The sequence below is a fragment of the Balaenoptera borealis genome (genome assembly GCF_965194805.1).
Source record: "Balaenoptera borealis genome assembly, chromosome: 10".
Taxonomy (NCBI): domain Eukaryota; kingdom Metazoa; phylum Chordata; class Mammalia; order Artiodactyla; family Balaenopteridae; genus Balaenoptera; species Balaenoptera borealis.
The window spans coordinates 54,683,978-54,735,724 of NC_138874.1; the positions used below are offsets into that span (position 1 = coordinate 54,683,978).

Here is a 51,747-nt window from a genome sequence, read left to right on the forward strand (position 1 = left end):
AATAGAAGCTTCAGAGGACAGCGATCAGGAGGTGGCAACAAAAGTAACAGATTCCAAAACAAAGGCCAGAAGCGGAGTTTTAGTAAAGCATTCGGACAGTAATTTGAAGTAGAGGATTTATGTGGCAAACACAGAACTGTGTTCGGCAACAGGAAACTGAACATTATTTTTCATACAAAGTTAAAAGCACATTGTATTTCCTTCCTGACCACTTGCCCAGTCCCCATCTCTTCCAGAGAGACAAGTTTCATCTAAATTATTTCGTCTGATCATTGTCATTTATAACTTTGTTGCTACTTCTGTATGGGGTATTCCTTTGGAAAAGGTGTGTGAATTCATTACATATTCTAATGCAGTGTCTATAGATTATAAGATAAAATCAAGCATGTATCTGCTGATACTTGTGAAGTTGACCTGTCTTTATACTTAGAGGTGTCTCTTAATAGTGTCCTTCCTAAATACCATGGGGAACGCAGCAGTTTCTGGAGAAGCACTTTGAGCACTCAAGGCTTTGTTCTGTAATTGGTATTCCTCAGCCACTTGCCTAACATTTACTCCTATGGTCCTATAATGTATCTTCTGAGAATTAACACTGAGCAATGTTTTGAAGCAAGATTCAAACTCAGCTGGGATGTAACACAGTTTATCCCAGCATATGCTCTAGATTTGGAGGTGGTGATGTATTTGATAGGAGATAGTATATAGATTAGCCATTGTTATGTGCATTTTGATACATTATTAGCTTCTCAATATAAGGTGATTCATGCTTCAGTGAATTCTTCACAGATTTTTAAAAAATATATATGTACATATAGAAGTATTTTACTAGAAAGCAAGTATCCTTAAGGAATTCCAAGTGTATAGCATGGCCCAGTAACTTTCTTCATAAGTGAGGAGACGGGATAAATGGTGCTTGATGATAACATACTCCACTTCCTGTTGGAAGATTAACATTGTTTACCAAGGAGGAACTAAAGGAGTAGGGGGCAGAGATTTGCATGGCTGAAGAGTCAAAAAAAAACCCACTGAAAATATATTCCACATGCAAGAAGGAAACATGTATTGAGAGCAAAGAAAAGAACAAGTGAAGGTGTGGGATAAAGCATTCTTTTAATGGTGAAAACTTAATGGGTCATTAATGTTTCTAGAGTTTAACTTCTAACGGGCAAGCTGGGAATTTTAAGTAGAATGATCCAATTTATAGTTTCTCAAGGCCTAGTTCCTATAGCCACGTATAGGATCTCTTTCTTTTTATTAGACTGCTACTCTGTTGATAGATTGCAGCTACCTAGAGACTTCCTTTTAAGACAAACTCTATATGGTTATTTTTAAATTGTTACTTTGAGGGAACTGAAGAACTTAATATAGCCCTTGGCCCGATATTGCTCTGAGGTCTCGAGTATTATTTCTCTGGGAAACCTTGTGCAGGAGCTTAGAGTAACATTGTCTTCTTGCCTTAATCCCTAGAAATTCTGTATTGGGAATCTCAGGAAATAAACTATGACAGGAGGAGTTCAAATACATGGCCTGTCTTGTTTTCATTTAATTATTTTGAACAACTGAAATCTTTCTAGGCACTGGTTTCTCTGGCTGGGTCTTTATATCCAACTGCTTCTGAGTCACCTTTGCAGTAAGGGGCTTAGATAGCCAACTCACCTCCTTGATTCTTGAGGCAGCATCCTTTTTCTATTTGGACTTCATTTCTGTCCTTGCATCCTGACTGGATGTTTCTCTGTTCTCAAATTCTCTTGGCTTTTATTCCTTGATCCACTTGACAATTTTATCGCTTGACCTCCTCATGGTTTCCCATCAAGCCAGAGGGAGTCAAGGAGAGGTAGGTATTTGAGGACCAACAACTCGTGCCTTGTGGATCATGTTTTATTAGATTCTGGTTTGGCTGAGATACTGAGCATACTTAAATAACAACCAAAACATTTAAGTTTGGGTAAGAATGGGTTACTTTATCAAGTAGATTAAAAGGACAGTATACCTGTCCTTTAGGAAGAAATAATCAGGCATAAATCAAGAGTAAGGGGGAAGATTAATGGGAATTTCACTTTACACAACTTAGGACAACATGGCTGTTTTAGTAAATGAAGCTAAAGTTTCTCCTGGATCCCAGAATTCAAACCATATTTATAAATGTATAATTCAGCTACTGTACGGTTTAAATGGGCTTGTTGTGTTAGCCTGGGAAATGTTTGCATTTTTACTATTTTCTACAGAGAAAATATTTTCCAATTTATGTATCAAACAATTCAATGAACTTTTAAAATACCAATTTTTATGTTGGAACTATCTGTGCAGCAGTTTCTTCACAGTTATACATAAAGTGTTCTACTGTAAAATTGAGTTAATGTATAAAAATACAGCTTTATGCCATAATAAAGTTAGTATTTACTATTTATGTTTTTGGTGACTTTTTCCCTAAAATTGAAGCTTGAAATTTTTGTTTTAAACATAGTAAGTGATGGGTGTAAAAATCCAAACATAGAAAAAACAAGCAAGTCACCACATATCCAACATATTTGTGAGCATCTCTTCCAGGAATTCGTTTACAAAACTGGAATCATTCCTTCAATTTTGTGAATTGCTTTTCCCTCCGTATGTGCATCCTTTACAGATCTGTGCCCTTTTTTTTTTTTAAGTTCCCCGACCAGGGATCAGACCAGGGATCCAACCGGCGCCCCCTGCAGTGGAAATGCAGAGGCTTAACCACTGGACCACCAGGGAAGTCCCTGTGCCATTTTTGATGACTGTGCCATCTCATAGTATCTCATAGTACGAATGTGTTATTTTATCTTTCATTATTATAAACAACCCTAAAATGAATGTCTTTGTGTAATCTTTGTGTACTTGTCTGATTGTCACTGTAGGAGTGCAGGGTCAAAGTGAATGTATTTTAAATTTTGATGCAAGTTGCTTTCCAAAGCAGTTGCAGTTTACATTTCTACCCTACAGCCTAGGAGAGAACCTGTTTCCCCACAGCACTAACATTAGGTGTTGGCTTCCTTTTGTCACTTTGCTAGGTGCAAACTAATACATCGTTTTCATTTGTGTCTTTTAATTGAGCGAGGATTAACATCTTACATTTATTGGTCACTTGCATTTCTTGAAAAGATTTTATTTTGAAATAATTTTAGACTTACATAAATGTTGCAAGAATAGAACAGAAAGTTTGTGTATACTCTACACTCAGTTTCCACCAGTGTTAATGTTTTCCATAATCATAGTACAATTATCAAAACGAGGATATTAACATGAAGGGTACCATCCTATAGATGCTGCGCGGGCCTCTCATCGCGGCCTCTCTTGTTGCGGAGCACAGGCTCCAGACGCGCAGGCTCAGTAATTGTGGCTCACGGGCCTAGTTGCTCCGCGGCATGTGGGATCTTCCCAGACCAGGGCTCGAACCCGTGACACCTGCATTGGCAGGCAGATTCTCAACCACTGCGCCAGCAGGGAAGCCCCATGAGCTTTTTTTTCTTAACAGCATATGCTGGAAATCACATCAGTTCATAGCAATCTTATTCTTTGTTTTACAACTGCATCATACTCCATTGTGTGGGTATACTATAGTTTATTCAACCATTTTCTTATTATGTATGGACACATAGGTTGTTTCCAATATTTTTCAATTACAAGCAATGCTGCAGTGAGGAACCTTGTTATGTATGTATTTACGTACTGTTGGAGGGGTATCTTCAGAGTAGGTTCCTAGGAGTGGGACAGCTGAGTCAAAAGATAAGTGCAGGGACTTCCCTGGTGGCGCTGTGGTTAAGAATCTGCCTGCCAATGCAGGGAACACGGATTTGATCCCTGGTCCGGGAAGATCCCACATGTCGCAGAGCAACTAAGCCCGTGCGCCACAACTACTGAGCCTGCGCTCTAGAGCCCGCGAGCCACAACTACTGAGCCCGCGTGCCGCAACTACTGAAGCCCGCGCACCTAGAGCCTGTGCTCCGCAACAAGAGGAGCCACCGCAATGAGAAGCCTGCGCACCGCAATGAAGAGTAGCCCCTGCTCACCACAACCAGAGAAAGCCCGTGCGCAGCAACGAAGACCCAACGCAGCCAAAAATTAAAAAAAATAAATTTATTAAAAAAATAATTTAAAAAAAAGATAAGTGCATATGTAGTTTTTTTGTTTTTTGGGGGTTTTTTTTTTTTTTTGATGTGGACAATTTTTTAAAGTCTTCATTGAACTTGTTACAACATTGCCTCTGTTCCATGTTTTTGGTTTTTTGGCCCAGTGGCATGTGGGATCCCAGGTCCCCGACCAGGGATCAAACCCGCACCCCCTGCATTGGAAGGCAGAGTCCCAACCACTGGACTGCCAGGGAAGTCCCCATTTGTTCTGTAGATTCTGCCACATTCTGAATTTTGCTGAGACATCTCCATCTGTCAGTTTACAAGCTCCTTGTCCCTCTGCATCTAACGTAATAGATAATTAGATTGAGAAGTGTACCCAGTGTCCAGTTGTCCCTCTGTCTTTTGATGTTAACAGCAAGAGGTGATCATTGCCTAAATCTCAGGTCACTGTGTTAATGGTGACCTGTACTCTGTGCCATTCATTGGACAATTTCCACAGGGACTGTTCCCCAAATGGCAGGCAGAACTCTCCCATCTTGAGTTCCCTAGTCCCATGTCTTTGTGTTTCTCAGGTGTGTCTGTCTAAAGATTTATCCTTACATTTATAAAAGATCTCTATTTTAATTTTCATCTGGGCGTTCTTCCAGCTAGGTCTTTAGAGGTCAGCACTGTGTGTCGCGGTGGTTTATTGAGCTCCTACTACAAGACAGTATTGCATAATGATTAAAAGTGTGGGCTCTGGAGCAAAACTGCCTATTTATTGTATGTGACCTTTGATAAATTATTAATCTCTCTAGACTTCAATTCCTAATCTGCAGAATGGGAATAATAATAGTATCTCACAGAGTTGTTCTGAGGATTAGATGATTTAAATATATAGAATGTTAACTGGCTCATAGTAATTATATACCATTATTAACCATGTGCCAATCACTTTCCTAGTCACAAACAGATATATACTGGGCACCTACTATGACTTTTTTTTTACCATACTGATTTTTTTAATAAATTTATTTTATTTTAATTTATTTTTGGCTGCATTGGGTCTTTGTTGCTGCACACAGGCTTCCTCTAGTTGCAGCAAGCGGGGGCTACTCTTCGTTGCGGTGCGCGGGCTTCTCATTGCAGTGGCTTTTCTTGTTGTGGACCACAGGCTCTAGGCACACAGGCTTCAGTAGTTGTGGGAAAATCTCACATGCTGCAGAGCAGCTAAGCCCGTGTGCCACAACTACTGAAGCCTGCGCGCCTACAGCCTGTGCTCCACAGCAAGAGAAGCCACTGCAATGAGAAGCCCCTACTCGCTGCAACTAGAGGAAGCCTGTGTGCAGCAACAAAGACCCAATGCAGCCAAAAATAAACAAATAAATAAATAAAATAAAAAAAGCAACCTTGCCTCACCTGCTAATGTTCCTTATCTCCTCCTTTGTTTCCATAACACTTACTATCTGACATTACTATATAGTTTATTTAATGTCTTTCCCTATACTAGGGCAGAAAGTTTTTTAGTTGCTGAATTTCCAGATCCTAGAACAGTGCCTGGCAAATAACAGACATTTTAAATATTCATTGAATGAACGAATTAGTCATTTGAAGTGTTGTGGAAAATGCTCTGGTAGGAAGCCAGACTGGCAGCAAGAGTACCTGTTAAAAGTAATTCAGAAGATGATGGTCTAAATCACTGGAGATGAAAAGTAGACCAATGTAAGAGCTTTTTAGAAGGTGGACTGGAGGTGGCTAGTACTGGGTTTTACATTTAAGGATGAGAGAAGAAAGGAGAGTGAGTGCAGGAAATCATCAGCTTGGTGTATGGTGGTGTCACTCACTGAGATGCAGAACTTAAGAGCAAATTTTGGTGTGGGAGGGAAGGGGTACGTGAAGAGGAAACTGATGAGTTCCAATTTGAACATACTGATATACAAGAGTCAGTGGAACATTCAGGAGTGGTTGTTCCAGTTGGGAGATGAATATTACATTCTGGAGCTCTAGAGTGCCATCTGGCCTGGAGACCCAAGTTTTGGAAGTGAGCAGCCCATGTAATGGAAATCTTGGAAGTGGGTAAGATCTCGCCGGGACAGAATTTAGGAAAGAATCCTGAGGAGCACTAAGATTTATAAAGGACAGATGTTTAATTTCATTTATTCCTAAGAATTATTCTGTAGAGATAAGTAATATTATTATTTATGTTTTACTTGAGAAACCCGAAGCTTAGAAAATTAGAAGCTAATCAATTTGAAGCAGGTCTGAGATTCAAACTTTGTGTCTATGAGCTTCCAAAATCAGTGCTCCTTTGTGTATCTCAAAGCATTTTATATACCCAGCTCTTGATAGTAAAACCTTCTCCGGCCCGGCCACTGCCCCTCGTATTTGACGATAATTTTGGAAGGTTATGTAATGTGAAAAGCCTTGCTTGAAGTGTCTTGTCACAGCTCTGGCACTTAACTCTTGTATTACTTTGAGATGTTGTACATATCCCTACAACCTGTATTTCAGGGTTTAAGTGAAAATATTTTTCGATCACTCAGTGCTTTTTACATTCATAGAGGCTATGTATTAATAACAGTACATGGATCCTTGTTACATTTTTATCCAGTGATGGGCTAGGTTATATACTAATGTCAAAACGTTTCTGCCTTTCAGCTTATATCAATTAACGAGAGTACTTAACCAGCTATGTTTGTAAACAATATTTCCTTGTGATCTGTTGAAGTCAATCGATATTTTTTTAAAATTTTTTTATTATTTATTTATTATTTTTATTTTTGGCTGTGTTGGGTCTTCGTTTCTGTGTGAGGGCTTTTTCCAGTTGCGGAGAGCAGGGGCCACTCTTCATCGCGGTGCGCGGGCCTCTCACTATTGCGGCCTCTCTTGCTGCGGAGCAGAGACTCCAGACGCTCAGGCTCAGCAGTTGCCCAGTTGCTCCCAGGCATGTGGGATCCTCCCAGACCAGGGCTCGAACCCGTGTGCCCAGCATTGGTAAGCAGATTCTCAACCACTGCGCCACTAGGGAAGTTCCTCAATCGATATTTTTAAGTAGCTACAACTTCACCGGATCAACAAGAGATAGACTCACCACCGCAGAGGGCGGGGCTGGAGGTGGGACTATCGCCAGGACAGGTTCTTTTCCATGACAACGGTTGCTATGGTGACTACTGCGCCTTCCCATTGGTCACTGCCAAGCATATTGCCTTTCACCTGGCGGACGTCATTGGATATCGTTCTGCAGTGCGCAGGCGCAGGGCTGTCGGGGGCCGTAAGTGAAGTGTCGCAAAGCAGAAGGAAGGCGGGAGTCCTGTTAGCAAACACTGAGGAAACCGAGGCTGTGGAGGCCGCTATGGCGGATGCTCCGTGGGCCGAGATTCGTGAGAAATTCCAGGCTGCGCTAGCCTTGTCTCGGGTAGAATTGCATAAAAACCCGGAAAAGGAGCCGTACAAGTCCAAATACAGCGCCCGGGCGCTGCTGGAAGAGGTCAAGGCTCTGTTGGGCCCTGCGCCTGAAGACGAGGATGAGCGACCTCAGGGCGATGACAGCTTGGGCGCAGGGGACCACGCCTTGGGACTGCCGGCTGAATTGGTGGAGGCTGAGGGGCCCGTCGCCCAGGGGGCAGTGAGGCGGGCGGTTATTGAGTTCCATCTCGGGGTGAATCACATCGACACTGAGGAGCTGTCGGCGGGGGAGGAGCATCTGGTGAAATGCCTGAGGCTACTGCGCAAGTACCGACTGTCGCACGACTGCGTCTCACTCTACATCCAGGCTCAGGTGAGAGCGAGCGCGGCCCTGCTGTTGGCTGGAGGCCAGGGGGTGGCGAGGGGCCCCAACTCTTGCCGAGACCAAAGGCAAACGTATAAGGCACGATTTGTCTCCACGTTTTCGCACCTTTGTGATAAGCGGCTTCCAAACTCCCTCTCCACCCTCTTCGCACACTTCACCAGCATCACTTATTGCTTCGCTTAGTCGTGGTCAACGCGTTGGTTTCCCGAGACCCTCCAACTCTCCACCATTCCAAATCCTGTTCATTCTGTTAAGAAAAATCCAAGGTAATTTACTTCTTAATTTAAGGTCTCAAGGAAATTATAAAGAATGACCAGAGTACGTTCTTAATTTGAAACAAAGTATCTGAAATCTTCAGTTTCTGTTCTTGCTATAGTCATTCGTTTGCTTCCCAGGGAATTCCTGCCTGTTCTTCAAAACCGATCTCAAGACTCACCTCATACTTACATGTAACTTTCTTTGGATCATTTTGTTCTGAACTGACCTCTTCCTCCTACCTTCTATTTATTTTTATTTTTGGCTGTGTTGGGTCTTTGTTTCTGTGCGAAGGCTTTCTCCAGTTGTGGCAAGCGGGGGGCCACTCTTCATCGCGGTGCGCGGGCCTCCCACCGTCGCGGCCTCTCTTGTTGCGGAGCACAAGCCCCAGACGCGCAGGCTCAGTAATTGTGGCTCACGGGCCTAGTTGCTCCGCGGCATGTGGGATCTTCCCAGACCAGGGCTCGAACCCGTGTCCCCTGCATTAGCAGGCAGACTCTCAACCACTGCGCCACCAGGGAAGCCCTTCCTCCTACCTTTGAATTCTTAAAATACGTGTTTCCTATTTATATGGTGCTTGGTTTATTAAGAAATAAGTCTGACATTGTCGTCAGGAACGTAACAGTTCAGAATACAAATATGTATGAACTTTTTTTTAAAGTTATTTATTTATATTTTATTTATTTACCTATTTATTTTATGGCTGCGTTGGGTCTTTGTTGCTGTGAGCGGGCTTCCTCCAGTTGCGGCGAGCGGGGGCTACTCTTCACTGCGGTGCACGGGCTTCTCATTGCAGTGGCTTCTCTTGTTGTGGAGCACCGGCTCTGTAGTTGTGGCACGCAGGCTCAGTAGTTGTGGCTCACGGGCTCTAGAGCGCAGGCTCAGTAGTTGTGGCGCACGGGCTTAGTTGCTCCGCGGCATGTGGGATCTTCCCAGACCAGGGCTCGAACCTGTGTCCCCTGCATTGGCATGTGGATTCTTAACCACTGTGCCATCAGGGAAGCCCTTGTATGAACTTCTTGTGTCAGGTACTTTGCTTAAGTAAGCTCACAAACCCTTACATTCAGTAGTTCCAGTTCCTAGTATATGTGATCCAGTGAACATTTATCACAGTTGATCTTACGGTGAGTAGGTCTCAAAGAAAAACCTCAAAATTAAAAAGGAAATTGTATAGGTTATATTCTGTTATCATGGCCCAATTAAATGAAAAGCTACATATAACAGGAACTATATCTCTTTTTGCTCACTATTTGTAATCTCAGTCCCTGGCACATAATAGGCCCATTCTGAATATTTGTTGAGTGGATGAATGATCTAATGAAGTCCATAAGATACTGAATTCAGACAAAATCTCAGTTATTTAAAATTTTCTTCAACCATTTGGCTGCCTAAAATCTTAATGAACATTAAAAAAATGTAATGAACATTACATTAATGTAATGTTACATCCTTAATGTAATATAGGATCTCCAGTATTTGCTGTATTTTATTGATTTTAGTATGCATGTTCTTATATATATTAATATTTCTGAAATCAGGATCCATCTTACAGCTGATTGATTTTGTGTCATAATTTTCTTGGCAATGTTTTCTTGTTGATACATAAAATAATTGTCTTAAAACTTGTGACATCGTATGCTCAATGAATTACAGTATTTTGAACAGTCAGCCTTTTCTGAAGGGTGACTTATTAGAGATATTTTTACTAAAACCAGGAACAAAACCTTGATTAGATGTTCTGGCCGTTGCAATAGTATAGAAAGCAAATAAGAGTATCAGTCTTTAAAAATAAAAATCATCATTTTTATATGTGATCTTTGTATACCTAAAAAACCTAAAGTCATCAACTGTAAAAGTCTTAGAACTATCAGTTTGATAAAACAGGAGGATATAAGGTAAATATATAATATCAATAATACTCTGTATATAAGCAAAAACTTGTTAAAAATATTATTTTTAGAAATTGCATTTACAAAGAGCAGTATTGGGGTAATAGAACTGATAATCTTAAAAGGAATGATATACCATGTTCCTAGGTGGCAAGATTAAACGTCATTTTCCTGATGTTCATTTATAGGTCTGATGCAATTCCTGCTGAAATCACAATAGGCTTGCTTTTTTCTTAGAACTTGACAAAATGAATATGTTTATCTGAAAGAATAAAGAAAAGTGAATATAAAAATATGAAAAGAAAAGTAATGCACTGGAACTAGCCTGGGAGGTACAGCAATAGTATTTTAATTAGATTGGGCTTATGCTAGTCTGTTTCTGAACTCTACTTTTTAGTTGATCTGTTTATTCCAATGGCATTACCACTCTATAGCATTTTATTACGTTTAATATTTGCTATATATGATGAGAGATTTGACCTCACTACTAATAAAACAAACTGAAAGAATGAGATAGAAAAATTATATCACACTGGCAGAGATTATTAAAGATATTGGTTACGTTTATTGTTGGAGAAACAATGAGGAGATGGATACTGTCCATTAGCATTATCGCTAGTGGAAATATAAATTCATAGAACTTTCTGGAGATCAGTAGGTATCAAAACTCTTGAGTCAAGACTTTGACTTAGGGCTTCCCTGGTGGCGCAGTGATAAGAATCCGCCTGTCAATGCAGGGGACACGGGTTTGAGCCCTGGTCCGGGAAGATCCCACATGCCACGGAGCAGCTAAGCCCGTGCGCCACAACTACTGAGCCTGCGCTCTAGAGCCTGTGAGCCACAACTACTGAGCCCACGAGCCACAACTACTGAAGCCCGTGTGCCTAGAGCCCATGCTCTGCAACGAGAGAAGCCACCGCAATGAGAAGCCCACGCACCGCAACAAAGAGTAGCCCCCGCTCGCCGCAACTAGAGAAAGCCCGCGCTCAGCAACGAAGACCCAATGCAGCCAAAAATAAATAAATAAGTAGTAAAAAAAAAAAAAAAAAAGACTTTGACTTAAAAATTCCACATCAATATTCTAAAATAATATTGAGACAGGTATGCAAAGGTATGTTAACATGGATGTTTGTCACAGCATTGTTAGTTTCAAAAAAAAAAAGAGAGAATAAACATTAGTGAGATCTGTAGTTAAATAAATACTGGTACATCCATACAGAAGAACAATATGCAGCCATTAGAAATAATGATTTATATTTGTTAACGATAATATCAATACTAAGAGGAGAGGGAAGAGTAAAAGGCATGTTTGGAATTACATAGAGTGATTCCGTTTTGGTGAAAGACTACCTGTGTGTGTGTATGTATGTGTAGGAAAAAATTTGAAAGTATCAGTCCATGGGAATTTGTGATATTCTGACTCTTTTGTCTCAATCTGGTGTCTCCTTCCTGGGAAACTGTAGATATACAGGACCTGGACCCACATTAGGTTATCAAGGGAGACTGTCCCCTTCTACCTTCCCCAGAAGAAGGGGGCCTTAGGAATGGTTTTTATCTGGTTTTCCTTCTGATTTGTGCTATCAGCAATATACACTTGCACTTCCTGAGTGAAATTTAACTTGACAAATTAGTAGATTATTCTCCCCACTGCCAGGATATATATGTATAAGGAGGATGTTTTTTGTGTGTTTATAGCTTTATTGAGGTACAATTGATGTACAGTAAACTGCACATATCTAAAGTATACAATTTGATGAACTTTGACATCTTTATATTCTCATGAAACAGTTACTGCAATCAAGGTAATGAACATATCCTTCACCACTAAAAGTTTCCTTGTGTTCCTTTGTAATTCCTCTCTCACTCCTTTATTCTCTCTCCCTTCTCCTTGCCCTCCTCCACCACATTTTCTAGAATTTCATAATGGAATCATATGGTGTATGCTCTTCTTTTGGTCTGACTTCTTTCACTCCACATCATTATTTCATTGCTGCATCTGAGATGATTTTTTTCCTTCCTTTTTTAGTCTGTTAATATGGTGAATTACATTGATTGATTTTCCAATGTTAAACCAACCTTTCTTTCCTGTGATAAACTCCACTTGGAGTTTTTGCCAAGCCAAACGAGTAAAATATTACCCTTTTATATATTGTTGGACTGGATTTGCTAAAATTTTGTTAATATTTTTTGTATCTTTGTTCATGAAGGATATCAGTCTGTAGTTTTCTTGTTGTGTCTTTGGTTTAGTATGAGATGGGAAGTGTTCTTTCCTCTTTGCTTTTCTTGATGAATTTGTGTAGAGTTGGTATTATTTTTTCCTTACATTTTTGGTAGAATTCACCAGTAGTACTTTTTTAGCTGTTTTTGTTTTATATTTATTTTTTTTCCTTACCTATTCTGTTATCCCAAGGGCAAGAACATGATGTTGCTTTGTGAATGATACAGTACTTTCTGATGTATATGGGATTTATATTGTAAAAATAATTTATGTAGAATGTCAAAAGCAGTCAGCTCTGTGGAGTAAACACTGAAAAAAACATTAACACTATTAATTTTGAAAAATCAAATCAGTTCTAGATCCCTTGCATGGTCCTTAACTTCAGGACCTCAAAAGGTTATGGTTAAAAAAAACCCTTAGTCATTTCTAGACACACTCTAGGGTCTCTACTTGATTTAAGATTTATCACACACCAGAGTTGTTGCTTTCTGTGGCACAGCCTACCCTGGATCTAGCAGCCTAAATGCATCACCATCCCATCAAAATAGAGTAAATGTGGCTAACCAGTTCCTGGTAGTGGGTGTGTCGCTAATCTGTCTAGGCTAGGTACAGTCTGCTGGTGTTGTGCTGGTGTCATGGCCAAATGGAGTATCTCAGGGACTGTTGTCAGAGGAAAAATAAGTTGACCTAGGGAGTGAGAAAAGGTGACTTGTGGATTCATTTCTAAATTCAAGAAATGAATATTAAGGGAGATTATATTCTCTGAGGCTAGGTGGGCAGAATAATCAGTAAATTAGTAGTGGGCCAGAGCCCTTTAAGCTTCCCCAGGGTACCACAAAGTAGTGCATAAGTAATATAGAGGAGAGAACTGCCCAATCTCAGTAGTTTATCACTATGACCTACCTGCAGTCCTAGACACTGAGAACTGATCAAGTCACTTAAAAAAAATTATAGAATAGGTATATTACGTGAAGCCATAAGACCAGAGGTCTGTGTTCCAGGGCAGTGATCATGTCACCTTTAAACTGTAGGGTTTCTAAACATGTTTTTTTGTGTCATGTACCCCTTTTGCAATCTACTGAAGCCTGTATTTCATGAAACAGAATAATGATTTTAAATGTATAAAATAAAATGTAGGGGTTATAAAAGAAACCAATAACATAGAAGTTACCAAAATATTTTATTTTTTATTTTATTTATTTATTTATTTATTATATTTTATTTTTGGCTCTGTTGGGTCTTCGTTTCTGTGCGAGGGCTTCCTCTAGTTGCGGCAAGCGGGGGCCACTCTTTTCTTTGCGGTGCGCGGGCTTCTTCACTATCGTGGCCTCTCTTGTTGCAGGGCACAGGCTCCAGACGCGCAGCCTCAGTAATTGTGGTTCACGGGCCCAGTTGCTCCGCGGCATGTGGGATCTTCCCAGACCAGGGCTCGAACCCGTGTGCCCTGCATTAGCAGGCAGATTCTCAACCACTGCGCCACCAAGGAAGCCCCCCCAAAATATTTTTTAAAACAAATGTATGATATAGTGATATATGAGCTTCCTTATTAACACATTAAATAACATCTGTGTCTAATAACTTCCATAATTTTAAAGTACTAATGAATATAAATGGTATTTTGAGATATCTGCAAGCTGTAATATGAAGATTTTTTCATTTCTATAGGCCACAGAAATCCCAGGTACTGTAATACTGTTTCGTAGGACATAGTGAAAATAAGTTTGTAATAGTTCTCCATCTACATTCATAGACTCTGAATTCTCTTCATGGGTAACTTGTGGGTCCTTGGGCCCAGGTTAAGAATTTGCTTTAAAAACTTTGTTTCCTTATTCTGTTCCCTTCCCTAGGGAGGTAAGCAAAAGATGGTGGAAGCCCAGCCTCAGAAGTATCCCTGTGCCTGAAAGGCTGTCCCAGGGGTTGGGAGGCAGAGTAACCCCATTGTCTAAAGGGGAGCTAGTCTTGAATTCTGACCATGTAAACAGGCCTGATTTTCCCTATACAGAGTCTGATAAAAAGAGTCCTGTGGCAGGGGAAAAACTGGCTTAGTTTTTAAAATGTAACATTGTACCCCTAAATGTAGCCGATTGAAACAACAAACTTTTATTATAACAGGAATCCAGGCATGGCTTAGCTAGTTGCTTCTGGCTCAGGGTCTCTCTTCAGATTGTTGGCCCGCTTCGGGCTGCACTTGAAGGCTCAGGTTGGGGAGAATCTGCTTCCAAGCTCACTCACCTGGTTGTTGGCAGGATTCAGTTTCTTACAGGTTGTTGGTCTGAGGGGCCTCGATTCCTTGCTGGCTGTTGACCTCCCTGACCACATGAGTCTATCCATAGGGTGGCTCAGAATATGGCATTTGGCTTCCCTCAGAGAGTACAAGCAAGAGGGAGCACCCAAAATGGAACCACAGTGTTTTGTAACCTGATGTTGGAAGAGACCTTCTATCACTTTTGCCATATTCTATTTGTTAGAAGCAAGTCACTAAATCCAGCCCAGACTTAAGGGGAAGAGATTATACAGGGCATGAGCACCAGGAGGCAGGAATTACCAGGGAACCCATCTTTGTGGCTGCCTCCCACGACGTAAGGACAGTAGTATTATGAATAATTAATTCATGGTTAATCAGGTTGTAGTATTGATACTATCTGATAGGTAAGTATTGACTTTGAAACTATGAAAACTACTTCATTGGAAGATTTATATTGTCATTATTTCTCTTTATTTTCCAGAATAACCTGGGTATCTTGTGGTCTGAAAGAGAAGAAATTGAAACTGCACAAGCTTATCTAGAATCATCAGAAGCTCTATATAATCAGTATATGAAAGAGGTATGTTGCATGTCAGATAAATTTTAATCTTTTAAAAAAAAATTTTTTTTATGTATTTATTTGTTTGGCTGCGCCGGGTCTTGGTTGCGGCACGTGGGTTCTTCGTTGCAGTGTGCGGGAACTTCTGGTTGCAGCGTGTGGGATCTAGTTCCCTGACCAGGGATTGAACCTGGGCCCCCTGCATTGGGAGCCTGTAGTCTTAACTGCTGAACCACCAGGGAAGTCCCTAAATTTTAATCTTTGATTGAAACTAGTCAAGAATTGACATTAAGAATTGCTCACTCATAATATTGGAATATGACTTTTCAGTATACTTTGGGACCTCTCTGTAGAGCTGTCTAGGTGGTCATCTAATAACTGAAATTGTTTTGTATTAAAGACTTAAGGGTTCTTAAAAATAACCCTTGGATAAGGTCTAATGGCAGCCTTAATCCAAATATAATTGTGTAAGAAATATTATTCTAATATCCTAAAATACTGATATTTGCATATTTTCATCTATAATCTAAACTTTCTGTTTTGATTTCCACTGAGGATAGCAGTGCTTAAAGGAAGGCAAACAACTACCTAAGCAAAATATCTGAAATATTGGAGGCACTGGTTCTCAAATTTCAGCATGCATCAGAATCACCTGGAGGACTTGTTAACACAATGCTCATCCCCAGACTCTGATTCAGTAGGTCTGGGTTGGGACTTGAGAATTTGCATTTTTAACAAGGTGCCAGGTGCTGCTGCTGGTTTGAGTACTGCACTTTGAGAACCACTGCTTCAGGGCGGTGATTTTCAATAACTTTTTTTTTTTAACTGTAAAACCCTTTTGAAATACAGTATGTAAAAACTGATTGAGCTACTCTGGTTAAACAGGTCAGAAGAACCCTGAGCCCAATCCACTACAGATAACCTTCTTCCCTCCCCTTTGTGGTATAGTACAAAAGAGATGCTGTAGAACTTCTAGGGCTCTGGAGAGCCTAGATTGAAAACTTTTACTTTAGAGGGTCACCATCCTACAAAGGTGAATTTTGTAACACCACTGTGTTACCGTTCGTTTCCTTAGTAAATTTTACCTACCACTTGGCAATCTGGAGGAGGCTATACATGTTTGGGGGCAAGGAGGTAGATAGGAAATATCTGTACCTTCCACTCAGCTCTGCTGTGAACCTAACACTGCTCTAAAAAATGAAGTCTATTAAAAAAAAACTTGGCAGTCTTCTAAAATTAAAATGGATTTAGTTGATTTTGTTTTGAGGCTATGTGTAGCACTTCTTCTTTCTTTTTTTTTTCTAAATTTTTCTTTTAATATATATATTTTTTGGTGCTTTGGGTCTTCGTTGCTGCATGTGGGCTTTCTCTAGTTGCGACGAGCGGGGGCTACTCTTTGTTGCAGTGCGCGGGCTTCTCATTGCAGTGGCTTCCCTTGTTGTGGAGCATGGGCTGTAAGCACGCAGGCTTCAGTGGTTGTGGCACACAGGCTTCAGTAGTTGTGGCTCACGGGCTCTAGAGCGCAGGCTCAGTAGTTGTGGCGCACGGGCTTAGTTGCTCCGTGGCATGTGGGATCTTCCCAGACCAGGGCTCGAACCTGTGTCTCCTGCATCAGCAGGCAGATTCTTAACCACTGCGCCACCAGGGAAGTCCCAAGCACTTCTTTAAATAACCAGATATTTTGAGGTTTTTCAAGCTCAGGGTTAAGAATCAATGTCTTATCAAGTTCACCAGTGATTTATATTTTGCCAAATTTAGTGGTAAATTCTTAGTCCTCATCTTATTTGACCTATCGGTAGCATTTGGCATAGTTGATCAATCTAGCCTCTGGCTCAGTTGATTAGTCTCTCTTCCTTGACGTACTTTTTAAATTTAGCTTCTGCTTGTTTATTTTTCCTTCTTTTCAGTCCTTGTTGCATCCTCCTTATATCCCCAACCTCTGAACAGTGGGGTACCCAGAGTTAAGTGTTTGGATGTCTCCTCTTTCCATCTACATTCATTCCCTTGTTCTAAATACCATCTCTGTGCTGATGACTCCCAAATTATATCCCTAGTCTGTACCTCTCTAATTCCAGACTTGTCTGTCCAACTGCTGATTTGGCACTTGTACTTTTTATGGGGTAGGTATCTCTAAAACTACTAACATTGAGTTTCTGATAACCTTCTCCTCCCTACCTTGCTTGCTATAAACACCAGCTTCTTTCTTCAGTTGTTGAGGCCTAAAACCTTGGAGACACCTCTTCTCCTCACACTCTCTATCTAATACGTCAGCAAATTCTGTTGGCTTTACTTTTGAATTCTGTCTAGAATCAGACCACTGCTGTCACCATCATCTCTTGCTGTAGTCTCCTGGTTGGTCTTCCTGCTCTCATACCCCCTTCAGTTCAAAGGTAAATCACACCACATCACTCCTTTCCTCAAAATTTTCAATGATTTTTCCCATCTTACTCAGTAAGACTCCAAAGACCCTTGAAGACCAGCAAGTTCGGCAAGTTCATTATCTGATCTGGCTACCATTACTTGTCTAATTTCATCTACTATTCTCCCCTGTCTCGTTCTGTTCTAGCTATACTGGCCATCTTGTTGCTCTGAAACATAGCAGACAAGCTCCCAACTCAGGGCCTTTGCCCTTCTCTGTTTCCTCTGCTAATGCCACTCTTCCCCTAGATATCTACCTGGGTCACTCCCTCATTTCTTTCAGATCTTGACTCAGACATCTCCCATCTAGTGAGGACTCGTTGGCCACTCATCTGACACTGTAAACCACCCCTCCCCAGCACTTCCTATCCTATCCCCCTTCCCTGCTGTTTTTGCTTTGCACTTATCACTAACATATTCATTTTAATGATTTATTTATCACCCATCTTCAGTACTGGAAATATAAGCTCCAGGACGACAAGGATATTTTTACTATTATATTCACTGCAGCATCTAGAACAGTATCTATTTCTTGATAACGAATGATATTCTGCCTTGTTCATCCAGATCAACCAAAAAAGGAACAGTGTTAATACTGTGTGAATGCTTGAATGAATTTAATGGAAGGTTTCAGTTTAAAAATATGTAAGATAGTGTTTAGTTGGAGAAGTTTAATTGCTTATATGGTTTTCTACTTGTTTGGTATCAGTCAATAATTAATAATTCTGAATAAAAATATTTTAAATATTTCATAAATTATTGACCCAATGGTGGCAGAAGTTAGAATGTCATTTTAAAAAATCGATAGATACAAAATGTGGTTCTAGATAAAGGAGAGATCTAAACAGAGTGGAGAATCACTGAATTTGAAGATAGGAAACCTGGGATTTCTAGTTTGACTTTGGTTGTAACGAACTGACTTGGGAGAATTCAAACTTTCTGTGCCACCTATTCCTCATTTGTAAGATGGGGATACCCCTCCTGTCTCAACAATACAGAAGTGTTACGGGGATCAGATAATAAAGTAGTTAATGCAGAGTCACTAAAAATACGCTATCCAATAATTGCAGAATGGTTAAATAAATTACGATACTCTCTTAGCAAGGGAATGTGATATAACCATTAAAATGATAAATATTTAGATCATCAATACATGGAAAATGTGTATAATATGTACACCTTGATTACAACTATATTAACATTTTTCCTGGTAAGGCCCTGCAAAGATGAACTAGAGGATATAAAACTAACATTTTAGTTTTAGAAGATGTAACTAATAAAAACTAGTATTTATTGAGTGCTTAAGCAGGCTACATTTTATTCTCACAACAATACTATGAAAGAGGTACTGCTATTCCCATTTATAGGTAAGGAGTTTGTGATTCAGTGAGGTTAGCATATACTATGTGACACAATCAGAATTTAAATATGGTTTGTCTGACCCCAAACTTTGGTTCTTTCTACTCTACCATGCTACCTTCCAAGGTAATATTATAGTTAAATAGTTACTGTATTAAAGGGATTCTTTTTCTCCATAAAATTGCTCAAATATAGAATAATAAAAAAGAAAATGTATTCTGTAGTTGTGAAGAGTTATTTATTAGTAGGTTTTGGGTGGGGGGGTGGTAAAGAGACACAATCTTATAAGCCAGAGGGATTTTAAACATTCATTCATTCATTTATTTTCAGATTTGAGATATACTTGATGTATATAATACTGTGTACGTTTAAGATGTACAGTGTGATGATTTGATTCACAGATACATTGCAAATGATTACCATAATAGGGTTAGTTAACACCTCCATCACCTCACATAATTACCTTTTTTTTGGTTTTTGTTTTTGTGGTGAGAAAATTTAAGATTTACTATTTTAGCAACTTTCGAGTACACAGTACAGTGGTTTTTTTTTAAGATTTATTATTTATTTATTTATTTTTGGCTGCATCGGATCTTAGTTGCGGCACCCAGGATCTTTGTTGAGACATGCGGGATTTTTCATTGCAGCACGCGGGCTTCTCTCTAGTTGTGGCGTGCGGGTTTTCTCTTCTCTAGTTGTGGCATGCGGGCTCCAGGGCGTGTGGGCTCTGTAGTTGTGGCATGTGGGCTCTGTAGTTTGTGGCATACAGGCTCTCTAGTTGAGGCGCTCGAGCTCAGTAGTTGTGGCGTGTGGGCTTAGTTGTCCTGCGGCATGTGGGATCTTAGTTCTCTGACCAGGGATCAAACCCGTGTCCCCTGCATTGGAAGGCAGATTCTTTACCACTGGACCACCAGTGAAGTCCCTACAATACAGTAGTATTAACTGTAGTTAACATGGTGTACAGTTAGATCCCCAGAACTTATTAATCTTATAACTGGAAGTTTGTACCCTTTGCCAAACATATCCCCATTTCCCCCATCACCTTAGCCCCTGGCAACCACTGTTCTACTCTCTGTTTCTAGGAGTTCACCATTTTTTTTTTTTTTTTAAGATTCCACGTACAAGTGATACCATACAGTATTTGGAAGATGACCATTTTAAAAGCATTTGGCACACATTATGAAATTGCTTTCCAAAAAGACTACCAATGTATCCTTACTCCACTGATGTATGAGAATTCTCATCTCCTTCACAACTTTTCCTTATATAGCTTTAAAACAAAATCTTTGCTAATATAGGCAAAATGGTCTCATTTTAGCTCAAATTTCTTTGATTAAAGAGATTAATTTTAAAATATTATTTTCTGTTTGTATTTTCTCTTTTGAAAGTGTTCATGCTTTTTTACATTTATTTACTCAAGTTTGTGTTTTCTTGCTAATTTGTTTGCTCTTTTATGTTAAATCTTTTAAAATTGAGTTATAATTGGCATATGACATTATATTAAAGGTGTACAACATAATGATTAAATATATGTATATATTATGAAATGATCACCACAGTAAGTCTTGTTAATATTCATCACCACACATATTTACAATTTTTTCTTGTGAGAACTTTTAAAAGCCACTCTCTTAGCAACTTTCAGATATACAATACAGAATTTTAAAAAAAATTTTTATTGGAGTATAGTTGATTTACAATGCTGTGTTAGTTTCAGGTGTACAGCAAAGTGAATCAGTTGTACATAGGCATATATCCACTCTTTTTTAGATTCTTTTCCCATAAAGGCCATTGCAGAGTATTGAGTAGAGTTCCCTGTGCTGTACAGTAGGTCCTTATTCGTTATCTGTTTTATATATAGTAGTGTGTATATGTCAATCCCAATCTTCCAATTTATCCCTTCCCCCCACCCCACTTCCCCCCTAGTAACCATAAGTTTGTTTTTTACACCTGCAACTCTATTTCTGTTTTGTAGATAAGTACATTTGTACCTTTTTTTTTTTTTTTTTTTTTTGGCTGTGCCCCACGGTGTGCAGGATCTTAGTTCCTTGACCAGGGATTGAACCCGTGCCCACTGCAGTGGAAACGGTAGAGTCTTAACCACTGGACCACCAGAGAAGTCCTTGTACCCTTTTCTTAGATTCCACGTATAAACAATATCATATAATATTTGTCTTTCTCTGACTTACTTCACTCAGTATGACAATCTCTAGGTCCATTGATGTTGATGCAAATGGCATTATTTCGCTCCTTTTTATGGCTAATATTCCATTGTATATATGTACCACATCTTTATCCATTCATCTGTCGATGGACATTTAGGTTGGTTCCATGTCCTGGCTATTGTAAATAGTGCTGCAGTGAACACTGGGGTGCATGTATCTTTTCCAGTTATGGTTTTCTCTGGATATATGCCCAGGAGTGGATTGCTGGATCATACAGAATTATTAACTGTAGTCACCATGCTATACATTATATCCCCAGGCCTTATTTATTTTATAACTGGAAGTTTGTATCTTTTGACTGCCTTCATTTGCCCTTTCTGACCACTCCCCAACCTTTTGCTTCTAGCAACCACAAATCTAATCTGTTCTATGTATCTATGAGGTTGGTTGGTTGGTTTAAGATCCCACACGTGAGATCACTGGTAGTATTTGTCTTTCCTTGTCTGACTTGTTTTACTTTGCATAACATCCTCAAGGTCTATCCATGTTGCAAATGGCAAGATTTCCTTCTTCTTTTCTTTAATGGCTGAATGATACTCCATTGTGTGTGTGTGTATACACATTTTCTTTATCCATTCATCCATTGATAGACACTAAGTTGTTTCCATGTTTGGCTGTTGTAAATGTTGCAGTGAACATGGGGTGCAGATAACTTTTCAAGTTAGTGTTTTTGTTTCCCTTGGATAAATAAACAGAAGCGGAATTGCTGGATCACATGGTAGTTCTATTTTTAATTTTTTGAGGAACCTCCAGTTGTTTTCTGTAGTGGTGGCACCAATTTGCATTCCAGCCAACAGTGCAGCAGGGTTCTCTTTTCTCCACATCCTTGTCAACACTTGTTATTTCTTGTGTTTTTAATAATAGCCATTCTAACAGGTATGAGATAATATTTCATTGTGGTTTTTTTTTTTTTTTTAAGAATTTTTTTTTTAAGGCATTGTTTACTTTGTTTATTTATTTATTTTTGGCTGTGTTGGGTCTTCGTTTCTCTGCGAGGGCTTTCTCTAGTTGCGGCAAGTGGGGGCCACTCTTCATCGCGGTGCGGGGACCGCTCTTCATCGCGGTGCGCGGGCCTTTCACTATCGCGGCCCCTCCCGTTGCGGGGCACAGGCTCCAGACGCGCAGGCTCAGTAGTTGTGGCGCACGGGCCCAGCTGCTCCGTGGCATGTGGGATCTTCCCAGACCAGGGCTCGAACCCGTGTCCCCTGCATTAGCAGGCAGATTCTCAACCACTGCGCCACCAGGGAAGCCCCCTGCCCATGTTTTAATCAGATTTTTTTTGGCTATTGAGTTGAATGAGTTCTTTATATATTTTGGATATTAACCCCTTATTGGATATATGATTTGCACATATTTTCTTCCGTTTGATAGGTTGCTTTTTCATTTTGTTGATGGTTTCCTTTGCTGTGCAGAAGTTTTTTTTTTAAATGTTTGATGTATTCCCACTGATTGATACTTTATTTAACAAACATTTATAGAAGCACTTGCGGACACTGTTATAGGTGATTTACAAATTTTAACTCATTTAATTCTCACGACAACTTAAGAGGTAGATATTTTTATTATTTTATAGATGAGGAAACAGATGCACAAGAGATTACATGACTTGCCCAAGTCCACACACCAGTAAGTGGCGAAGCTGGGATTACAACCTATTGTTACATGGTCTGACTCCACACTACACACCTTTAACCACTATATCCTACTGCCTCCCTTAGTAGTTGGACTTAGTCTAAAACACAAGTGTGAAGTGCTCCTTTAAGAACTGTGTAGTGTAGTGAGGACTCCATATCTGTACCAAAATAATGATGGCAGATAAAAGAAATGTGCTGTAAGCAGAGTGCATAGACTAAGCGTTCCTGTTTGCTTTGTCAGTTTAATTCACTAGACATTTATTGTTTTTACTTTGTGCCAGGTACTATGCATAATGCAAGGGAATCAGATATGAATAAAATATGGTCCTGATGCATGACAAGCTTCCCCTGGAGGAAAAAGGTTGGAGCAAATCAACATGCTAATTACACCCACAAGAAATTTTAGAATGTACATTGTTTTTTTTAATTTTTATTTTATTTATTAAAAAAATATATATTTTTAAACATTTATTTATTTATTTGGCTGTGCCGGGTCTTAGTTGCGGCATGTGGGATCTTTAGTTGCAGCATGCAGGATCTAGTTCCCTGACCAGGGACTGAACCTGGGCCCCCTGCATTGGGAGCACAGAGTCTTAAAGCACTGGACCACTAGGGAAGTCCCTAATTTTTATTTTATACTGGAGTATCATTGATTAACAATGTTGTATTAGTTTCAGGTGTACAGCAAAGTGATTCAGTTATGCAAATGCAAGTATCTATTCTTTTTCAAATTCTTTTCCCATTTAGGTTATTACAGAATGTTGAGCAGAGTTCCCTGTGCTATACAGTAGGTCCTTGTTGGTTATCTATTTTATTTTTCTTTTTTCTTTCCTTTCCTTTTTTCTTTTCTTTTCCCTCCCTCCCTCCTTCCCTTCCTTCCTCCCTCCCTCCCTCCCTTCCTTTCTCTTATTGAAGTATAGTTAATTTACAGTTGTGCCAATCTGCTGTACAGCAAAGTGACTCAGTTATACACATATATACATTCTTTTTTTTAATATTTTTTCATTATGGTTTTTTTTTTTTAATTTTATTTTATCTTTTATTTTATTTTTGGCTGTGTTGGGTCTTCATTGCTGCGCACTGGCTTTCTCTAGTTGCGGTGAGCGGGGGCTACTCTTCGTTATAGTGCGCAGGCCTCTCATTGTGGTGGCTTCTCTTATTGTGGAGCACGGGCTCTAGGGTGCGCGGGCTTCAGTAGTTGTGGCACGCGGGCTCAGTAGTTGTGGCTCGCGGGCTCTAGAGCGCAGTCTCAGTAGTTGTGGCGCACGGGCTTAGTTGCTCCGCGGCATGTGGGATCTTCCTGGACCAGGGCTCGAACCCGTGTCCCCTGCATTGGCAGGCGGATTCGTAACCACTGCGCCACCAGGGAAGGCCTCATTATGGTTTATCACAGGATATTGAATGTAGTTCCCTGTGCTATATACATTAGGACCTTGTTGTTTATCCATTCTAAATGTAATAGTTTGCATCTACCAATCCCAAACTTCCAGTCCATCCCTCTCCCTCCCCACCCCGCCTTGGCAACCACAAGTCTGTTCTCTATGTCTATGAGTCTGTTTCTGTTTTGTAGATAGGTTAATTTGTGCCATGTTTTAGATTCCACATGTAAGTGGTATCATATGGTATTTGTCTTTCTCTTTCTGACTTACTTCACTTAGTATGATAATCTCTAGTTGCATCCATGTTGCTGCAGTGACATTATTTCATTCTTTTTTATGGCTGAGTAGTATTCCATTGTATATATGTACCACATCTTCTTTGTCCATTCATCTGTCGATGGACATTTAGGTTGCTTCCATGTCTTGGCTATTGTAAATAGTGCTGCAGTGAACACTGGGGTGCATGTATCCTTTTGAATTATGGTTTTCTCCAGATATATGCCCAGGAATGGGATTGCTGGATCATATGGTAGCTCTATTTTTAGTTTTTTAAGGAATCTCCATACTGTTCTCCATAGTGGCTGTACCAATTTACATTCCCACCAACAGTGTAGGAGAGTTTCCTTTTCTCCATACCCTCTGCAGCATTTGTTGTTTGTAGATTTTTTTGATGGTGGCCATTCTAACCAGTGTGAGGTGATACCTCATTGTAATTTTGATTTGCATTTCTCTAATAATTAGTGATGTTGAGCATCTTTTCATGTACCTGTTGGCCATTTGTATTTCTTCTTTGGAGAAATATCTGTTTAGATCTCCTGCCCATTTTTTGATTGGGTTAGAATGTACATTTAGAATATGTGTTTATAGCCCTTAATACTTTTTTTCTAAGGAATATATCCCCAAACTGGAGAATTTTAAAAGTCATGGATCTTCTACCTTGGCGTTTTAACTTTCCTCCTAAAGTGCTAAGAGGAGCAGAACACCACAAAGCCAGACTGAGATGTTAGTTGCCTTTCGTGACTTTAGGCTCACGCTCTTACTCATGAAATTGTTTGTTAGTTTAAAATGTGAAGATACCAAACACCTATAATATTTCATTAAAAACTTGTATAAAGGGACTTCCCTGGTGGTGCAGTGCTTAAGAATCTGCCTGCCAATGCAGGGGACACGGTTTCAATCCCTGGTCCGGGAAGATCCCACATGCTGCGGAGCAGCGAAGCCCGTGTGCCACAACTACTGAGCCTGCGCTCTAGAGCCCACGAGCCACAACTACTGAGCCTGCGCTTTAGAGCCCGCGAGCCACAACTGCTGAGCCCGTGTGCTGCAACTACTTTAGCCTGCGCGCCTAGAGCCCGTGCACCGCAACAAGAGAAGCCACTGCAATGAGAAGCTCGCACATTGCAATGCAGAGTAGCCCCCGCTGACCACAACTAGAGAAAGCCCACGTGCAGCAACAAAGACCCAATGCAGCCAAAAAAACCAAAAAAACCTGGTATTATTATGGAAACATAAAACACATAGCAAAACTCTTTGTACTTAATTATACCTATATTTTAGTTAAGAGAGGAGACTATTTTGACTGTGTTACAGTATGAAGTGTGATGGTCATAACAGCGAAGTATGTACATAAAAAATACATTGATTAATTCCCCTCATCAAGATAGGGCTAAGCATACAAAACAGCACTCAAACTTCTTAAGGAGGTCTTTGAAGAATAGTTTATCTATTGTGTTTGCCTTGTGCCTTGCTTCCTGGCTTAGTCATTTTTACTTTTTGTGAATTCTAGGGACCCAAGTTGTAGTGTCTTTTTTTTTTGTCTGTGCTGGGTCTTAGTTGCAGCAGGTGGAATCTTCACTGCAGCATGCGGACTTATTAGTTGCACCATGTGGACTCTTAGTTGCACCATGCATGCGGGATCTAGTTCCCTGACCAGGGATCAAACCCAGGTCCCCTGCATTGGGAGCTTGGAGTCTTACTCACTGGACCACCAGGGAAGTCCCCCAAGTTGTGATGGTTTTAATGTTTGCATCCAGAATGTAAGATAACATTTTTTTTTTTTAATGGAAACCATGGCTGCTATTTGGAGTTTAGTGAATTCAGTTTAAAGTTGAGGAGCCCATCCTCACAGAAGTAGAATGAGGCAGTGGTTAAGTAGTTCTGCTTTTTTGGAAGACCTCAGATGAGATTATATGTGATTTACACATCTTAACTTGCGGCGAGCAGGGGCTACTCTTCGTTCCTGTGTGTGGGCTTCTCATTGCGGTGGCTTCTCTTGTTGCGGAGCATGGGCTCTAGGCGTGCGGGTTTCAGGTAGTTGTGGCTCATGGGCTCTAGAGCACAGACTCTGTAGTTGTGGCGCACAGGCTTAGTTGCTCCGCGGCATTGCTATCTTCCCGGGCCAGGGATCGAACCCGTGTCCCCTGCATTGGAAGGCGGATTCTTTACTGCTGGACCACCGGGGAAGTCCCGGCAGGCAGATTCTTAACCACTGTGCCAACCAGGGAAGTCCCATCCTTATTTTATACATGAGGAAACATAAGCACAAGAGATGGGGTGACTTGCCCAAGGCAATAAACAATGGAATCACTGGTTTCAATGTCCCTGTATTGAAAGGGTATAATCTGTATATAATCTTTTCTTGTTCCCTTGAGAATATTAGAATAAATATTAAAAACTTTGATTTGATTTTCAAATGTCATCCTGAAAGTGTCATCTTTTAAAAACAAGTAGCTTGTATTTTATGACGTAAACTGGATAGAAAAATGCAGCCCAGTTTGCCAGTGTACTCAAGTGGTCAGTTTAGAACAATATTGCTCTGAGGATGTATACATTTTTGGTTTTTGTCATGCTTATGTAGGTTTTCAAAAGAGCTTTTCTTTACCAGACAAAATTAAGACTTAAAATACTTAAAGAATTATACATCTCTTAAAGCAAAATGGTAGACTTTTTTTTTAGTGTATTTGAAGTTCACCTGCAACAGCAGTTAAAATTTTGTCAGGTGTGACCTTGTAGGGCAGTCTCCTTTTGTTTGACTCTTAGATTTTATGGTAAGAAAATTACTTCTTGGATAATATGAAAGTGAACTAGTAAAAAATGAAGTAAAAATTTAAAAATTTTTAAAATTTGATTTCTCCTGTTCCTCCAGAGGAGGGCGCTTGGTGTTTACAGTAAAATTTTAGAGTTTTGTTTTTCTTTAATTACAGATTGGGAGTCCTCCTCTTGATCCTACTGAGCATTTTCTTCCTGAAGAAGAGAAACTTGCTGAACAAGAGAGATCAAAAAGGTGAGTAGGTCTAGAAATCAGCCCTCACAGGTATTTCCACATAGTGTATTTGAGATGATTGCTCAAAAAAAGCACAGTGCTTTCTCTTTCAAGGCACTCAAAGGTTATAGAATGTGGATTCTGACATGGATTAAAACCTTCATTTGCCACTTCCTAGATATGTTACCCTGTTCAAATCTGGGGCTCAGTTTCCTTATCTGTCAAATAGATACAATAGTCATACCCAACTGAAGGGGTTGGTGGGAGGATCAAGGTAAATATATTTGAAAGTTTCTTATAAATTGTAAACCGTTACACAAATGTTTTTTCCTTCATAGATTTGAGAAGGTTTATACTCATAACCTATATTACCTGGCTCAAGTCTACCAGCATATGGAAATGTTTGAGAAGGCTGCCCATTATTGCCATAGTACCCTAAAACGCCAGCTTGAGCACAATGCCTACCATCCTATGGAGTGGGCTATTAATGCTGCTACCTTGTCACAATTTTACATCAATAAGGTAAGCTTCTCAAAGTAGTTATCTAACAGAGTTACCAATAGTGTGTATAAAAATAGAACCAAAAGTACCTTGAAAATGTCATCTTTTAAAAACAGGTAGCTTGTATTTTATAATGTAAACTGGATAGAAAAATGCAGCGCAGTTTGCCAGTGTAGTAGTTTGTAGCTTTTTGTTGCAGTAATCCTTTTGAATCTTAAAATAATTTTATCATGTCCTACGTTGCCTAAGACCAATTCTTTTTTGATGCAGACAGGCTATCTCTATTTTAGTGAGATGTTACTTTAAATTGCAGATTTTATCTTGTAGGCTTAACTATCTTTATGCAGTGGTAATCTGGTAACTCTGAGAATTTGTCTGAGGAAGTTGACTGTTAAATGTGGGCTTTGATAAAAGCATGTGATGCATTTCAGTTATTCTTTAGAATTAACTCCTTTATAGTACCTTTTCTGTGTTGGGAATATCTCTGCTCAGTTTCAGAGTTCCAGGTTGTTATATTTTTTCTGGAGTATTACACAGGGACAAATTTGAGCTTCTTAGTTGCTTTCAGAATTATTCAGAATCATGTTGGTATATTCTTAATTGACCTTTTAAATTTTTTAGCCCTTAAGAGAATTTTTAATGCTAACACACTTTAAAGCCACCTTTCCCAGCCAGATTTTCTATTAATTCTCAATAAGGTATCTCAGTGATAGAAATTACTTTTATTTGTATTTCTAATTAATTCACAAGCCTCTCTGAACTTTTAGTAATTCTTTGCTTATCAGAGTTTCTTCTTAGATCTCTGTTTACCTGCTGCTGTATCCTTACTGGGCCTTTATCCTTTCTAAGTTTTTTTGTTAGTGCTGGTTCTATAAATGCGCCCTATGTTTAAAGTATTGTCCCACAGAATTTCATTCAGAAAAGCTATTAGCAGGAGAGAAAGGGCTGTGGTGACTGCAGCATCGCTTCTAGGACTTTGGTCTAAGATCAAGTGTGTAAGTAACGCTACTGCATATATCAGAGCATTCAGTTAAATCTAAGTCTCATGAATCCATTTCATTGTGATCATCATCAAAAAGTGTTACCTGGTGCTTCTGCTTGTGGCACCGTTTTATGGTTTTTTTTTAAAATAGCTTCCAGAGGCCCTTTGTTTTGTTTAGCAACTTTAAAATTACATATTTGCTGTAATTTTAATTAACATTTAAAACTCCATGGATTCTAACAGTACTAAGATATCTAGATATTAAAGTGTAATTAAAAATTTTAAGTTGTTAAGCACTGCTTATGCTGAGCATGCAGTAAATTTCATGAGTACCTCCCCACTCTGTGCTTTTATTTTTTTTACCAAAATGTTTTACAAGTTTTGTTATAACTAGGTAAGTTATACTGCAAAAAGATTTGATCCATGTTTTTTAAAAATGCAATTGTCATTTATATCACTATCATCTTCATCTGGTTCCATGAGGTTTTGCTACTTAGTGAGTCCCTGCCTTGCAGGTGAAGTCCCACATTTACCAGCCACCTAGAGGGCACAGGGCACTCACTGTTTTCTAACAGTGGTTGCTTTCAGATAGCCAGTCTGGACAAAGCTGAAGTGATAATGATGAGTAAGGGATTATAGAGCAACAATTAAAACTTCTTTATGTAACTTTCTTTTGGTTTGAGGTTTAACACCAACATTTTGATCTATAGATACTGCTGGGCTAATACTACACATGGTACCCAGCTGTTCTCAAGATGGCTTCTGAACTTGCCATAATGGGGAGATACATTTAATGCTGAGATTTTAAAGTCATAGTCAACCATTAAAAATCCTCTTAGCAAAAATCAGTGTTACTAATATGAAGTAGACATACTTAATGAGGGTGGCTTCCAACTAAAAGTTGGACTTGGTAATTCTGCTGAGTAGTCCTGTGACTTACGTGACAAATGTAAAGCGTTTAAGTAACAAGGAGATGTTCTCAAAGTGTTTGAGAAGTTTACCATGCCCCAGTTTGAATTATGAAGTCTTTAACTGTGTTTGTAAAGCAGTTCCATAGAGTTTATCTGTGGAAATCTGCTGACTTCAAAACTTGGTGGGAAGCCTCATTATATTGTAAATTCCAAAGATTTTAGAAGACAGATATCTCTATCAAAATTTATCTTGTTTGCCTTTGAATGGTAGGATGTAAAAGGGATCTCTAAGCCTAAGAAAGATTAAATCTTCACGTCCTCTGACAGAATGTAAATGGTCTAAAAATTGATCATGCTTGGAACTTTGGCTATTTAGCCTGCACCTAAAAGGACCGTGAGGTACTTTGAGTCTAGGATGATAGCCATTCTTGTATGCTGATTAAAAGTTAGCTCTCCTTCAGTAGTCAATCAGCAGTTGTTTTTTAGCCAGTTTGGATTATTAAGAATTTAGGGGTATTGTTATTTTAATCTTTAAGGGATTTTTTTTTAACCAGATAATACTAAAATATATCTTATATACCTTCTTGTTTAGTTACTATATAGGGTCTCCTTAGTAGTGGTTTCTACCTGATTTTGTTAAGACTTTAATGGAAGTGTCTATTGCAAATAAGGTTTTGTGATAATTTATTCTTGTTTATTTCCTCAACAGCAATGCTTTATGGAGGCCAGGCACTGTTTATCAGCTGCTAATGTCATTTTTGGTCAAACTGGAAAGATCCGAACCACAGAAGACAGTAAGTTTAGGTGTGCGTGTTTAATTACATAGCTTTTTAAAATTTTTATTTTAAAATCATGTTAAACTTTAGAAAATTCAAGAACAGAACAAAGAACTACCATATGCCCTTCTAAATTTACCAATTTTTAGTATTTGCCTCATTTGTAGTCACATTTTTTCTTTCTGAACCATTTGAGAGAAGATTGCATACATTAGGTTCCTTTACCCCCTAATACTTCAGTGTTTTTCCTAAAAATAAGAGTATTTTCTTATATTATCATAGAACAGGAAATGTAACTGTTATACAATTCTTTCATCTATAATTCATATTTAGTAACTGTCCCCATAATGTCCTTTATAGCAATTTCTCTAGTACCAGAGTATCCAGTTCAAGGTTGCATTTAGTTGTCACATCTCTCTTTTTTAAATTTTTATTGGAATATAGTTGATATACAATGTTGTGTTAGTTTCTGCTGTAGAGCAAAGTGAGTCAGTTACACATGTATCCACTCTTTTTTAGATTTTTTTTCCCATATAGGGCATTACAGAGTATTGAGAAGAGTTCCCTGTGCTATACAGTAGGTCCTTATTAGTTAATCTATTTTATATGTAGTAGTGTGTATATGTCAATCCCAATCTCCCAATTTATCCCTCCGCCTCCTTGCCCCCCAGTAACTGTAAGTTTATTTTCTACATCTGTAACGCTATTTCTGTTTTGTAAATAAGTTCATTTGTACCATTTTCTTAGATTCCACATTCCACATCTAAGCCATATCATGATATTTATCTTTGCCTGACTTACTGCACTCAGTACGACGATCTCTAGGTCCACCGGTGTTGCTGCAAATGGCATTATTTCGTTCTTTTATGTCTGAGTAATACTGCGTTGTATATATGTACCACATCTTTTTTATCCATTCCTCTGTTGATGGACGTTTAGGTTGCTTCCATGTCCTGGCTATTGTAAGTAGTGCTGCAGTGAACGCTGAGGTGCATATATCATTTCGAATTATGGTTTTCTCTGGATACATGCCCAGGAGTGGGATTGCAGGATCGTATGGTAGTTTCTGTATTTAGTTTTTTAAGGAACCTCCATACTGTTCTCCACAGTAGTTGTCACATCTCTTTAGTCATCTTTAATCTGGAACAGTTCCTCAGCCTTTCATCATAGATATTTTTGAAAATATATAGGCCAGTTATTTCATAGATTTTTCCAATTGGTGTTTGCTGTTTCTTTACACTAAGATTCAGATTATACATTTTTGGTTGGAGTACAATATGTGATATGTCCAAATATCTAGTTTAATTATAGTGTTTCATTTGGTTTTATAAATCACAGTTAACATGTATATTTGAGCAAATCAGAACCACAATGAGCTATCACCTCACACCTATTAGATTGACTATTATCAAGAAGACAAGAAATAAGAAGTGTTGGTGAAGATGTGGAGGAAAGGGGACCCATGTGCACTGTGGTAGGATTGTAAATTGATGTAGCCACTATGAAAAACTGTTTGGAGGTTCCTCAAGAAATTAAAAATAGAGCTATGTATGATCCAGCAATTCTACTACTGGTACAGTCATCCCTTGGTATCCATGGGAGATTGGTTCCAGGGCCACCATGGATACCAAAAATCTATGGATGCTACAGTCCCTTATATAAAATGTCATAGTATTTGCATATAACCAACGCACATCCTCTTGTATACATTAAATCATCTCTAGAATATACTTATAATACCAAATACAGTGTAAATGCTATGTAAATAATGGGCAGCACATGGCAAATTCAAGTTTTGCTTTTTGGAACTTTCTGGAATTTTTATTATTATTATTATTTATTTATTTTTTAAAAGAATTTTTTGGCCACACTGCACAGCAAGTGGGATCTTTGTTCCCCAACCAGGGATCAAACCCACGCCCCTTGCGTTGGAAGTGCAGAGTCTTAACCACTGGACTGCCAGGAAGTCCCTTAAAATTTTTATTTTATATTGGAATATAGTTGATTAACAATGTTATGTTAGGGCTTCCCTGGTGGTGCAGTGGTTGAGAATCTGCCTGCTAATGCAGGGGACACGGGTTCAAGCCCTGGTCTGGGAAGATCCCACATACCGTGGAGCAGCTGGGCCTGTGAGCCACAATTACTGAGCCTGCGCGTCTGGAGCCTGTTCTCCACAACAAGAGAGGCCGCGATAGTGAGAGGCCCGTGCATTGCGATGAAGAGTGACCCCCACTTGCCACAACTAGAGAAAGCCCTTGCACAGAAACGAAGACCCACCACAGCCAAAAATAAATAAATAAATAAATAAATTTTAAAAAAAGTTAACTTAAACTTAAAAAAAAAAAAGTTATGTTAGTTTCAGGTGTACAGCAAAGTGATTCAGTTATACATATACATGTAACTATTTTTTTTCAAATTCTTTTCCCATTTAGGTTATTACAGACTGTTGAGCAGAGTTCCCTGTCCTTGTAGTTAACCTGTTTTAAATATAGCAGTGTGTACATGTCAAGCCCAATCTGTCACCCCCCCCGCCCCCCCCGTAACCATAAGTTCGTTCTCTGTGAGTCTGTTTTGTAAATAAGTTCATTTGTATCATTTTTTAAGCGATATTATATGATATTTGTCGTTCTCCATCTGACTTCCTTCACTTAGTATGATAATCTCCAGGTCCATCCATGTTGCTGCAAATAGCATTATTTCATTCTTTTTAATGGCTGGGTAATATTCCATTGTATATATGCACCACATCTTCTTTATCCATTCATCTGTCCAATACTAAGACTTTTAAAATGCCTAAAGTAGATAACTAATGAGAACCCACTGTATAGCACAGGGAACTCTACTCAGTGCTCTGTGGTGACCTAAATGGGAAGGAAATCTAAAAAAGAGTGGATATATATGTATACATATGACTGATTCACTTTGCTGTACAGCAAGAAACTAACACAACATTGTAAAGCAACCATATTCCAATAAAAAAATTTTTTTAAAAACTGAAACTGGATTAAAGACCTAAATAAGACTGGATACTGTAAAACTCTTAAAGGAAAATACAGGCAGAACACTCTGACATAAATCACTGCAAGATCTTTTTCGATCCAAATCCTAGGGTAATGGAAATAAAAAAAGAATAAACAAATGGGACCTAATTAAATTCAAAAGCTTTGCACAGCAAATGAAACCATAAACAAAAAGACAACCCACAGAATGAGAGAAAATGTTTGCAGATGACACCACAGACAAGGGATTAATCTCCAAAATTTACAAACAGCTCATGTGGCTCAACAACAGAAAAAAACAACCCAATCAAAATGGGCAGAAGACCTAAACAGACATTTCTCCAAAGAAGACATACAGATGGCCAACAGGCACATGAAAAGATGCTCAACATTGCTAAGTATTAGAGAAATGCAAATCAAAACTACAATGAGGTGTCACCTCACACCAGTCAGAATGGCCATCATCAAAAAGTCTACAAATAAAAAATTCTGGAGAGGGTGTGGGGAAAAGGGAAACCTCCTACACTGTAGGTGGGAATGTAAATTGGTGCAGCCACTGGGGAGCACAGTATGGAAGTTTAAGAAACTAAAAATAGAGCTACCATATGACCCACCCAGCAGTCCCACTCCTGGGCATATCTCTGGAGAAAATCATGGTTCGAAAGGATACATGCACCCCAGTGTTCACTGCAGTGCTGTTTACAGTAGCGAAGACATGGAAGCACCCTAAATGTTCATCCACAGATGAATGGATAAAGATGATGTGGTACATATATACAATGGAATATTACCCAGCCATTAAAAAGAATGAAATAATGCCATTTGCAGCAACATGGATTGACCTGGAGATTATCATACTAAGTGAAGTCAGTCAGATGGAGAAAGACAAATATATCACTTATATGCAGAATCTAAAAAAGATGATACAAATGAACTTTTTTTTACAAAACAGAAACAGACTCACAGAGATGGAACTTATGGTTACCGGGGAGAAGGGTGCTGGGGAGGGATAGATTGGGAGTTTGGGATTGACATGTACACACTGCTATATTTAAAATAGGTTACCTACAGGGACTTCCCTGGTGGTCCAGTGGTTAAGAAGCCGCCTTCTAATGCAGGGGGTGCAGGTTCAATCCCTTGTTGGGGAACTAAGATCCAACATGCCACGGGGCAGCTAAGCCTGTTTGCTCTAGAGCCTGCCCGCCACAACTAGAAAGCAGCCCTGCGCACCACAACAAAAGATCCTGCAGGCCACAACGAAGATCCCGCATGCCACAACTAAGACCCAATGCAGCCAAATCAAAATTTTTAAAAAAATTAAAAAGGACCTACTCTATAGCACAGGGAACTCTGCTCAATAGTCTGTAATAACCTGATAGTTATAGTAAGGGACTCAGCCTAGCCCAAACCTGTCTTTTCCAGCTCGTTTGTCACAAAAGCAGTTACTTAAAAATCTGACACCCACCCCCCACCCCCATCTTACCACTTTCGTTTGATTCTCTGCTGGGATATTTCAGTTCATTTGGTAGGGGACCAAAGTTCTGTCCCCCACCAAAACTAAGTTCTCAGTTTTGGGTTTTTTGGTTTTGTTTTGTTTTTTTTACAGTGTTGAGAAGGGACTCCTGTCATATTGGTTTCTAGTGTGTGAGATGCTGTCTGCTGTGTTTTGTATTTTTTTATTTTTTGACTAACTGTATGGAAAGTTGTCAGTAAAGCCTTTGTCATAGGATGGACTTAAAAAAAAAAATCTGTAATAACCTAAATGGGAAAAGAATTTGAAAAAGGATAAATATATCCTATGTATAACTGAATCACTCTGCTGTGCACCTGAAACTAACACAACCTTGTTAATTAACTATACTCCAATATAAAATAAACATTCAAAAAAATAAATAAAATCAGTAATATGCCCACCAGGACCTCTGAGCACATTTTAGTAAGGTATACAATCCAGTAACTTTTGCTTCCAAACCTTAAGGAAGTCAATTACCCAGATCCATAAGCTATTTCTGAAAAGGAAAGATCAAGGACTTCATATGTAAGTGCAGGTTCCAAAATACAGTCAATCCTCATTATTTGTAGATTCCATATTTTTGAATTTGCCTACTTGACACAATTTACTCATAACCCCCAAAAACAGTACTCAAGGCACTCATGTGGTCATTTGCAGACAGCAAAGGATTTGAGGCACCTGAGGTGCACATTACCAGCTGAGGTTGAACAAGGCAATGATCCACCTTCTTGTTTCAGCTCTCATACTATAAACAGGTATCCTTTTTGTGGTCTAAATTACTCAGTGCCACGTTTTTCACATTTTTTTTGGATTTTGTTGGTGATTTCATTGTTTAAAATGGCCCCCAAGTGTAGTGCTGAGGTGGTCTCTAGTGTCCCTAAGCACATGAAGGCTGGGATGTGCCTTCTGGGGAAAATACAGTGCTAGATAAGCTTCATTTAGGCACAAGCTACAGTGCTATTGGCCCTGAGTTCAATGTTAATGTCAATGTTAATGAGTCAATTATATATTAAATAAGGTGTCTTTAAACAGAAACACATTAAAATAAGGTTATATATTGATCAGTTGATGAAAATATTGTGACCAGAAGCTCATCAGAACGTAACCCTGTATTTGCCCTAGGAGTGATGTTTTAGCATTCCCTAATTCACTGTTCACAGCAACTGTATAGAACATAACTACCAGGACCAATGAGAATCAGCTATACATTGTTTCCTTATAAGAGAATCCAAGTTTTACTGTTGGGATTAAAAACCACTTTTTCTACGGAACTGAATGTTCACCTGAAGGAGACGATCCAACTGACTGGTGACTTACATCAGTGTTGTGCTTCCATGTTGCTTGGGAGGTGAGCAGCTTGATTCTCTCCCTGTAGAGCTGGGCAGTGCCTGCTGTACTTGGCATTTGTGTCACACCGATGTTGATGGAAAAAGGAAGATTATAAAGGCAGAGAAAAGTACACAGGTTAATGGCAATACTGCATTAAATCTAACATGATGACTGAAAATGTTACGAAGGATTTTTTTTTAAATACTAGTGAAAACCAAAATAATTTAAACCATGAAAAATTTAAAAATTGTTCTTTGCAAAAATAAATTCCTTCCACAGATGTAACAGTATTTTGGTAAAACTGGACATGGGACTCATTACAAAATGGAATATTTGACCATTAAATCACCCCCGCCATTCCAAACATTGTTTTGGGGGATGCTTTCCACTCAGGACTGCTTTTAATTTATGAAAAATCCATTTCAATTTGGCTTCTACTAAATTGGAATTTGACATATTGATTAGGAGCTATGCTAACCTTCACCTTGTTCAACACTATTTCTTCATTTACAGAGACCATAGCATAGGCAAGGTGGTAAAAGCAAATGCTTAAACAATTAAAGGAAACTGCTTTCAACAACCTACCTCTTAGGAATCCGTGTATAGATTTGGGGTTGCCAGGGGGATGGTGTTGGGGAGGGTTGGATTGGGAGTTTGGGACTAGCAGATGCAATCTATTATATACAGAATGGATAAACAACAAGGTCCTATTGTAACTGTATTCAACATCCTGTAATAAACCATAATGGAAAAGAAAAAAAAAAAGAATCCAAGTAGACATGAATTATAGAATTCTTATCCTAAAGTATTCTAAAAACCTGTATGAACAATACTTTTATTAATCTAATTCGATTAATAATGGTATTAATCACCCACATGTACCTGTTCTAAGGTCTAAGAAATTGTTTTTGGGTGCCACTAACTGTGTCCATATAAGATGGTGAACTTAACTGGTAAATGTGTGTTCTGACTACTCCACTGGCTGGCTGTCCCCCCATGTCTTCCTCCCTCTCCTCCGGCCTCTGTTTCCTGAGAACACAGCACTGTTGAAATTAGGTCAGTTCATAACCCTACAGTGATCTCTAAGTGAAAGGAAGAGTTGCAAATCTCTCACTTTACATCAAAACCTAGGAATGATTAAGCTTAGTGAAGAAGGCATGTCAAAATAGGCCAAAAGATACTCCCTCTTGCACAAGTTAGCCAAGTTATGAATGCAAAGGAAAAGTTCTTGAAGGAAATTGAAAGTGCTACTCCAGTGAACACATGAATGATAAGAAAGCAAAACAGCCTTATTGCTGATATGGAGAAAGTTTTAGTGGTCTGGATAGAAGATTAAACAAGTCACAACATTCCCTTAAACCAAAACCTAATCCAGAGAAAGGCCCTACCTTTCTTCATTTCTGTGGAGGCTGAGAGAGGTGAGAAAGCTGCAGAAGAGAAGTTTGAAGCTAGCAGAGGTTGGTTCATGAGATTTAAGGAAAGAAGCTGTCTCCATAACGTAAAAGTGCAAGGTGAAGCAGCAAATTATCCAGAAGATCTAGCTAAGATCATTAATGAAGGTGGCTACACTAAACTGATTTTCAATGTGGATGAAACAGCCTTCTATTGGAAGATGCCATCTAGGACTTTCATAGCTAGAGAGAAGTCAGTGCCTGGCTTCAAAGCTTCAAAGGACAGGCTGACTCTTTTGTTAGGGGCTAGTGCAGCTGGTGACTTTAACTTGAAGCTGATGCTCATTTACCATTCTGAGAATCCTTGGGCCCGTGAGAATTGTGCTAATTATGCTTTATGCTAGTTATGCTACCTGTGCCTTGTAAACGGAACAACAAAACCTGGATGACAGCACATCTGTTTACAACATGGTTTACTGAATATTTTAAGCCCACTGTTGAGACCTACTGTTCAAAAAAAAAAATTCCTTTCAAAAGATTACTGCTCATTGACAATGTACCTGTGTCATCCAAGAGCTCTGACGGAGATACACAATGCGATTGTTGTTGTTTTCATGTTTGCTAATACAGCATCCATTCTGCAGCCCATGGATCAAGGAGTAATTTCGACTTTCAAGTCTTACTGTTTGAAGAAAAAAATCATAAGGCTATCACTGCCATAGATGTGATTCCTCTGATGGATCTGAGCAAAGTAAATTGAAAATCTTCTGGGAAGGATTCACTATTCTAGATGCCATTAAGAACATTCATGATTCATGGGAAGAGGTCAAAATATCAACATTAACAGGAGTTTGGAAGAAGCTGACTCCAGCCCTCAGGGATGATCTTGAGGGGTTTAAGACTTCAGTGGAGGGAGTAACTGCAGATGTGGTAGAAATAGCGTGAGAACTAAAAGTCGAGCCTGAAGATGTGACTGAAATGCTGCAATCTCATAAAATTTTGACAGATGAGGAGTTGCTTCTTATGGATGAGCAAAGAGAATGGTTTCTTGAGATGGAATCTACTCCTGGTGAAGATGCTGTGAAGATTCTTGAAATGACAACAAAGGAGTTAGAATAGTACATAAACTTACTTGATGAAATAGCGGCAGGGTTTGAGAGGATGGACTCCAGTTTTGAAAGAAGTTCTGCGTTGGGTGAAATGCTGTCAAACAGCATTGCACGCTACAGAGAAATTGTTCGTGAAAGGAGGAGTCCATCAGCACAGCGCACGTCACTGCTGTCTTGTTTTAGGAGATTGCCACGGCCCCCCCACCCTTCAGCAACCACCACCCTGATCGGTCAGCAGCCAGCAGCACTGAGGCGGGACTGTCCACCAGCAAAAAAGTTTATGACTCTCTGAAGCCTCAGATGATGGTTAGCATTTTTTAGCAATAAAGTATTTTTTAATTAAGATGTGTACATTTTTAGGACATGATGCTATTGCACACTTAATAGACTACAGTATAGTGCAAACGTAACTTCTATATGCTATGGAAAACAAAAAATTCGTGTGACTTGCTTTATCGCAGTGGTCTGGAATCAATCCTGCAATATCTCTGAGGTATGCCTGTATTCAAAATTTAATATACATGGTGACCTTAGTTTTTACCTATAGGTAATACATAAGAAAAAACTAGAAAGAAATACACAAATAATAGTTAGTACCTCTGGGTGGTAGGAATTTTTTTTTCCCCACTGCTTCAGTGAGGACTTGTTACTTTTATAATGGGGGGGGGAAGTGATACAAAAAAGAAAGCAGTACAGAATGAAAATTACAATTGTGACCATTAACTTATACAAATCATGTATCATTTTAGCTACTGAAGCTGAAGGAGATGTGCCAGAGCTTTATCACCAAAGAAAAGGGGAAATAGCAAGATGCTGGATCAAATACTGTTTGACTCTCATGCAGAATGCCCAACTTTCCATGCAGGTAATACAGTCAAAAGTGGTCTTTTCTTTCTTAAATAGCAGGATGTTAAGTAAAAACTTAAAATGGGGAGTATGCTTATTGGGCTTACTACCTGTGTATTATTCAAGGCGTGCAGAACGCTCTGATATATGTTTGTTTCTTGTTCTCCCCATCTCACCCTTTTCAAATCTTACTCATCAATTGAGGCCATCTCAGATAACACCTCTTCCTTCAAGACTTCCCTTTGGATAGAGCATAAGCTCCATGAGAGGGAGGCTTCATCGTATTCGTATCATATACTAATCTCCAGACACAACAGGTTCTCAAAAATTATTTTTTTTAATTTATTTTTGGCTGTGTTGGGTCTTCGTTGCTGCACACGGGCTTTCTCTAGTTGTGGGGAGCACGGGCTTCTCATTGCGGTGACTTCTCTTGTTGCCGAGCACGGGCTCTAGAGCGCAGGCTCAGTTGTTGTGGCTCACGGGCTTAGTTGCTCCGTGGCATGTGGGATCTTCCCGGACCAGGGCTTGAACCCATGTCTCCTGCATTGGCAGGCGGATTCTTAACCACTGCGCCACCAGGGAAGCCCCTCTCAAAAATTATTGAATGTATAATTCTTCATCCCCTACAGATATCTTCTCCCTCCTTTAAATTCCATAGAACCCTACACCTAAGTCACTTGACTTTGTATTATCCCTGTTATCCCTATTCATATTCTTATCTTATTCCTTTACCTCTTTTTAGACTATAAGCAACTTGATGGCAGGAAGTCTTACTAATCTTTACTTTATAGAGTAAATATATATTTGATAAAAGTATGAGTATAAATGTATCTGGAAACAGCCCTGCTAGTTTGTAGCTTTGTATTCATGGCAATTAACTTCTCTTTGCCTCAGTTTCCTGACAAGTAAGATGGGGGTAATAATAGTACTTAATAGTGTTGCTGTGAGAGTTAAATATATATAAAGGGCTCAGAAAAGTGCCTGAGACATAACCAAGTCCTCAATAAGTTAACTGTCATCATTGGTATTGTTATTACTGATCCATACCTAATGGATTCTAGTTCCTAACCACTACAGAGGAAAATAAATCATTTGGATGCACCATACTAAGTGTAGATACATTGGAGACCTTCCTGAAGGAGTTATTATGCTGCTTTTCTATTTACATGCATTGAAGTATAATCAGTCTTAGTAAATATAGAACCTTGTGAAACTACTAAACAAAATAAAACCAAACAAGCCACAAACTCCCAGAAGCATGGGTCTTTCAAAGATGAGAGCACTTTAGAGGTAGAGGGTAAAGATGAGGCATGTTTGGAAAAGAAAGGAAGTAGGGAGAAAAACTAGGGAGCTTTATGTGTAGAGAAGTTGCCAGGAAAATCTGTCAGCTTTCTTCTGCTCAGAAAGCACCCTAGAAAGCATGTAAACAAGCAGCCAGGAAGCACATTAAGTAAACAAGATTTAGAGACTTATGGCCTGCATTTGAAGTAATTGTGTCAAGCAAAACACCCTGTGTGATTTAACTCTTACCCTTCCTTTAGTTGATGTTTTCCAGACTGGGCACTAGAGTTTATCATCTGGTTACTTTAAACTCAAATAGTTGCCATGCTACTAAATTACTCAGATTTTCCTTAATCTGGCTTTGTTACTTTAACTTTATCCTTTGATCATCTGTTTACCTGAAAAGCCTTCTTTAATTCAAGTTTAATAACATATACAAATTTAAGTTATTTCTGCCAGCTCTATGGTAGTCATTGTACTATGATGAACAAAAATAGACTTGGTTTTTTTTACTTCGTATGAAAGTGTAATTTTAGTAAGTTCCACAAAGGAGAGACACATGATACGAGAAGTCATAGTAGGAGGAAGTAACATCTGAAGGAAGCTCTGGGAATGAGAAGGCCTAGCATTCCAAGGAGCTGAAGCCGCACGTTTAAAAGTTCTGTGGCATAGGGAGCATGGTGTTAGAAGGGATGGAACAAAGGCCTGTGAGGCTGGAGCACATGTGATATACGATAGAGTTAGAAGGGGATAGAACAGGGACCTCCCTGCTGGTGCAGTGGTTGAGAATCCGCCTGCCAGTGCAGGGGACACGGGTGCGAGCCCTGGTCCGGGAAGATCCCACATGCCGCGGAGCAACTAATCCTGTGCGCCACAACTACTGAGCCTGCGCTCTAGAGCCCGTGCTCGGCAACAAGAGAAGTCTCCACGATGAGAAGCCCGCACACCGCAACGAAGACCCAACACAGCCGAAACTAAATAAATTAATTAATTTTAAAAAAAGAAAGAAAGAATGGGATAGAACAAGCAGGGCCTTCAATGAATGGAGTTTTTGGACTGATCACTTAGGTAGCAGAATGGAGAATGAATTGAGGGAAAGCAAGAGTGGATGGGGGAGATTAGAAGACCATTGGAACAGTGGAGATGAGATGTGAAGGGAGCTTGGTGTAGGATGGTGGCAAAAGAGATGGTGGAAAAGAATGCATTCAGGAAGTATTTAGGGGGCAAAATGTAAAGGACTTGGTGATGGATTGGAAGTGTGGGGTAAAGGGGAGAGGAGAGGAACATCTCAAGGATGATTCCTCCACTGCTGGCTGTCCAGATCGATGGAGTGTCCTTCACTAAACTACGACTAGAATAGGAACGTGTTTGCTGAAGAGTAAGAGTTCCCTTGTGGACCTGTTGAGGATGAGGTGTCTGAGTCTTCTGAGAGAAGGAGATGTTGTGTGGGGAGCTGTAGTTATGGGTCTGGAGCTTGAGAAGAGGTCCAGGTCGTACCTGTAGATTTGTGAGTCCTCCTCCCATGGAAGGCAGTTGCAGCGGTGGGTATGGATGGAGTCACCTGTGTAGAGCAGTGCTGTCCAATAGAAATAAAATTACATACGTGGCTGGTATTCTAAGTTTTCTAGTGGCTACATTAGAAAAGGAAAAAAGCAGGTGAAATTTATATTTCTTAGCCTAGAATATAAAAAGATATAATCATTTCTATTTGTCATCAATACTAAAGAGTTGAGCTATTTTAAATTTTGTACTAAGTCTTGGAAATTGGCTATGTATTATTTTACACTGATCACATCTCAGTTTGGACATTTCCGATGCTCAATAGCCATCCACACGCAGCAAATGGCTACTGTTTCCAACAATGCAGATCTAGAGAGACAACTTCAAATGAAAAGAAGAGAAGGCCTTGGGGCTGTCCACTGAGGGATCTGATGTTTAATTTTCTTGTCTAGGAAGAAGAGAATGAGCTTAGTCTTTTTTTTTTTTTTTTTTATAACCATCTTAGTTTTTTTTTTTTTGACCCCAGGAGGTAGGGGAGATAACTTTAACTACGAGTAGATTTAACTCTGTCTTTATTTTAGTATTTTTAAGAGACCTAGAGCATTTCTCTGTAATATATTTCAGTAAGTAACTTAGCATAAACATCATGTTGTTAATCTTAATTGCATTTCTGTACAATATTTTTAGGATGTAGATTTCAATCTTACTCTAATGTTAAAATACTACTAATAATGTATTAGATGTATATAATGTTTCACGGCTCTTACAGTTTTCATATGCATTTATCTTACCTGAAAGAGTAACTATAAATGAGTTAGTTCCCCCAAAGAGGAAAGTAATAAGCAGTTTTACTTTTTCCTAGTTTCTTTCATTTTTAATATAAGTGGAATATAATTAGAAAGAAGTTTTAAAAGATGTGATTATATCACCTCCCTAAACCAGGCTGGGAAGAGGGTTTTCTTATCTTTACTCTTAAGTTTGCTGTAGTATTGACAGCAGGAGACCAGTGTCTGTCCTCAACCATAATTTATTTTTTTCTTTCAGGACAACATAGGGGAGCTTGATCTTGATAAACAATCTGAACTTAGAGCTTTAAGGAAGAAAGAACTAGATGAGGAAGAAAGTGTTAGGAAAAAAGCTGTGCAGTTCGGAACCGGCGAACTGTGTGATGCCATCTCTGCAGTGGAAGAGAAAGTGAGCTATTTGAGACCTTCAGATTTTGAAGAAGCCAGAGAGCTTTTCTTAATGGGTCAGCACTATGTTTTTGAGGCAAAAGAGTTCTTTCAGATTGATGGTTATGTCACTGACCATATTGAAGTTGTCCAGGACCACAGTGCTCTGTTTAAGGTACTTGCGTTCTTTGAAACTGACATGGAGAGACGGTGCAAGATGCATAAACGCAGAATAGCTATGCTAGAGCCCCTAATTGTGGACCTGAATCCACAGTATTATTTGTTGGTCAACAGACAGATTCAGTTTGAAGTTGCACATGCTTATTATGATATGATGGATTTGAAGATTGCCATAGCTGACAAGCTGAGGGATCCTGATTCACACATCGTGAAAAAAATAAATAGTCTTAATAAGTCAGCACTGAAGTACTACCAGCTCTTCTTAGACTCCCTGAGAGACCCAAATAAAGTATTTCCTGAGCATATAGGGGAAGATGTTCTTCGCCCTGCCATGTTAGCTAAGTTTCGAGTTGCCCGTCTCTATGGCAAAATCATCACTGCAGATCCCAAGAAAGAGCTAGAAAATTTGGCAACATCATTGGAACATTACAAATTTATTGTTGATTACTGTGAGAAGCACCCTGAAGCTGCCCAGGAAATAGAAGTTGAACTAGAACTTAGCAAAGAGATGGTCAGTCTTCTTCCAACAAAAATGGAGAGGTTCAGAACCAAGATGTCCCTGACTTAATAATCCTTGTTTTTAATGACAGAAAGTGTGCAGTAATGAAGAGATATTTTTTCCCCTTATTCAAACAGGCCCAATTCCATTATGATGTCTACCTTCATAGCCAGATGAGCGCTGTTTGAACTTGAGATAGACCAATTGAGTCTTTGCTAGGACCTTCATCAACATAATTAATAATTTATACCTAATTATGTAAATAAATTGCCTTGTTAAAGTGACATGTGATTGGTATTTAGATTGCTCGTTTCCTATTTAAATATAAACCTTTCTGCCTCATTTTCTAAAAGTAGGTTCTTTGTTGGCTAATACTTGATGGATTCGTTAAAAGGAAAAATGCTGGGTAATATACCTGGTGGGCAAGCTGTTACTGTATTAAAGTTGAAAAAATAACTTCTTGTAGTTATTCTTCCCAAAATATTTGCTTTCCTAAATTCCCAAAGACATCTTTCCCTTCTGAAATATTAAAAAACTAAGTTATGTTGTAAAGTATTGTAGTTTGTTTCATTATAGAGGAAGAAGGCCATGTTGGAAATATAATAAATTGACTTGCTTCACTAATAAAAGCTTCCATTTATTCTTTTGTCTTCTTGTAAGAGTTGGTTTATTTTTGATACTTCAAAGGGTATTACCTTATTTGAAGCCAGAGAAGAATATTTCTTTGGTAACATTGTATAGAGAGAACACATTAAAATCTTATTCATTGAATATACTTTTTGAAATACTACTATGTTCCAGAAAAATTTTATTGACTGCAGTTTCTCAGAGGATCCTAGTATATCTATTAAGCTTTAAGCACTGTTGAAAAAAGATATGCACATAATAACATTGTTAGTATATGTTAGTCATTTTAAGTGGTTGCAGAATTGAAATGAAGTCGCTATCCAGTGCAAAAATCAAGATCAGTTGTAAAATTTGATACAGAGAATAGCTCTGTACGTTGACCTAGTCCTAAGCTTTCCGAAGCCAAGTCTAAGATTCTGTAACATGTATGTATGTGTGGTAAATACCTTGCTTTTCCTTTGAGATCAGTTTGCCAGGAAAAAAAGATCTTTGAGTATAACAGCAGTGTGTAATTCACTCAATATTTCATATTTATTAAATGTCTCCTGTGGATCGGACACTGTTCTCGGTTTTCTAGGCTTAGAGGATACAATAATGAACAAGATCAGCAAGATCCTATTCTCACAGAGCAAGTAAATAGATAAGAAGATTTCAACTCATGAATGCTATTAAGGAACCAGAATTCTAGGTTGACGTTTAACGGGAAGTGGTGCGACGGTGACCTGAAAGGCCGCTGAAAAGGTGGAAAGTGACAGTGAGCCGAGAACTAAACGGCCAAAAGGGGCAGCAAAGTAAAGATTCTTAGGTAGAGTGTTCCAGAGAATGCTAGGCCCTCAGGCTGGCTCCAGCTTAGGAAGGAGTTTTGCATTTTAGAAGATAGGAAAGGCCAGTGTGGCTGGAGCAGATGAGGTGGGAGTAGAATGGGGTGGGGCAGGAGTAGGGAGTCCAGATGGAGAGGGCTTTGTAGATGAGGGTAAGGAGTTAGGACTTTATTCTAGGTATAGTGGGAAAACTTTGTAGATTTTTTAAAAAGGGAGTGACATGTTCTGATTGGCATTTTTAGGAAACTACTATGGCTCCTCAGGAGAGGAGAGATTGTAGGGAGAAGGGAGAGGCACCAAAGGGGAAACATGGAGACAAGCTACGTTCTATTAGGATTAATCCAAATGGTTTGGACCAGGGTCATCAAGTAGGGATGGAGAGAAGTGGATAAGTTCAGTATGTGCTTTGGGAGTAGAATCACAGGACATGCCAGAGGATTACGTGGAAGGCATGAAGGGGAAAGAAGAATCAAGAACCATATGAAGTTGAAGTATGCAGGAGAAGCACATTTCTATGAGGGAGATGTGGGGTTAGAATTAAGAGTTCTATTCAGGTCATATTGAGTTTAGGATATTAAGATGCTTGAGATGGGATGATTGCTAACACCCCCCTTTAATCAGACTTTAAAAGGAAAGTGAAGAGGATCAAGAGGAGGCAAAGAGGGGAGGGAGGTTTCTTGGGGGTAGTGAGACGGCTCTGCATTGCAGCTACTCTCATTTCTTCATCTCTCTTGAAAACTGATTCTAGCACAGGTCCCCCTGTTATGAGCCTTTCCTGATATAGCCATTTTGCTCTTAACCTTATTCAACCTCATAACTTCATTTTAAAGTCGTTCATTAGCTTGCTTAACAAATACTGATCTCTTTCTCTGTGCTGGTCACTGTGCTAAGCTCTAGAATATGGTCTATAAGGCACAGCCTCTTAAATGCTGATAGCTTTTTCTCTTCCCAACTGTGTTATTCAACTTGAGTTCAAGAGAAAATTCAACTGTAACAGGCATTAGTCTTAAAACCAGTCTTTATCCTAATAACCATCAACATACTTTGCTATTTGTCATTTGCTATCTATAGTGACTTTTCATATTTTTAAACTTTGTCTTTAGTTATCAGCAGAAAATCTCACTGGCTGCTTTGCGTCCTGCACTATATTCATGTAGCCTGTTCCACAAACTGCTTTCCCTGAGCACGGCTTCCTAGAGACATCTGCCCTCCGAGACTTTGTTGCTTCTCTGGATTAGTAGTTCTCAAACTTTTTGGTTTCATGGCCCCTTTGCACTTAAAATTGAGGATGCCAGAGAGCTTTTGTTTATGTAGATTATATCTCTCGATGTTTATCCTATCTGAAATTGGATTTAAGGAAATTTTAACAATTTACGTTAATGACAAATCCATTGGATTTAAACAATTTTACGAAAAACTTATTTTCCAGAAGAAGTGGCATATTTTACATTTTTGCCAACATCTTTAATGCCTGGCTTAATAGGAAACAGGTTGATTCTCATAACTGGTGTGATACAACATGTCATGTAGCCTTTGGAAAACTCCACTGTACATTTATGAGAGTGTGAGTGAAAAAAATAATGTCTTATTATGAAACTAGTTTCATGGGATCTCCTGCCCCAGTCTGAGGTCCCCTGGACCCCCACCTTAAGAACTGCTGCCCTACTTAATCTCCAAAATATACAAACAGCTCATACAACTCAACAACACCACCAAAAAAAAAGTCCCAATCAAAAAATGGGCAGAAGGCCTAAATGGACATTTCTCCAAACAGACTACAGATGGCCAATAGGCACATGAAAAGATGCTCGACATCACCAATTATTAGAGAAATGCAGATCAAAACTACAGTCAGGTACTATCTCACACCAGTCAGAATGGCCATCATTAAAAAGTCTACAAAAAAAAAAAAAAAAGTCTACAAATAACGTGCTGGAGAGGGTGTGGAGAAAAGGGAACCCTCCTACACTGTTGGTGGGAATGTAAGTTGGTGCAGCCACTGTAGAAAACAGTATGGTGGTTCCTCAGAAAACTAAAAATCGAATTACCATATGATCCAGCAATCCTACTCCTGGGCATATATCCAGAGAAAACCGTAATTCAAAAAGACACATGCACCCCAATGTTCATTGCAGCGGTATTTATAATAGCCAGGCCATGGAAGCAACCTAAATGCCCATCGACAGACGAATGGATAAAGAAGATGTGGTACATATATACAATGGAATATTACTCAGCCATAAAAAGGAACAAAATTGAGTCATTTGTTGAGATGTGGATGGACCTAGAGACTGTCATACAGAGTGAAGTAAGTCAAAGAGAAAAACAAATATCGTATATTAACGCATGTATATGTGGAACCTAGAAAAATGGTACAGATGAACCAGTTTGCAGGGCAGAAGTTGAGACACAGATGTAGAGAACAAACATATGGACACCAAGGGGGGAAAACCACGGCGGGGTGGGGATGGTGGTGTGCTGAATTGGGCGACTGGGATTGATGTGTACACTAATGTGTATAAAATTGATAGCTAATGAGAACCTGCAGTATAAAACAAAACAACTAATACTAAACTTTCTTTGGGTTATTTGTATGGAAATATGTTAATATAAATGTTTCAGACATTACATGAAATTTCTAAAAATCTTATGTTCTGGTATAATGTTATAAGTCATAATTCTAGTTATTACTTTAAAATGTATATCTCAGAAATAACTAAATTTCCTTGTCAATTGCATTATTATGAACTTTCATCAAATCTTTAACTGTGGTCATTTTTAAGTCTTTTGTCATTTACAGACAGTTCTGGGTGTACTGATGCTTTTGCAAATATGTTCCTATAAAAATAAAAGGGTTTCATCTTCAAGGAATTCATGGAAAAGACTCTGACAAGTACAGGTTTCTGGTAACTGACTACACTGCTGAACTGAATGAATAAGCATTTTCAGAACTCTAATGTAAAACTGATGAAGTCATAAAAGTGCTAACAAAAGATCAAGATAAAAAAAAAATTACATGGGACTGAGTGAACTGATGAGGATGATTATAATTTGTTACTTTCTGTTTGAATAAAAAAGAAAAAAATCCCACAAGGACTCAGAGGCAAAAAATATACAAATCAGTTTTCACTGCAAAGTAAAGGAGCTGTTACAGTGGTGGATTACTGGACTGAATGTCAATATTATGACATAGTATGAGTGTGTTTCGTGTTTGGTAACTGCCATCATTGTTGCTTTTGTTGTGGTTACCCATTTACAATGCTTGGTGTCAGTTTATTTATCTCTTGTAAAAATAAAATACAGTGTGTGTGTATGAAAAAAAAAAAGAAAGAAAAGATACATACACCCTAATGTCCACTGCAGCAGTATTTACAATAGCCAGGACATGGAAGCAACCTAAATGTCTGTCGACAGAGGAATGGATAAAGAAGTTGTGGTGTGTATATATATATACAATGGAATACTACTCAGCCATAAAAAAGAATGATATAATGCCATTTGCAGCAACATGGATACAACCAGAGATTATTACACTAAGTGCAGTAAGTCAGCAAGAGAAAGACAAATACCATATGATATCACTTATATGTGGAATTGAAAATATGGCACAAATGAACCTATCTACAAAACAAACAGACTCACAGAGAACAGACTGGTGGTTGCCAAGGGAGGGCAGGTAGGGGGGAAGGACTGGGAGTTTGGGGTTAGTAGATGCAAACTATTACATTTAGAATGGATTAGGGACTTCCCTGGTGGTCCAGTGGTTTAGAGTTCGCCTTCTAATGCAGGGGGTGCGTGTTCGATCCCTGGTCAGGGAGCCAAGATCCCACATGCCTCGCAGCCAAAACAACCAAAACATAAAACAGAAGCAGTATTGTAACAAATTCAATAAAGACTTTAAAAATAGAATGGTTAAACAACAGGGTCCTTATGTATAGCACAGGGAACAGTATCCAATCTCCTGGGATAAACCATAATGGAAAAGAATATAAAAAAGAATGTATACATGTGTCTAATTGAGTCACTTTGCTGTACAGCAGACATAACATTGTAAATCAACTATATTCCAATTAAAAAAAAAAAAACCTGCTGCCCTATAGCCTGCTCTGTGTTGGGCAAGGTGCAGAGTGGATGCTGAGGGTTACTTTAGGAAAGTAATGTGGCTGCAGTGGCTGGTCTAGGTCTCCCATCCAAAGAAAAAATAGACTTCTCTATTATTTAGTGCACATTGGTTTTGGGTGAGTCTAGAGTCATGGCAATGTCATGTCTTTATTATCTTATCATGGAACGTACTGGGTGTCTTGGCAATGCTGGGGTTTTTTTTGTTTTTTGTTTTTAACATCTTTATTGGAGTATAATTGCTTTACATTGTTGTGTTAGTTGCTACTGTATAACAAACCGAATCAGCTATACGTATACATATATCCCCATATCCCCTCCCTCTTGCGTCTCCCTCCCTCCCACCCTCCCTATCCCACCCCTCTAGGTGGTCACCAAGCACAGAGTTGATCTCCCTGTGCTATGTGGCTGCTTCCCACTAGCTGTTTTACATTTGGTAGTGTATCTATGTCCATGCCACTCTCTCACTCGTCCCAGCTTACTCTTCCCCCTCCCCATGTCCTCAAGTCCATGCTCTACGTCTGTGTCTTTATTCCTGTCCTGCCCCTAGGTCCTTCAGAACCTTTTTTTTTTTTAGATTCCATATATATGTGTTAGCATACAGTATTTGTTTTCCTCTTTCTGCCTTACTTCACTCTGTATGACAGACTCTAGATCCATCCACCTCTCTACAAATAACTCAATTTCGTTTCTTACTATGGCTGAGTAATACGCCATTGTATATATGTGCCACCTCTTCTTTATCCATTCATCTGTCGATGGACACTTAGGTTGCTTCCATGTCCTGGCTATTGTAAATAGTGCTGCAATGAACAGGCAATGCTGGGTTCTTTAATACTGTTTTATCTGCTTGAACTCTGTCAAAGCTGTTTCACTGTTGTTTTCATCCCTATTACTGTAGAGTCACTGAAAGGTAATAGAAGTTCTCCCTTACCTAGACAGTTGGTTCATTATTCTGGGATAGTTTTGCAAAACCTTACATGAAATACATATGCCCAGAACCCTTAGAAGTGTTGGCAGCATGATAGAATTTGGGCTAGAGCCATCGGGTTATTTTAAATAGACTTTTGTTCTTTTGCTCACTCCTAAAACTAATTATTGAGGCAAAGAGTATATACTGAGCTAATAAAAAGTGGGATTTTTTGATACAAGAGTCCTTGGCCATTTTCTTTCAGTCTTGCTAGCTTTACATATATACAATGGACAATCACACAGCCATTAAAAAGAATGAAATAATGCCGTTTGTAGCAACATGGATCGTCCTAGAGATTACCATACTAAGCGGAGTAAGTCAGACAAATATCATATATTATCACTTATATGTGGAATCTGAAAAAATGATACAAATGAACTTATTTACAGAACAGAAACAGACTCACAGACTTTGAGAACAAAATTATGGTTACCAAAGGGGAAAGGTGGGAGGGGGGGATAAATTAGGAGTTTGGGATTAACATATATACACTACTATATATAAAATAATCAACAAGGACCTACTGTATAGCACAGGGAACTCTACTCAATACTCTGTAACGGTCTATATGGGAAAAGAATCTAAAAAAGAGTGGATATATGTATATGTATAACTGATTCACTTTGCTGAACACCTGAAACTAACACAACATTGTGAATCAACTATACTCCAATATAAAATAAAAATTAAATTAAAAAAAACAAAGAACTAACCATTTAGGTAGAGACCAGGCAAAAGTCTGTGAAAATTAAAGTATATAATTTAAATAATTATGTATTAAATAATTATATAATTTAAACAACTGTTTGGGGAAAAGAGTAAGAAATATCCCAGGGTACTGAATGCTTTAACTGCTAGGCAAATGACAATCCATGCATAGCTTTAGGCTGGTGGGACCTGAATAGGCATCAGAAA

The 51,747-nt window shown here is 39.0% G+C and overlaps 2 protein-coding genes and 1 long non-coding RNA gene across 5 annotated transcripts in view; 2 read left to right on the forward strand and 1 right to left on the reverse strand.

Moving 5' to 3' along the window:
* Positions 1-2,403, forward strand: part of DDX21 (DExD-box helicase 21) — a 23,906-nt gene extending 21,503 nt beyond the window's left edge. For both annotated transcript variants that reach the window (XM_082408620.1, XM_082408621.1), the window contains one exon: positions 1-2,403. This exon is cut by the window's left edge. In XM_082408620.1, the coding sequence (XP_082264746.1) occupies positions 1-102 (102 nt within the window). In that variant the 3' untranslated portion in view covers positions 103-2,403.
* Positions 2,404-7,336: 4,933 nt separating this feature from the next.
* Positions 7,337-44,940, forward strand: KIFBP (kinesin family binding protein). Of its 2 annotated transcripts, none has more exons than XM_082408630.1 (7): positions 7,337-7,848; positions 14,949-15,047; positions 27,245-27,324; positions 27,642-27,825; positions 30,407-30,503; positions 39,564-39,679; positions 43,486-44,940. In XM_082408630.1, the coding sequence occupies exons 1-7, from the start codon at positions 7,423-7,425 to the stop codon at positions 44,359-44,361; spliced, it is 1,878 nt and encodes a 625-aa protein (XP_082264756.1). In that variant the 5' UTR covers positions 7,337-7,422; the 3' UTR covers positions 44,362-44,940. The 2 variants fall into 2 exon arrangements, with proteins under 2 accessions (XP_082264756.1, XP_082264757.1); XM_082408631.1 differs by having other exon boundaries at positions 7,338-7,848; positions 30,407-30,491.
* Positions 30,513-43,479, reverse strand: LOC309636259. The gene is made up of 3 exons (XR_014249329.1): positions 42,439-43,479; positions 38,838-38,928; positions 30,513-38,387 (listed from the first exon to the last, which is right to left on the reverse strand). It is a non-coding gene; the product is annotated as an uncharacterized lncRNA (long non-coding RNA).
* Positions 44,941-51,747: the final 6,807 nt, after the last annotated feature.

What these genes read in the sequence shown, in the direction of transcription:
- KIFBP (XM_082408630.1), top strand. Translation starts at nt 7,423, where the DNA reads ATGGCGGATGCTCCGTGGGCCGAGATTCGTGAGAAATTCCAGGCTGCG. An exon ending in GAACAAGAGAGATCAAAAAG is followed by an intron (nt 27,325 to 27,641) that starts GTGAGTAGGTCT and finishes TTTCCTTCATAG; the next exon opens with ATTTGAGAAGGTTTATACTC. An exon ending in CACAATTTTACATCAATAAG is followed by an intron (nt 27,826 to 30,406) that starts GTAAGCTTCTCA and finishes TTTCCTCAACAG; the next exon opens with CAATGCTTTATGGAGGCCAG.